Below are 56,995 nucleotides of genomic sequence, written 5' to 3'. Positions count from 1 at the left end.
GAAGCACAAAGATATAGGCGCATCAGCAAAAGCTGCTTAGCCTATAATAATAATATACATAATTGAGATTCTATGTAACAAATGTCATCCAGTGCCTAATGGTGGATATCATACAGTAGGTGATTGATTTGATGTTAATTTTAATAGGTTGATAATAAAGACCAAAATAGTGAATTAGGCTAACTAGACCAATGGCATAACATACTTTCTGAGATATGGGTGTGTAACTCCAACAAAATGAGAATTTTTGCATGACAAGTTTGCCAAAACCGATAAAGATGATGTTCCCAGGTTTCTTATGTTTTTCTTTTTATTTATTCTTTACAAGTTAGCCCTTGGTTACAATCTCACCTGATGGTAAGTGATGATGCAGTCTAAGATGGAAGCCGCTAAGTTGTTAGGAAGAGGATGAAAATCCACACCCCTTTACGGTTTCTACACACATCGTACCGGAACATTAAATCGCTTGGCGGTATGTATTCGTCAATAGGGTGGTAACCAGCTAGACCTGGACTAATTAAGAAAATCTCAATCGACCCAGCCGGGGATCGAACCCAGGACCTCCGTCTTGTAAATCCACCGCGCTTACCACTGCGCCACGGAGGCCGTCCGTCAGGCCTGTTTGGCGTCAGGGGTGTCACAATCAGCCTACAAAATCCTATCCCAATGTCATACATAACTAAGCCGAAGTCCGAACCTAAGACCTTTCGCTCTCCTTACAGCAATTGGACTCGAGATTCCATGTTCATAATCACAAAATCCCCGGTAAAGCTGCTAATCACATACACCTTCAGCAAATACAAAATCAAACAACATGAATCGAGATCGCAAAGTAGATAGTTGATAGATCATGATAAAAACGCAAGATTTAAGATTAAATCAACGTAAATACTTACCTCCGTAAAAAAAATTGTCTCACGGCTGCAATCTGCATTTTACATTATGTATTGAATCAGAAAATCTAATTATCTGTGCAGGATGGTGAGGTTATTTAAATAAAAGTACCGTTTTCTAAATGTACAAATGCAGAAATAATATTTTCCAATAAAATCAAATACTTTTTATATTTTTTTTATTATTTGTTTCGTATCAATGTCCGGAATCCATCTTGAGAGAAGCACTCATCTTTCCTTGCCGGATGTCAGCTAAAATCACCTCTCCGATGGTGGCGCCCCCTTGCCGCAACCTAATACCTATGTACAAGTGACCGTAGCGAGCCGAGTGAATGTTCGCCATTAAGCGTCGTTTTTTCACGCCGTTCACATGTCAGCCATTGTGATCACGGAAAAAACAATTTATACCTACATATTAGGTGCACATTTTATATTTTCTGTGTGAATAAACCTCTCCGAAAATGGAGAACGTAAGTGATTTTGTTAAAAGTGAAATTAAAACGTGCACGTTCTCCATCGTCGAGTTCCAGCGGCAGCGGTGGCAGTGATCCTACGAGAAGTAAAGAGCAGAGCATGTAAGGCTTTGCAAACCGTGAGTTACGTACAGTTTAAATTTTATTACAACACGTCACATTTTCAACAAATCCTATGAATAGAAATAGTGAAAATACGTGTACAATTACAGACTAAGCGACGGTAGTAACGATTGATCTTGGCTGCAAATTAGTACGAAATTGTTGCAACTTTATAGGAATCTATTTACTAAAGCGAGTCATAAACCTCATGAATTTATTCAAACATCGTTTTAAATACGAGTATTGATAAACTATATATTGTTGATTATCCCTTTGTTACGACTTTTCTTCACTTAAAAGAAAAATGTGGGTACCCACATTTTATCATTCACACCCGGAGTTAGTACGAAAGAAAACGTTTAAAGGTACATAATTATGAAAGAATTGCATTCAAATATACTGGAATGTTCTTTCGCAGCTTTGTAAAACTTTTTAAGTTGCCAAATAGTTGTTTTACAAGAAAGCGTGACAAATATTAGTAGACTTTAGACTTATTACTCCGAAAGGTCATCTATACATACAAGTACAAAACAATGGTAGGTGAAATGATTTTATCAATTTATTTTTACGTGAAATGAAAATTTTAAATATGATGTTTTGTATAAAATTCCTCCCAAGTGCAAAGCGATTTCAAAACAAGGGGGGGGGGGGGGTGGCTAAAAAACTTACCCTTGATACACAGTTCCAGAAACAGAGCAAAACTGTCTTGTTTCTTCATCGTGACATTTCAAGAACAACATCTATTATACTTACCGATAATTCAAGCTAACGTAACGAAAACATTACATTACATTTTAAGACGGATGTTTGATTAAATGAGTTTTGAAATAGGTGGACCATCAGACATTTTTAAATGGTGTTCATATCTTCAGACCATATCGTATACCTATTTCAGTTTTAGTTTCTACTCATGCAGCGTTTCAGAAATAAAACGTACACTGTGTATGTATACTCAATACCTATTAACTTTTGCTACACAGGTATACGTAATGTTTATTTTAGAACTGGCGCAACACAGCTTTGTCCATTTTGGTTTTGGTACCAAGACTGAACCAAACATTCCGACCAATCCTAAACTTGACTTAACTGAACGCAACTGATGGAAAGAGAAAAACCGCTTTCGCCTATGCAACCAATTTTGCACCGCATATATCTAAGGCTCGATTAGCACTGAAGTTTAGACAAACAGCAGCTACTTCAGCTGGCCTAATTGACATTCGGTCTATAAGCACCTAAAAACCTTTGCAATAACAACGAATTGGGTTGCACGATTCCAAGAAATCGAGGAACAAGTGTACCTTTTCTAGAATACACCCTTTAGACTGTAAGTCGGTCCTGGTACTGACACAATACCTCGGGATTGTCGGCATAACATGGATACAAGCAATGTAAAGTCTTTGTAGGAGTCGTATGTGCTTAACGCTATGCAAGACACTTGAGCGACATCTTCTTAAACGTAAGAGGTAAAGCAATGCTAATCTCATATGGACTGGACTGACCCTTTCACAATAAGGACTGTAAACATTAGAATGGATAACCAACTCCGAGAAGTCTGTGCTGACTCCGATACTTTGCCTCAAGTTTCTTGGCAAACTGGGACGCAAGACGCAACGCAAAGTCCCCTTGTCGGAGTCGAAGTGCTTAACGCTACGCAACAGCGTATATGCTTAACGCTATGCAAGACACTTGAGCGACATCTTCTTAAACGTAAGAGGTAAAGCAATGCTAATCCCATATGGACTGGACTGACCCTTTCACAATAAGGACTGTAAACATTAGAATGGATAACCAACTCCGAGAAGTCTGTGCTGACTCCGATACTTTGCCTCAAGTTTCTTGGCAAACTGGGACGCAAGACATAACGCAAAGTCCCCTTGTCGGAGTCGAAGTGCTTAACGCTACGCAACAGCGCTTCAGCAACAGCTTCTTAGTCGTAGGTGGTCTCTCTGACAAATATCAATCTCTTAAAGAGAGGCTGACCTTTGCGACCTGTGTGTGTTGGGCCACAGTCCTTCGAGCAGCTAAGTCAACAGGTTACGTTTACAACACGCCTGTTGCACTGCCTAGGACGGATAAGCAGGCTACACAGTTGGACAATGCAATACTACAACCGACTGCTGCCGATAAGTCAACATAGGTGGAGCAGGGCGACTATTCCTATACCGTTGTGCCCAGATATAGATTAATAGGTCAAGAATACCTATAGAACACATGGCAAAACACCTATTGGCCATGCCAACACACACTCATATTGGCTTTCAGATGTAGATTGAAAACGCAATTCAATGACATGAAATTCACGATGTCTTGGACGAATGACTCGCATGGTACGCACACCACAAGAAAATGTACTGCGATATTTTATCAGCATTGTCGATTGCAAAGTGCTTAGATGCTTCTTCAGATCTATAACCGATACGTGGATTGCTTATATAAACAGAACAGAGTTATCTAGCAGTCACATCAGGTCCTAACACAATTAGACAAATAAAATATTTATATAATAGCTCAATATTTCCTGGACGGGTTTAATACAGAGTTGTCCTCTCGAGTCAGCAAACTTAGTCAGAATGATTTTTCTTTTTGACGTGCGACAGCTATATTATTTCAAGTGTGAGACACGCCCAAAACAAGCGTCTTGTGTAGGAACTACTCATGCTGAATAGCCTTTCGAGAGCAGATGATCAGGACTAGTAAGCCTTATACACAACAACACGTTATGTGTACTAAAGAAGCACAACTGGTTGTCTCTTCCACCAAACCTCATCGTACACGGCCACCGGAATCATTCCAGTCATTTCGAGCGGAAAGCTATTAAATTTTAATTTTTTAAATATGGCGATCACACACACCACAAAACAAACAGATGCACATGCCCCAGTGATTCAAGATTATAATTACTGAGCCTCACCGATTTTGAGTGACTAGAAATGTTGATCCATTGACCTGATCAAGGGCAGCAGTTATCAATATCCAGCTGGCGCTACAATCATATGATAAAGCCAGTTTGAGACAGATGTAAAGAAATGGTGTATCCCACAAACCATTGAATTTATATTCTACAATGTTGGACAAATAGTTTGCTATCTGTCTTGGATGACAAAAGTATGCCAATACAGAAATCGGTACCTAATATAAAAAATTTACTAATTTGCCTAGTAGGTGAGATGGGCTTATATTAATGCTTCTTCACGTTGGTATCGATACCCAAAGCTATTTCAGTATCGGAAGGGAAGTTAAATTGGTATCCTAAACTTACCACCGTATTATATAGTTTCACATGATCCTGACAAAATCAATAATTTCTACACCCAGCTTAGCAAGGGCTTCTTCACCGTTGAACATGGATTGTCATAATTTTATCAATCAAGATACTAGTACAATGAACAGCAGTGACGTGCACCTCATACATGCAAAGGATTCGCTTCTACCGGACTCATTTACCGTCATCATAATCAGCCGGGCCTGCCTACTTATGGGATATGGAGCTTGAATCCACCATGCTGCTACAGTGAGGTCTATTATTTAAATAAAAGTAATTAAAATTCATTTATCGCCAGAATGATGAATCTAATGATATTAAATTACATTTTGATGTGGCACAATCTGTCTGATGGGTTGTGGTAAGTAGATTATTTATAGGTACATATCCTAGTTCCTGGGCGTGTCACTGTTGGCTAACATATTTGGACTCTAAAGTGCAGAGTATCATTAAGAAGCAATTCATATAGAGTTTTGAAATATAATCGGTAAAAAATCCAAGTATGGTTTATGGGTTTAAGCAACTGCTTTGTATTGCTGTAACTGAATGACAAAACATAACTAATTTAATAATACTAGGAGCTATGTTACGCATGCATCTTGAACAATAATAGGTTAAATAAAATTGTTTTACAAGATCTGTAAAGCAAATCTTTCATCAGATTCTATCCATTTCTAGAAATTCGGAAGAATTTGGAAGTCAGATTTAATTACTAACATCTAGAATTCTAGAAAATCACTGATTATGAATTCCAAAATAGGTATACATAACTGGATTACCTAGGCCACTATCAAATTCCTTAACATACATATTAAGAGTATATTTGTTCTTCAAAATTGAGAATTTTCATTTATTCAAAAATACTTTTCAGTATAATTCACATTAAAGCGTCAACCTTGCGAGCACCAGGTGATAACAAACACTTCACTCAAGATGGATTCCGGACATTGATACGAAACAAATAATAGAGAGTTTTAACTACCAATAAAACTTACCTATTATTTTTTCATCAATGTCCGGAATCCAGGTAAGGCCTACCTGGTGCATCATGAGTATAATAATGGCGAACATTCACTCGGCTCGCTACGGTCACTTGTACATAGGTATTAGGTTGCGGCAAGGGGGCGCCACCATCGGAGAGGTGATTTTAGCTGACATCCGGCAAGGAAAGATGAGTGCTTCTCTCAAGATGGATTCCGGACATTGATGAAAAAATAATAGGTAAGTTTTATTGGTAGTTAAAACTCTCTATTTTGACATTAAAATTTAAAACAGAAACTGACGTAAATTATGATTTTGACCATAGATGTAAATACACTTGACGTTGATGTGATTTTGACCACAGAGTACATATTTTGACTATACACCAATACAGATGAGAAAGATTTAGTGCTTATACACGATACAAGTAAGTAAAGTATTTAATATCCAAATATAAAATACAGACTATAGTATACCGAGTCGGTACAGAGTGGAATAGAATAGGCATGAAATAAAAAATAAACGTCTTAGATTATTTTTACGACGATCATATGCATTGATCATAAGATATTGCGACACGCGATAGCCACGTCGATATAACCTCTGCCTCCGATTCCAGAGGGTGTGGGTTCAAATCCGGTCCGGGGTATGCACCTCCAACTTTTCATTTTAACCCTAGAAGCCCAATCTACGTAAATTTTACGTATACCACGGCGAAATATCTCTGTCTCTTTCACGTTTACCGTCCGATCGCCGCTAACTTCTGAACCAACTCAGTGGCCATTAAGACCTCGCAGGACGCAGTTGCGTTATCTCGGTAAGTGCCGCCATTTTGTTGTAATAGAGAGGTTGCACGTAATTTTGACGTATAATTGGGCTTTGTGTAACTTTTGAAATTGTTTCTAATTTTTATTTTTGTGATTTATTTGAGTTAATCTTAATGCTTCGTTACATTTTTCATATGATATTAATATTTTCAGGTTGAATACAAAATGGAATCCCGTCAACAGCTAAACCAAGACGAAATAGTTGCAATTTTAGAAAATGATGACGATTATTCTCCGCTGGATTCGGACTCCGAGGAAGAAGATCTTGTAGTTGAAGATGATGTCTGGAATGACAACGAGGACGCGATGATCGACTTCATTGAAGATACAAGAAGGCAAGAGGGCTCCGATAACAATATTGCTTCTCGGGAATTGCCTAATCTTGAGGTAACTTCATTGACTACACACAGAATAATTTGTTTGCCTCAGCGGTCAATACGTGGAAAAAACAACCATATATGGTCAACTACAAAGGGACGTACGACGGGAAGGACTTCGGCTATCAATATTATACGCACAAATAGAGGACCAACGCGAATGTGTCGGAATATTGTTGATCCATTGCTCTGTTTTCAACTTTATATAACAGACGAGACAATATAACAAATGTTTTGAAAAATGTGGTACCGCCATCTCCGGAAAATATTAGTGATGAGCCAGAACCAAAGAAACGACGCTATTGTGGATTTTGTTCATATAAAAAAAAGCGGATGACCAAAGCGCAGTGTTGCAAATACTTAAAGGCTATATGTGGAGAACACAATATTGATGTTTGTCAAGACTGCATTTAAAGACTGTTTTTTTCTAAGAGACTTATATAGTATTATTACAAGTTTATTTGATTTTATGAAAACAATTAAAACTACTTGATTTTTTTTTATAATTACGTAATTTTAAGAAATAGTGTTAGAAGCTTGATGTTTTTGTTGATTTTTTTCCAAGATTTGATTAAAGTGCCATAATTATATTAATAAAGAGTATTTTTAACTTAAAAAGTATTTTATTTATTAATTAAAACTTAAATTATGATAACTCATGCAAAAATATAGTTCATTACCAGAAAAACATTGGAAAACTCTGAAATTTATTTTTACACGTAATTTTTACGTATGATTGGGCTTTATAGCTATTTAAATATGATTGGGCTTCTAGGGTTAAGCAACTAAATATCACGTGTCTCAAACGGTGAATGAAAAACATCGTGAGGACCCCTGCATATCAGAGAATTTTCTTATGTCTCTACGTGTGTGAAGTCTGCCAATTGGGTCAACGTGGTGGATATCATAACCCCTCTCATTCTGAGAGGAGAATCGAGCTCCGCACTGAGCCGAATATGGGTTGATAATGATGATTAGAAAATTACTGTACCTACCAAAATAAAATAGTCTTCCGAAAAGCTAAAAAAACACTTAGTTCTTTTGCAATTTGAACTTAATTTGTGTCATTTTTCAGACCACTTTAAGAAATAGACATCGATATAAATCGTTAGATGGGCCCCTACATACTAAAGAACCCACAATTTTATGTCATTACTCAGAGACGTGCACGCACATCTTATCTTAGTACGTAACAAGCGCATGCTGTGAGTGGATTAAAAAAAAATATTTAATATATATTTTTTTTTATTTTAATCCCTTAATTCGTATTCATTTAGGAAGTGTTAAAACACAAGCCACAACATGATTACAGAGAAATGTTTTACGATTGATGACGTACTCAATTTGCGAAACCAATCGATGGAAATAGGCACGTAAGTGGTTCTTCATGTAATAAATAAGAAAGATAAATAAAAACACGGCAAGAAAATGATTTATTTGTAAATCAAACAACTTACAATAAATAAATACATATCCATTTAATAACGATAATTCGATAACCATAGAAGAAAATCTAGACTTTTTGATTATCTTACTTTATTGAAGTTCGGAATTAGGTTTGATATACCTACATACAAAGACATTTTATGCTATAGACATGTTAAGTCCCTACAAAATCACCGCAAAAAGTGAGCCGAATTTTTGCTGCTCCACTACAAGTTAGCCCTTGACTACTATCTCACCTGATGGTAAGTGATGATGCAATCTAAGATGGAAGCGGGCTAACTTGTTAGGAGGAGGATGAAAATTTCTTTTCTACACGACATCGTACCGGAACGCTTATTCGTTTGGCATTACGTCTTTGCCAGTGGGGTGGTAACTAGACCAATTAAGAAGAAATCGAAATCGGGATCGAACCCAGGACCTCTTGTAAATCTATTGCAACACGGAGACCGACATAAACAAAATATGTCTACCATAAGTAGAGCAATAATTAAAAAAAAATAATTAAAAAAAAAATATCTCTTTCGTTGCGATGGGACGAAACAGAGGTATATTTTAGATTTCGTTTTATCTCTTTGCAATTTTCAATGTTGTGGAGCGCATCTTAGGCCTACTGTATGCCTAGCATGCGACCAATGCCTTATCTTGTGGCGAGAAATAGACAAAATATCAACCAACTAGCGGGCGCCCGCGACTTTGTCCGCGTGGAATTCAGTTTTTCAAAAATCCCGCAATCTCCGTACAATTTTGGACCATCTCCTTTCAGCTAAATTGCCGCAAAATTGACAGTTTCATACAAAACTTTTATCTCCTATTTTATACTCTTGGGGGTAGAATTGATCAAAATCCTTTCTTAGCGGCTGCCTACGTCATAACATCTACCTGCATGCCAAATTTCAGGCCGATCCGTCCAGTGGTTTGGGCTGTGTGTTGATAGATCACTGTCTGTCAGTCACCTTTGAGTTTCATATATTTTTCATATATTTAGCGGCTCAACGCAACGAAATCAATATTTTTGGTTGCACTGCTATTGGGTTACATTTGTCTATTTCCCTTCATAAGTTCCGTTCATACGTCGTTTGGTCACATGCTAACCTACTGATGAGATTGTGGTCAAGCGCGAGCCTGTTTCATAAAAAAGAATATGAATAATGAATAAATGCTTATTTAAAATTATTTAAAATTTAAAAAAAATTTTTGGCAAAATTAAGAACCTGATTTGTACTATTACATCTCACACTAACGATAACCAACCAAAGTTTTTTTCTAACATTAATTAATAATTAACCAAATCACAGCCTATAAATAATAAAACCATTCAACTAATTATTATTAATATTAAACCTAATACCCAGGAGTCTAACTCACAACAAAATTCCCACCCAAATAAAAAATATATATAATCTATGGATTTGTGCGTAGACAGAGAAAGTAATAGATGAATAGATGGTGTCCATCACGTTTTTTTTTAAATAGAACAACTGTGGACTCTATAATATAATACTTTTAAGTTATTATGTAGTTATGTGTCGTGCTAACGAATAAATTATTTCTATTATATACTTATAACATACGAAAATGACGTCAGAATCGAATATCTTTTCACTCACGTCAATCAGTCTTCTATTTCTTTCTTTGTCTACGATACAGTGCGACAAGAATCTTTTGACACTATTAATCGATTTTTGACACTAATTGAATTAATCGTAGGTACTTAATAGTCGCAGTTACAGCTCTTTAATAACGCCCGACGCAAAAAAGAGGGGTGTTATAAGTTTGACGTGTCTGTCTGTGACGCCATAGCCCATGAACATGCCATGAACGGTTGAAGCAATTTCAATTTAGTTTTTTTGTGTTAAAGGTAACTTATGTGCGTTTAAAAGTTGTGGGGGTTGAAATCCAATTTTTCATGACCTTTGGGGGTTTTTCAAAATGTTTAATTTCATATTATAAGATACTAGGAGAGATTCCCTGATATAGATGATTTTTTATATGTATATGACCCATAAACTGATAAAAATTTTGCAGAACTCATAAACTGTCAAAAATTTACAGAATTTGACTTTAGTACCGATTTTACCTAAGTGCCAATAAAACCATGCCACACTGTACAATAAAGATATACCCAATCAAAAAGGTCAGAACCCAAAATGATTATCTTAGATAATTTTTTTTTACAATATTATGTACACAATGAAATAATAATTTATAATATAATACAATTACTTAACCAATATCAACATTCTACTATCTATTAAAAAAACTAGGAATTTGGTACTAGGCACAGAATAAAAAAAAAACTATTTTACGATTTACAAAATAGAAAAATATGAAAACAATTTTCGATATTAAACTAATAAAAGTGCAAAAAAAAATTAATATTAATTAATATTATTCTTTTCAAATATTCTTATAAATTTTAAAGTATTCTTTTCAAATACTGTTTATTTCACAATTAAAAAAATAAGGCGTTTTTATTATAATACCAGTAGTATTACAATCATATTGTATAGCGACATCTATAGGAAAATATTGGAACATTAATGTCATTCATAGATGGCACTTTTTAAGGACAAAACATTTATATTTGACAAATGTCGTCATATCTCAGACCAATTACCATTCACCTACAAAATTGTCTGTCGTTTTTTGATGGGGACGAGGTAAACTCACACATCGAAAATATTCAACACTAATAAATATATTTTCTTTACACTAACACACAACTATACATTTTAAATCGTAATACACACACGTGTACGTGTAATTGTAACACAGTGAAACATCGATTTTATAGACGCAGTTTGTATGAATACGTTAGATCATGATCATTTAGTTTTGATAGAGGGGTAACCTTTAGCGAGGCAGGTTCAATAGGTAATTGATCTAAGCGTCAGATGCTTGGTTTGTATTGTATATATTTTAAGTTATTGATTATTTAATGGCAGATGAGATCGCAGTAAATCGGTAATTCGTGGTAGATTAAGAAAACTATGACGTCACGCGGTTTTTTACTCCAAATATACACACATTGTGTCAACTATTTAAGTTTATACCCTCAGTGACAACTTCATGACATTTGGTAATAATTTCATGACAGATTCTCTAATAATTTCATGACATATTCTCTAATGATTTAATGACAGACAGATCTACTCACACTGTTGGTATGAGCATGATATAGTATTTTTTTTATTCTTTACAAGTTAGCTCTCACCTGACGGTAATTGATGATGCAACCTAAAATAGAAGCGGGCTAACTTGTTAGGCGTTATGATGAAAATCCACACCCATAACACTGTATTGCGGAGATATTGAGGTTTCATTCAACCAGCACCTTCATGACATTTGGTAATATTTCCATGACGCTCGAATATATTCATGACGCACGGATCTATTAATTCTACTGGCATTAAACAGCACGCTATATTATTGCGGAGTTATTGGGGGTTCAATCCACAATTACATGAAACTTGGTAATCATTTTATGACAGATGGTAATCTATCCAACACTCACTTAAGTGAAAGAACTTTAACCTTGGCTTTTTTTAGCTATAACAATTTCATGACAAAAACGCGTGACGTCACACTATTCGTTTAACAAAGTTCGCAGCGTAATTAAATTACAAGCTTATTTATTTAATATTAGCTAAAAAAGCAGCTTCTGGCAACACTTAAATCCTCTTTGCCTGTATTCTTTTGTCTATTGTCTATGTATCGGTGGTAACCGCCGCCTAGTATGCCCAACAATATAATAAGACCTACCATAGAGTTCGATTTGAACTTTTTTGCGCAGTCGTCAGGGTTTTCTGTGTTCAGTGTGTATATCTGTAAAAGAAAATAAATTACTTATAATTTATTATTAAAGAGCGATGTAGTCAATTATAAAAAAATCTATATCTAGATCTGGTAATAAAAAAACAGTTTATAAGGTGTATTATCCCACAGACTTTATGAAAATCTGTAATTAATGGTCTATATCTTTTTCAATATAAAAATACTATTTGTAAAAAGTACTATTTTTCTATTTAGTATTCACTTCAAAAGTATAACTTAGTTATTTAATATTGTTTCTTGTTGCTAAAACTACTGACACGTGTTAAGTTTAAAACTCATCTATCACTGCTGACACGGACCGGCTGCGTATCGCCTCGCCGTCCACGTTCGTTGAATGTGAGCTTACGTCTTTTCTTACGGTCCGAGGGCTGGTGAATATTTTGAAGTGGGTATTTGAGTCAAGTTAAAAACTTGTTCGATACCTTTCCTACGCTATCCTAACTCAGAACTGGCAGGAAAATACATGACAAGCTTTCAACATGCCTCAAATAACTATCAAAAATATCCAATACTACCTTACCGACAAAGACGTACCTCAAAGCACTTTAGCGTTCCGGTACAATGTCGTGTAGAAATCGAAAGGGGTGTGGATTTTATCCTCCTCCTAACAAGTTAGCCCGCTTCCATCTCCTATTGCATCGTCACTTACCATCAGGTGAGATTGTAGTCAAGGGCTAAATTGTAAAGAATTAAAAAAAAATACAAAGTGACGTAAGAATGTTGCCCAGAGGCGAGGCGATTCTGTTATTATATATTTCGCGTCCGAGGGGCTATAATGAGTTATATGCGTACCTGTGCAGTAGCGTGTACCGCGTAAGTAACTAAGTCGGCGCGCCGTGAGCGACGTGAGTTAGTCCGCAGGCGAGGGGTTTCTGTAACGTGTCCGAGACGTTATAATGAGCTTTATGCCTTACCTGTGTACCAGCGTGCGCGGCGTAAGCAGCTAGCGCGGCGTAGTACGGCGCGGACAGCTCTGCCGCGTGGCCTGCGAGCGCTAGCCCGCACAGGCTGAGCGCCAGGGCTCCGCTGAGGGCCGGCTTGGTGTGTGCGCCGAAGGTTAGCGCCGTCGACTTGATGCCTAACCGAGCGTCGTCGCGCTTGTCCTGCGAAAAACACATACAACATGTAACAGAAAGAAAGAAAGAAAGAAAGAAAGAAAAGAAAGAAAAGTTTATTCAGAGTACACATCATACAAAGAAAAGAGAGAAAAAAAACAATAAATTAAATACATTGCAACTTGCATGATGTGATCCTAAAAGGGTCTCCACTCAGCATATTGCAGTGTCCGTAACAGTAAAGTTAATATTTGTTATAACATGATGAACCGCGATAGCTCCGTGGATATGACTTCTACCTTCGATTCGGAGGGCGCAGGTTCGAATTCAGTCCGAGCATGCACCTTCAACTTGTCAGTTTGTGCATTTTATGAAATTAAACATCACGTGCCTCAAACGGTGACGGGAAAACATGGTGAGAAAACCTGCTTACCTGAGAATTTTCTTAATTCTCTACGTGAGTGAAGTTTGCCAATCCACATTGAGCCAGCGTGGTGGACTTTTAGCCTAACCCCTCTCATTCTGAGATTCGAGCGCAGCATTGAGCCGAATATGGGTTGATAATGATGATGATGACTTACTTGATGCGCGTATATAGTATCGTACAGCACGGTCCAGGATAAAGCTGACAGATACAGCGGCACGCATATAGTCGGCTCGATGTAGCCCTGTATAGCCGAGTAGCCGAGCAAGGCTCCCCAGTTGAAAGTGGCTCCCAGAAATATTTGCGGGTAGTTTGTGAATCTCTTCGCTAGCGGGTACGTGATGACTAGAACTGTGATAGAAAATTGTGAAATAAATTACATGGACAGTAGTCCTTAGGCCTTATTGACCACACTGCTCAAACTTTGAGTATGTGTTATTCATAGGTCGAGTGGAACAAAACTATGAATGAGGAAAAACGAAAACTATGAAGGAGGTATGAGGTAGATCTATCTGACAATTGTCCACCAAGGTGACTAATTAATCCTACTAATATTATAAACGTGAAAGTTTGTATGGATGTTTGTTACTCTTTAACACTGTCACTACTGATGTGATTTGGTTAAAATTTGGAATGGAAATAGATTTTTACTCTGGATTAACACATAGGCTTCCTACTAATATTATAAACGTGAAAGTTTGTATGGATGTTTGGATGTGTGTTACTCTTTAACGCCACAATTACTGAAGCGATTGGCTATGGAAATAGATTTTACTCTGGATTAACACGGTTCCCGAAAGTGTTGTGAAAAACTAAATTCCACGCGGAAGAAGAGCGAAGTAATAACTAGCTTTTAAATGCTAAGATGCTGCATGGTCAGCACTTTACCAAAATACATCAAAACCGGTTCAGCAATTTAACAGTCAATGGTAACTGATAGACGGACTATCGCATTTATAATATTTAAAAATCAAAAAACATTTTTCTGTTTAATCTATTTTAAACAACTTCATGACACATGGTAATAATTACATGACGATAATCTACTCACTCATGCTACTTGCTCCCAGCAGCACGCTGTAGCAGTTCAACTGCAACAGCACAGCCAGGCCGAGGCTCAACTGCACAGCGAGGAAACCAACTGCCTGCCTCTCTGTAATAGCTCCTGATACTAAGGGCCTGTTTTTTGTTCTTTCTACCTGTATCAAACAATATTTTATTAATCTAAAGTAATGTTGTAAAAATATTTTATTTATATACAACATTTAACCAATCTAATCTAAACTGAGAAGTAAGATTTGATTTTTTGTTATTTTGTAATTGTATGTATTGTATAAGTTCTAAAACTACTCAACTGATTTTGAAAATTCGCAGTTGTTGAGGAGGAAATAGATAAAGTGGCTTGAGTGCCACAAAAACAGTATGGCCGTCCAAATTATTAGATATCAGACTGCACATTCCGCTTAGAACGCTACGACTGGCTAATATAATATAGTAATACACCAACTACTATGCTATGAGAGACGCTACATCAGTGGATGTACAGGGCCCGAAACGAACTTAGCCGTCATTTGATCGGATTATGATCTAGAGACTGTTTTTCAACATGAAAGGAAGGAAAATTGGGCAGAATTGGGATCCACCATTATATAATGATTTCTATAAGTTCAGTCTACTATCACCCATAAAAAAACACAAACAACCGTTCCAAAAACTTCATGACACTTGGTAAGCAGTTCATGACGGATGGTAATCTTTGATATGAAATGCTCACCTTGGCGTCAATGTCTCTGTCCCACAGGTCGTTGATGGTGCACCCAGCGCCGCGCATAAGGCCGGCACCTGCCAGGAACAGCGCTGCAGTGTGAAGGCTGGTGCTGAGTGGAACATTGCCGGGCAGGGAGCCCAGCGCGATGGACCATGAGCACGGCCAGTAGAGGAGGTACACGCCTGGAGAACATTCGAAGTCAAAGTTAATAAAAACTGAACAATTATATTTTTTTTTTATTACGTTAGACCTCGATAACGACTTCAGCAGCTGAACTATTCACTACCTTTGAGTAAATTTAGTAGATATACATGAAATTTAACAACTAGCTATTGTAAGTGATTCTTAAGTCATATGATTTCATATTCAATATTAATTTATTTCTAATTGATCAAAATTACTAGCCAGTGCTTTTGCCATTGTGATGTTCGTTAACAATGAGCTTTACAGATATGAAGTGTGATTGTTATTGATTTGATGTTAATTACATTATGTGGCTGGTCCTGAATGAATGAGGATAACGAGGAGACAGAGAAAGGGGAGATCGTTAAGGGAGGCCTATGTTGAACAAGCTACTAATTATTTAGGATGTAACTATATAAAAATGTAACCAACCAGCAGTAATAAAGGCTTATTTCATTTATTTTAAATTAGGTGGCTAATAGACTAAAGTTAGTGTATAAGCCAATCTGACTTTGATGTTCATAAGTGTCATGACAATTGCATGACACTTAGTAATCATCTCATGACAGTTGGTAATCCACTCTACTAACTAGTCACTAGTTACCAAACTACCAACAAAGGTGTACCGCCAAGCAATTTAGCGTTCCGGTGCGATGTCATGTAAAATCCGAAAGGGCTTTTCATCTACTTCCTACCAAGTTAACTCGCTTCCATCTTAGATTGCATCATCACTTACCATGGAGTAATTATAGTAAAGGGCTCGCTTGTAAATAATAAAAAAAAAACCTCTTCCAGTGAAAGATTTATTAAAATTGGCAGATTTCTCAGAAAAATAAACAGTCAGACAAAAATTTCAAAAAAAGCTTGTTTGTGTATATCCTATAAATAAGCAAATGAAAAAACACAATTATTTTGAAATCACAGTTAATTTTTTTTTAATTAATTTATTGTGACGTCAAAGAACTTACCTATAGGTTTATCCCATCTTGACAATTTGATATATGGATCAACATTTTTCCTCCAAAACTTTGATAAACTCCTGTTTATACTTTTATTGTGTGCCAATTTCTCAATTTCAATTTTCTCTATGACTATTTTTGGTGTAGATGTCTCCATAACAACTTTTTGTCTATGGTGGTCGCTTTGTGTAGAATGGACTCTTATGTTCTTAAGAAATAATCTATTTTCAAATAATCTTTGGTTTTTAAAATACATATTGCCACATGGACAGGTTTTTATCCATATAGAATTATTTATATACCTCTTTGAAGCATATTTCATTATACTTTTGATATCAAGCATTTTATAACTTCTTATGCATGTGTTTAACATTTTTGATCATTTATTGATTAACTCTATCTTTTCTATCTGTAATAAAAAATGTTAAGATTATATTAGATAGTAATCCACATTAAAAATTACCTTCACTCATCTGTATTATGGATGAAAAGTGTTTTATATGTTAAAAAATATATTGCGAAGAAGTTGCCTAAAAATTTCCAGGCCAAACTATTATTAACTATCACTAGTGATCGTTTGGCTATGATTTCATAAAAAAAAACCTAGCCAAAATTCGCTTTAAGTTATGTGCACTTCTTCCCTATGCCTACCCTAGCCTACTCCCATATTAGACCTACCCAACCCTATTCTACTCTATTCCTACCCTTTCCCCAACTAAACCCTACTCTTACCCTACCCTATCCCTTTTTTATGTATTATTATGTAAGTACTAACAGAAGTCTAACGCCAGAGGGCGTAGTGTTGTAAACATCAAGTGACGGACGCTCCGTATTAAAAAATCTATATAAATTCATAATTGAGTGCTAACACAGTGTTTTTATCTAAATACAGTGCAGTTACCAACATATTACGGATTGAAATAATCTGTCCTTAACGAAACTAATTATTTAAGTGCCGAACTTGTGCAAAAGAAGTGATCGATTAACTACATCAATACGTGTAATCCTATAAAAACTCAACGTAAATAATAGTGTATATAAACAGTGGTTTCTCGAAAGTTACTTAGAAACATAAAAAGTGAAAAATTAAAACAAAAGAGTCTTGATTTACGTCTAACATAACCTCGAAGATCCGTTATTTTGCTGGCTATTACAAATACAACCTTACAACGCCATCTATTGACAGCAAGACTAACTATCAAGCAATAACAGCTAATAACGCTGACAGCTGCGTGTCAGATTTGTCATTGTCAAAATAATGTCATTACAACGCGAGGCGTCAATGTCAATGTCAATGGAACTGTCATCATTGTTGAAGGAATTAAGAGTAGATATTATTACTTCCCACTTTAATGTTCATAATGGCTCAGATAGTCCAATGGAACAGCAGGAGTGTTAAAAATAAAAAAATCGAAATAACCACACTCATAAAACACCACCATCCCGTCATAGTTGCCCTCTCTGAGACATGGCTGAGGCCTGAGTCTTCTTTCAGAATTCCGGGCTTCGCCTGTCTTCGGGACGACAGACATGATGGACATGGTGGTTGTGCATTACTCATTAAAAAATCCCTAGTATATTCTCAAATTCCCCTGTCTATAAATTCACAAAATATTAACATAGTTGCAGCTCGAATTTTAAATAAAACATTTGTTTCTATCTATATACCTTATCCTAATAATAATATCAAAGATGAATTAGTATCTCTGCTCCTTCAACTCCCTACACCTCTAATCTTATTGGGAGATTTTAACTGCCATCACATCTCTTGGGGCTGCTATTACAGTGACTCTTTTTCTAATGTACTTATTGATATATTTGATAGAATTAATGTGTGTATACTGAACGATGGATCCCCAACTCGCAGGGTTTACCCTGGTCAAGATCCTAGATCAGCTGTAGACTTGTCAGCTTGCCCACCAGATATTGCCATATCAACATCTTGGAAGGTATTACCACACACACATGGAAGTGACCATTTCCCAATTGTAATATCATTAGATCAATATGTAACACCTGTCTTACCCCCTAAACCCCTCTTAAAGTATAGACTCAATAAAGTAGATTGGAAACTGTATGGAAATTCTGTGGAAACCTTTTTGTCAAGACTTGAACCCAGAACCTCTGGAACCTTGCAAAGGTATGATCTGTTTCAGCAAGCTATATTAAGTGCTGCTGAAACTCATTTCCCCCTAAAACAAAACTGCCAAAAGTTTCTGTCTCTGCCCTGGTGGGATTCAGAGTGCACAACAGTAATACAAACAAGAGATGAGTCAGAGACTACATATAACAATAGTATGACTCCAGAAAATTTCATTGCTTTCCAAAAAAACTCTGCCAAATCTAGAAGAACCCTTTCTAAAAAGAAAAAAAATGGTTGGAAAGGCTTTTGTGAGAGTTTGTCTCCTAGATCCCCTTCAGGTCTAGTCTGGAAAAGCATTAAAAGATATAGAGGTTCTAAAAAGATGGATTCCCCCATAACTAACGATCCAGCAATGTGGATACACAAATTTGAATCACAATTAGCCCCGCCATTTGTCCCAGACCTGGCATATTTCCCAACCTCTAACAATTTTAGGAATTCAGACAGACTTGACAAAGAATTTTCATTTGAAGAACTCCAGATAGTATTAGGAGCTGTTCGAGATTCCTCTCCTGGAGAAGATGGAATCCCATACTCGTTTCTAAAAAATTTAACTGTCAATGGCAAACAACATTTACTTGACTTACTAAACAATATATTTATAACGGGAAATATTCCACAATCCTGGAAAACCCAAATTATCATTCCCATTCTGAAGCCAGGTAAGGACCCTGCTGAGCATAACTCCTATCGCCCAATTGCTCTATCATCCACTCTCTGTAAGGTACTAGAACACATGATTAAGAATAGACTAGAATGGTTCGTAGAAAGCCGAGACATGTTGGGAAAGACCCAATTTGGCTTTCGTAAGAGTAGAAGCACAGCTGACAGTCTAAGTATGCTCGCTACCAATATACATCTTGCCTTCTCAAGAGGGGAATACCTGGTAGGTATCTTTCTGGACATAAGCTCTGCATATGATAGTGTTGATCTTCCTATACTCAGGCGTAAAATGCTTAATCTGAGTATTCCTGCGAGGATTGTACACTTTGTCATGAATTTATTCATGGATAGGTCTATCAAAATTCGTGTTAATGAAGAACTTAGGCCCCCCAGAACTGTGTGGAAAGGCCTTCCTCAGGGATCTGTCCTTAGCCCATTGCTATACAATATTTACACTAGTGATCTAGAATTAGCAGTTGACAGTTTTTGTAACACACTACAATATGCAGATGACCTGGCTCTATACTCCTCAAGCAATTCAATTAGTGAAATATCCATACAGCTAAACTCTGCCATGCATTACCTGAGTATTTGGCTATCAGAACACGGATTAACTCTCTCTGCGTATAAAAGTAAAGCAGTAATTTTCACTAGAAAAAGAACAATTCCAGACCTAGAAATAAGGTATGAAGACCAGATCATTCAGATGGACTCCTCAGCTAAGTTTTTGGGCGTTATATTTGATTCAAAGTTAACAGGGTCCCAACACTTCAGTTATATTGCTGAAAAGAGTGAAAAAGGAGTTAACATAATAAGAGCTCTGTCTGGTGTATGGTGGGGTTCTCACCCATACTGCCAGAAGCTTTTATATAATGCACTTATCAGAAGCCATTTTGATTATGGTTCCTTTATATTTGAACCATGTAATAAAGAAGGGCTGGAAAAGCTTAACTTGGTGCAAACAAAGTGTCTTCGCATAATTGTAGGAGCCATGAAATCCTCCCCCAATGCAGCTTTGATGGTAGAGTGTGTTGATCCCCCCTTAGATCTGCGGAGACAATACTTATCAGATCGGTATGTTTCTAAATTGATTCAAGTAAGTTCACACCCTCTATTACCTTATTTAGAGTCTCTTTCACATAAGGTTAATATTGACAACTATTGGGTAAATAAGGATCCCCCTAGACTTGTCAGGAGTTATAGGCGATGCAAAGCATTACCTCAACCAATATCTCAATCACCAGCGCCTCCCATTTTTAATTGTAGTTTTGATGCCCTTATCTTCAAGCCTAATGTCTTGTTAGATCTTGGTATATCCAAAAATGACAGAGAAGCTAATAGAAAACTATATCAAGTCTTAGGAGAAAAATGGATGGGATGGACCATAATATTTACTGATGCCTCCAGATTAACTACCAACGGAAATGTAGGCTCAGCCGTGTGGATACCGAAGTACAATGTAGTGCTCTTATTTAAAAATCCTTGTCAGACATCGGTATTCACCGGTGAAGCTATTGCCATTCATGAGGCGGTACAATATGCCAAATCCCATAGCCTAACTAAAATATTGATACTTTCCGATTCAAAAAGTTGTTTGCAGGCTATATCAGGCAACATCTTTAAAAGCAGCAATAATAGCTCCCAGATAATTATTAACATCAAAGAAGCACTACATTATTGTTGTGTTAATAATTTTGAAATAGCTTTAGCATGGATCCCTGGACATAGTGGTGTGCCGGTAGGCCGTTGATGACGAAAATAAATAAAAAAAAACAAACTACGGCAATTAAATAATTAAAATTTAATAATTTAGGTTTATCCCTTAAATAGCTCGTCGGAGGCACACAAATTTTTAAGGTCGTGGTCCTTGATATATCTACTAATCTTTGACGTTGCCGTGCGAGGTACTCCCCTGTGGTGGCCGAGATGTGACGTGGCAGCAGGAACGGGAGCAAGGCGGATACTGGAGCCGGCCCTGGACGGTGATGACGAAGATGGTGACGCGCAGATGCGTGAATTTAACTTGAGTAGCTTTGTGACTCGGCCTGACTTGGTCGTCCTAAGCCGTACGTGCCTGACCTAAGCCGTACGTTGCTCCCTAAATCGGGAATACTGCACTCGCGTATTTAATTAACTAGTTGTAATAATTATATTTCTCCGCGACTGACTAAGGCGACTGTCACGAAGTAATTGGAGTTGGACGTGTGCAGTCTCTAATGACGAGGCTACCACACTGAAGTCAATTCGCGATCTAGCTGCAGACCGGCAGCAGCGGGGAGTGCCCGGGCGACGGGCGCGGAGCGCGCAGCACATCGTACTTATTTTATTATATGTCGCTAATAGCTTGCTATCAATGAATTATTTATATTAAAAGGTTATATTTATGTACCATTTCGGTACATTACCCCCTCGTCCATACAAGGATTTTATTTTAAGAATAAAATCCGCATTAAATACTCAGTATCAATCCTTTACCTTATCCTTTCATACAAACTTCCATACATCACCTTTCACGAAAACGGTTTATAACTTAAGCGTTACAAGTCGCAATCTTTCATTTAAGAAGTCACAGCTATGCTACAGCTGATGACTTATAGCAAAGAATGTTTTATGATTGTTATAGGGACGAGTGAATGTAATGTAACTTATGCAGGTATAAATAATGTAAATAATAATGATAAATATGCTATGATATAAAGTTAAATTAATGTAATTAGGTATAATAATATTAGTTAATATATAACAAATGAAATTTTAAGGTATTAATTACTACTTATTTTTAAATCTTTAATATGCCAAGTGCCCAAGTTATTTCCGGACATGTCTTCTAGTATGTATACAAGCGGCGATAGTTTTGTAATAACTCGACACTTAATGTACTTTGGGGCCAATTTTTTACTAAAGAATTTGTCTTTATCAGACAGGACATAAGTTCTTTTATAAACGATGTCTCCTACATTAAATTCGTAAGCCTTTCTGCGCGAGTTATACTTTTGCGTGTTTTTCGCGTGGGCATGGAATAAAGTTTTTTGTACTTCATCAAATATGTTGCTCATACATCCACGGTTTTCCGCATATAAGTCTCTTGGCATAAATAAGACTTCGTCACCAATGTCGTTGTCGAGGTAGTGTGAACCACAAATAACTAGTTCTCGACCGAAAACTAAGAACGATGGTGTATATCCTGTAGCTTCATTGACAGAATTATTAATGGCAAATTGTACTGCAGGTATAAAGGTATCCCATGTACGATGATCTTTGTCAACAAATGTAGAAAGACACGTGATAATAGTTTTGTTATACCTCTCCACGGTATTAATTTGTGGGGTATATTTAGGTGTGTAAAATACATTAGGCACATTATATTTTTTGAAAAAATTTTTGGTAATGTTACTAATCAGCTGAGGCGCGTTGTCTAAAAAGATAGTTTGACAGACTCCGTAAATTAGAAATATTTGCTCTTCTAAAATTTTAACAATAATTTCAGAAGTTGCTCTTTTAATAGGAAAAATATGACAAAATTTCGAAAAACAGCAGGTTATTACTAAAATATAAGAATTTTGTTTACGAGTGGCGGGGAGAGGACCCATTAAGTCGAAACTAAGCATCTGATAGGGGCGTACGCACTGCTTAGGCCGACCCATTTCACCTAATGTTACGTGATTTTGTACTTTATATTGTAAGCAAGTTTGACATGAGCCTACGTAACTTGAAACATCACGGAACATGCCTGGCCAGAAATATTTAAGTGTAAGTCGTTTATAAGTTTTAAAAATTCCTAAATGGCCAGCAGTGGGTTCTTTATGATTTTCACCAATAATAGCCTCCCTAAGTTCTGATGGGACTACCTCTTTCCAAGAAAACTCATCAGTTAGGTGACATTTATTTTTAGTTATTCGAAAGAGACGATCATTTTTAATTTTGTAATTTGGAAAATTTTGAGGTTGTGTAATACAGTTGTTGTAAATATTTTTGTACCAATCGTCAGTAGTAGTTGCGACGGATTTTGCAGTAGTAATCGCTGAGACAGGTATGGCTCTAGACAAGGCGTCAGGAATTATATTGTCAGCACCACGACGGTGTTTAATTTCAAAATTGAATGCAGACAGACGTAGACCCCAACGCGCAAGACGACCAGTTGGATTGTTGATCGAGAGAAACCACTTCAACGCGCTGTGATCTGTGTACACGTTAAATGTTTTCCCATTTTCTATATAGCAACGCCAGTGTTTTAATGCTGTCAATACTGCTAAAGTTTCACGCTCAGTAATACTGTAGTTCTTTTCAGGTGCTGTTAATGATCGGCTCATATATGCAACAGGGTGTTCCTGACCATTTATGGTTTGCGTAAGCATAGCGCCTACCCCATAATTACTTGCATCTGTATGCACATCGAACGGTAAATCGTAATTGGGACATGATAAAACTGGAGCGGAAACTAAACGCTCTTTAAGTTTTTTAAAAGCTAAGTCAGCTTCTTCTGACCATTGAAAAGGTGGTGCATTCTTTTTATTAGTAGTAAGTTTATTGAGAGGTCCAGCAATTGTACTAAAATTTGGGACAAATCGGCGGTACCAAGTAGCAGTACCTAAGAATCGTTTTAACTCCTTGCGATTTGTAGGAGTTGGAAAATTAAGAATGGCCTCCACTTTATCAGGATCGGTTCGTAATCCGTGAGCATCAACAACATAACCTAAATATTTAAGTTGGCTTCGAAAGAATTCGCACTTCTTTAAGTTTATTGTTAAGTTAGCCTTACGTAATTTGTCTAAAACACGAATTAAAAGAGAGACGTGATCATCAAACGTTTCACTAACAATAATTATATCGTCTAAATAAACGAAGATACGGTGGTCAACATCACCTAATAAAGCGTCCACCAAGCGTTGTTGCGTGGCCGGAGCGTTGGTCAGTCCGTACGGTGTGGTTTTGAAACGAAACGTGCCTCTTGAATTCACATAAAACGCTGTTTTATCTCTATCTTCTTCAGCAATAGGAATCTGCCAGAAAGCTTTGGACAAGTCTAAACTGCTTAAAAACCGCGCATCTCGTAAATTATCCAAAATTTCCGATATATATGGAAGATTGTAAGCGTCGCGTTTGGTGACTGAGTTTAACTTCCTACTATCGAGGCAAAATCGAGGCTCTCCGTTTTTTTTATTTACCAAAAGAACAGGTGACTGCCAAGGACTCTCGCAGGGCTCGATCACGTCTAATACTAGCATCTCATCTACCTGATCAACAAGGATCTTTTGCTTTTCGGGAGAGAGCCTGTAATATCTCTGCCTAATTGGTGGAGAATCACCCGTATCGATGCGATGCGTGATTAGATGTGTTCGTCCTAACCCACGATTTGTAAAAGAAATGTCACAAAATTGCTCGATGACATTGTCAGCAATAGCTTTTTGAGTAAAATTTAGATTACTATAAGAATTTAACAATTTTGTTGATGTATTTTTAGCACTAAAGTCTGCCAGTGAAGCTGTAAAACTTAGTGTACTTAAGTATTTCGGACACAAATTAAAGGCTTTCCAAAAATCAATGCCTAATATAAGCGACAATTGTATTTCGGGAACAACTAGAGCCTCAATTATTTTGAATTTACCCTCAAAACTTATAGGTAAGTTAATAGTACCTATACTTTTCAAAACGTTTCCGCCAGCAGCAATAACTGACATATTTTTTCCGTTCTCAATAAGTTTAAGACCACGGCGTAATAATGGATCGTGAGAACCGTTACCAATAATTGTGACGGTTGCACCAGAGTCTAAAAGTCCTGACGCTTCGATGCCATTAATTTTAACATTAACGTAAGGTCTAATATCACCTAGAGGCTTATTTGGCAGAATTGTAGAAATTTTGTAACAGGCGAAAAAATTTTTAATAGTTGTTAACCAATTATTCCATTCCTGTTTATCTAGGTGACCTTTAATCATACAATTCTGCCTGTCTAGTTTTTTGGATTGCAAACGGGGCATTCTGGTTTTTTAACATTTTTTAAACCACACTTGAAGCAAACGACCTCCGTGTTTTTACAGTTCAAAAAACCATGGGTATTACTTCGACATCTGGGGCAATAAACGTTTTTAGTAGGGTTAGTAGTATTAATTTTAGTAATAGGATGTAAATATTTTTTATTAATATCATTGTTATTAGTGTTAGGTTTAGGATAATTAGATTGATTTTTATTATTAGTGTAAATATTATTTTTATTAAAATTAGAATTATAATTATTTTTAGTGTTTGAATCCTGCTTATAAGCAAACTCAGGCGCTAAAGTGTCTGAAGTAGCAGTAGTAGGTTCATGAAATTGTGATAATCTCGATTGAACATTTTCATAATTCCTACACAAAGTTTGTAGTTGATCAACCGAGGTAATTTGTGTAGAAGAAGCTAAAGTGCTGGCATAACAAGGGCGAATATTGTGTAAAATTATTTCTAACTTATCCTCCTCAGGTATAGTTTTTGACAGACGCGCGAACATGCCAGACAATATTGAAAGATAAATCGTAATATTTTCCGTTTTACCCTGTGTTCGAGCACGTATTTCGGACAATAAGCGATAATCAAAATCCGACTTATCAAAATCATGCCTTAAAAGGATGGTGAGCTCGTCCCAGGTCGATACCTGATCTTTTACACCGCGAAACCAATGCAAAGCATCGTCTACAAATATTTCGGTTGCGTATGAGAGTAATTTTACACCAGAAATATTGCGAGCAGTACTAAATTCGTTTGCTCGTTGAATGAAAGATCGCACACAAGTTTTACCGTTATATTTTAATTTTCCTATTTCTGATGAAATTCGCATACCACCTTCACACGTAACGCTAATATTTACGGGTGCAAGAGAAGACTGTGCATCCGAGCTAATATCAGCTATTGATAAAGGATCGATACTTTTCTTTTTTTAAATTTACAAGTTTCTCATACAATTCCTTAAATAAATCATTGCATTGTAATTTAGAATCTAATAACTCCTTGCTAGGTTCGATTCGATTGAGCCTGTGATACAGGTGATTTAATAAATTTTCAAACCGCGCTAAAACATTTTTATCGGTGACCTCTGTAGTAAATGACGAGTTAATTTTATCTAATAATTCTAAACAGCACTCCAAATCATCTTGAGGTTCGAGGTGACCGCATAAAATATCTTCAGGTGGATATAACTGACTCAGTTTATTAATTTGTTTCCTGAGATCAGCAACTGTACTAGCGGGAACTTCGCCTCTTACCGCAACCTCGTATTCCAACTCAGACTTTTGCAATGAAAAATACTTAATTGGATACGACATATTTAACAAGATTGAGAAAAAAAAATTAAAGTACAAAAAATAAAAAGAAAAAAAAATAATTATGAAAAAATTAAAATCCCAAAACCTAACAAATAATTATCCAAACAAAAATTAATAAATCGGGTATGTGTGGAATGGCACAAAAAAAATTAAATGAGAAAAAAAAATCTTCGTTCTGTTACAATCAATTTAACAGAACGCCCTGGTTTGATAATATGAATGAATGATATGAAATAATGATTTGCAACAAAAATAAAAAAGTGAAAAAAAAACAAAAAATAAAATGCAACTGGTGTGAACGCACCTTTAGTTTTAGTCTACTAGTCCTGAAGTACACAAAGATAATTATAACAATTAATAAATTTTAACAATAAGAAAAAAACATTTTAATAAGTTTTTTTTTGTTGACTGTACCACCAGTCAAAGTTTAATAATTTTAGAAATAAAAAAGAAAAGTAAAAATATGCACTAATTCGTCAAAATCGTCAACGATTACAAATAAAAGGACACTACGTTCACCTCAGTTACTGCAAACCAAAAAAAAAATCAAGCGTTTTACAAAAAAAACCATGCACCGTACAGATCTACTACTAGGCAACAAAAAAGAAAAGCAGATAAAACCACGTGGAGGGCGCCAGTGTGCCGGTAGGCCGTTGATGACGAAAATAAATAAAAAAAAACAAACTACGGCAATTAAATAATTAAAATTTAATAATTTAGGTTTATCCCTTAAATAGCTCGTCGGAGGCACACAAATTTTTAAGGTCGTGGTCCTTGATATATCTACTAATCTTTGACGTTGCCGTGCGAGGTACTCCCCTGTGGTGGCCGAGATGTGACGTGGCAGCAGGAACGGGAGCAAGGCGGATACTGGAGCCGGCCCTGGACGGTGATGACGAAGATGGTGACGCGCAGATGCGTGAATTTAACTTGAGTAGCTTTGTGACTCGGCCTGACTTGGTCGTCCTAAGCCGTACGTGCCTGACCTAAGCCGTACGTTGCTCCCTAAATCGGGAATACTGCACTCGCGTATTTAATTAACTAGTTGTAATAATTATATTTCTCCGCGACTGACTAAGGCGACTGTCACGAAGTAATTGGAGTTGGACGTGTGCAGTCTCTAATGACGAGGCTACCACACTGAAGTCAATTCGCGATCTAGCTGCAGACCGGCAGCAGCGGGGAGTGCCCGGGCGACGGGCGCGGAGCGCGCAGCACATCGTACTTATTTTATTATATGTCGCTAATAGCTTGCTATCAATGAATTATTTATATTAAAAGGTTATATTTATGTACCATTTCGGTACAGTGGGATATCTGGTAATGAGCAAGCAGACTTATGGGCTAAGGAAGCAGTTCAATCTGGACTTCCAACCTATAGTTCCATATATTGTAGTGATATTCTCCCCTTGGCTAAAACCTATTTGTTCAGAATGTGGAGTCGTAGATGGAATGAGCTAACCAAAGGCAAACACTATAGAAACATTCAACCTGATATACCCTGCAAACCCTGGTTTTTTAAATTTAAACATATTTCAAATAAAAGAACAACATCCGTTTTATGTAGATTGAGATTAGGACATGTATGTACGCCCGTATTCCTGAATAAAATCAGGGTGAGAGATAACTCGCTTTGTGAATGTGGTATTGACGAAGGCTCTGTTGAACATATTTTTTTCAATTGCATCAAACACCCGATATCATTATATGACTTAATACCCCCCAGTACTCCTCGCCCAATACACTTCCCTTCTCTACTCAGTTTCCCAAATCCTGCAGTACTGAAATGTTTATGTAAATATATAAATCTATATGATATTAAAATATGAATATACACTAACATGGTTCTATATGATGTTCGAGATACATATTTTATGTTAACCCTATAATCTGTAACCATTCCCTATTTTACTAATTAATACCTATTATATGTTGTGTTGTCTTGGTGTTTAGGTCTAACAAGCGGTATATATAAGAGCGGTCTCTACAAGAACTGAAAAGAAAGCGCAACGGAACAAACAACATGATGTCTTTTCCACTACGTTGACATTGGCGGAATTATTGCGAAACAATCGCAGTACAAAGTGCCATAGACAAGAAAGAAGAAGAAGAGTAGATATTATACGAGATATGCAAGAATCATTAAAAAGTATGGAATCTAGAATTACGCAAAATATAAATGAAAACATTGATATAAAATTCTCTAATATCCAGCTTCAAATCGACGATATTATACATACAAACCAAGACCAAGAAAAGCGCTTATCATTACTGGAAAAACAGGTCAGAATGCGAAATATTATATTCTTCGGCATCGAAGAAGGTGAACGATCGTACTATGAGCTGGAACAGAGAATTATGAACATAGTGAAAAATAGAATGAGTATACCATGTGAGAGAAACGAAATTGAAGTTGTAAGAAGAATTGGAAAAAAAACAGAGAACAAAATACGTCCTATAAATGTAACCTTTACAACATTTGGCAAAAAAATTAGTATTTTGAAAAATCAAAAATCTCTAAATGACTCTTCTATTTATATAAAGGAAGATTTCCCAGAAAAAGTCTTGGCTGTGAGAAAATCTCTTCAGGATCAATTGCAAAAAGAAAGATCAGAAGGAAAAAATGCAGTGCTTCGTTACGACAAAATAGTTATATTAAACAAGAATAGTTCTAACAATATTGTGAAAGATAAAAAAAAAAAGGGGGAACTTGAAATTTCACCTCAAAGCCAAACGGAACAAAAGGTTACGGGCATTATAAAAAAATACTCTGTGGCTAAGAAAAATAAACTATCGACAAACACTATTCCAAGCCAAAATTCTATGGATAAATATGTACAACCGAAAACATACAATCAAAAATTTGATTCAACTCTACATCATAATGAATAGCAACTACAGCACCTACAACCAACTCAATACAACACTACTCCCCTAAATAAAAATATAAAGCAAACAGACATGAACCTTATTTCCCCACGATGGCTGGTCACCATGGGGAAGAATGACCAATACCCCCCAAACTCTACAATAGACTACACCGAAAACTCTACCAAAAACTCTTTAAGGAAAGCAAAAATTAAAAATAATTTCTACTTGGGAACATTAAATGTCAGGACTCTTCTATCCCACAACCGTATAATAGAATTGGAAAATGCCCTTAAGTGTATAAAATGGGATGTCATAGGACTTTGTGAAACAAGGAGAGAAGGATTAAAAATTGAGGAACGTAAACAATTGATATTATGCTACAAAGGAAATGATTCTAGCGAATATGGGGTTGGATTCATTATTCATAAAAAGTGGAAAAACAATATATTAGAGTTTAAAGCCCCTAACGATAGAATAGCCATCCTTAGAATGCAACTCTCCGAAAAACAAACATTCTGCTTTATACTAGTCTATGCTCCAACACAGAAGGCTCATATGGATGAAATAAACTCTTTCTACACCTTATTAAGCAACATCTACACGGAGAGTAACCCCAACGAATATATAATAATCATGGGAGATTTCAATAGTAAAGTTGGCACGGACCTATCAGGATATTACAACAATGTAGGTCCACATAGATACGGAAAAACTAATGAGAGAGGAAAATTGTTAATGGAATTTGTTATAGAACACAACCTAAAAATAGTCAACACATACTTTAAAAAAAGAAAAAACAGAAAGTGGACATGGCAATCCCCATGCAAAAAATATAAGAATGAAATAGACTTTATAATAACAAAGCATATGAATATTTTTACAAATCTCGATGTAATAAATAATTTCAAATTCTTTACTGATCATAGACTCGTCCGTAGTTGTCTTAACATAAAACCAACCAGAAAAGTCAGAAAAGTCAATGCACTTAAACCAAACATATATGAAAATACAGAACACAACAAATTATATCAAGAAACTCTTAAAAAACAGTTTACAAACTGGAAAAAGGATTTAGACATGCAACAAAAATATGATAGTTTCATTAGAATTATTTCATGTAGTGCAAAAAAGACCCTACCAACAGAATCAAAAAAAGAAATGAGGCTTTCAGAATATACTAAAAAGCTAATTGAGCAAAGAAGTACACTTAACTATAATCTAAAAACAGAATTACAAAGAAAAGAACTAACAATACTAAATAAAAGAACTAAGAAGGCTATAAAAAAGGACATCAATGACTTTGAGAATGAAAATATAACCATACAATTGAAGGATAACTGCTCAATTCGTAAGATAGAACGTCAACTATTAGATAAATATGGGAAGAACTGGATGCCAAATTTAAAAAATCAGAGTAATAAGCTATACACCAATAGACTGGATATACTAGATACAGCAACAAATTTCTTTAGAACATTATATACATCCAGATATGTACCGAACACCTTACAAAATCAAACATATAAGTTACAATTAATGGGTGAGAATGAAACAGTGCCATTGATTATTAAAGAGGAAATATTAGATGCCGTCAAATCTTTGCAAAACAAGAAAAGTGCAGGCACAGACTACATCAGTGCTGAACTGTTAAAAATCGGAGTAGACGAACTTTTGGAACCTTTACAGAATATATTTAATGACATAATAGTCACTGAAAGGATACCAACGCAATGGTCTGAAACAGACATAACTCTTCTGTTTAAAAAAGGTGATCCCTCACAAATAAATAATTACCGACCAATAAGTATTATTTCAAATATTTATAAAGTCTTTTCAAAAATATTAGTCAAAAGAATTTCAACAGTATTAGAAGAACAACAGCCTTTAGAGCAAGCAGGTTTTAGAAAAGGATTTACCACAACAGACCACCTTCATACTTTAAACATATTAATAGAAACTGCAAAAGAATATAAAATACCACTATTTCTGGCTTTTATAGACTTCACTAAAGCTTTTGACTCTATTGAGCTTGAATACTTATGGAAGGCACTTATAACACAGGGAGTACAACCAAAATATGTACGAATTCTACAAACTATTTATAAAAATAGTAGAGCCAGGATAATCCTAGAGAAAGCAGGTGATTTCTTTAACATAGGGAGAGGCTTAAAACAGGGAGACCCTGCATCGCCGAAGCTATTCAACAGTGTTCTGGAAGAAATATTTAAACATTTAGAATGGGAAAATTACGGCGTTAAAATTAATGGAAGACATCTAACAAACCTAAGGTTTGCGGACGATATCATTTTAATTAGCTCGTCAGGAACACAATTACAACAAATGGTGACAGATTTAAACAAGCAATGTACTATAGTAGGACTAGAAATGAATGAATCCAAAACAAAAGTAATGTCAACTATCAACAATAATACCAATATTTATATCAATAACAAAATCATAGACAAAGTTGATAAATTTATATATTTGGGACAAACTCTGACACTAAACGATTACAATAATATGGAACAGATTATAGATAGACGTATAGAAAACGCTTGGAAAAGATTTTGGTCACTAAAATTTATTTTTAATAACAAAAAAATTAAAGTGGAGATGAAAGGAAGAGTTTTCAACTATTGTATTTTACCCATACTTACCTATGGCTCACAAACATGGTCATTAACAAAGAAAACTGCAATTAAAATGAAAGTTGCACAAAGGAAAATGGAAAGAGCAATATTAAATATTCGTCTTTTAGATAAATATACAAAAGAAGAAATCAAAAGGAAACTTCAAACAAAAGACGCAATAACTATGGCCATGAAAAATAAATGGAATTGGGCAGGACATATAATGCGAAGGAAGGACAACAGGTGGTCTACAGAAATTAATGCTTGGTGCCCAAGATATAACAAGAGAAGAAAAGGAAGACCATTATGTAGATGGAGAGACGACCTAGTAGAGTACATGGGCCCTACATGGCACCAAAAGACAAATCAAAAACTTTGGAGGAGTTTGGGGGAGGCCTTTGCCCGGAAATGGGATGGGTTATAAATTAAAATATATATATATATATATATATATATATGCATATATAATAATAGTAATAAATAAATAACCAGGCTATAATAAATAAATAAATAAAATAAAACTAACAGAAAATCATTTGTATGTGAGTATTAACAGAAAATATTTGTTTTTACATTTTTTTAAATTCAACTAAAAAAATTTACCATTTTCTTGTACTAACAATACTGAATACATAAAACAAGAATCATCCAATTTATCCAGTTGTTCAAAAGCGGTCACATTCATTTTTCAAAGTCTGTAGATCCAGAAATTCCCCCCCCCCCCCCCCCCTCCCCCCTCCCAACCTCACCAACTTTACTAAAAGTATAGACAACTTGCAATTGTGCCAGAGATCTTTAATAGGCAATGGCAATATTTATTTTATATGAACTGAACTATTTGTACAAGTGTTGGGACTAATTTATTTGAATGTTTTTCCCTATAAAACCAGTTGTAAGAGGAAAACATTATATGTAATACAATAATAGATTAATTTATTATTCATAAGTAAACTTCAATTAAGTATGAATTGCTTGTTATTTCTTCTGAACATTTTTTTTTCATTTTATTTAATGATTAAAAAACAACAGTATGGGTACTTAAAGCTAGTATAGCTAGTTTTGCTAGTAGTAATACTAAATGCCCCCTGGCTCACCAAACCAGCAGACATGCATGAGTATTTTGAAACGCCATCAGTCAAGGAAGAAATAACAAAAAATGCTATAAAACACAAAAGCAGACTGCAAGAACACACAAATAGTCTTGCCAAATGACTAATCACGTATGGTAAGACCAAAAGGCGAAAGCAATCCACTGTGCATGAGACAAGACGAATATCTTAGCATTCCATGGGTTCACTGTGCGGGTCTTCTGAGCAGAGTCCTGAACTTGTGACTACAGGATGTAGCGTTAACGATCGAACAAACGATCTATCAACACTCCCCGTTTTTGAGCTCTAGCTACTGAAAGGCTTATAGATTCACATATAATACAAATATTATATGTATAATATTCACACATGTACTCTATCATGACGACGTGAGTAAAGACCCCTATCCAGGAGCACCTTGCATCCAACCAACAAGAGCCTTGCTATTTCTATTGCCTCACCACACATATAGCAAGATTTTTCAGTGTGGTGGGCAGTAATACCCGAAAAAAGGACCACAACACGAAGAATCGCCTAATGGAGTGACCTTTAACTTGAAACATTATCTGCTATGAAAAATTCAGTTTATATCAAGTATATATCAAGCGACTGATCACTGATAGATGTAACTGAACACAAAAAAAAAGATACTTTGTAAAAACAATTCATGGCGCAGTGGTATGCACAGTGAATTTACAAAATGGAGCATAAGATCGTTGATCATATACTTTGACAGAATACTAATGTCTAGCGAGGCAGATCCTTATGTAATTAGTCTGAGGACATGGATCATTAATGCAGGCTGGTCGGCTTGGGGTGGTAATATTTATGACTTAACAGAGACTATAGCTTGGCAAGTTCCTCGATGACACTCCCATGATATGCGGGCGACGGGGGGAAAGGTCCGGTATGAGGACGTGCGCGTAGGGCATCGGGCGGGCCGGGAAGGGGTCCCGGCCCGCGCGAACCATCGTGAGAGTTCAGAACAAATTTGCCAAGCTATAGTGACCTTCTACTTAAAAATATAAGGATTTTGTTGAAAAAAAAACTTGTTTTTTTTAGCCAGATCAGGAATTCTAGCTAACTAAGTTATTAAGGTAATTGTTATTGCAATTCATGAAACATGACATAACAAATAACCTAACAAAATATTGATAACATTATATTGAATTACTTACTTTATATAAAAACTTTAACTGACCTTCTTGTTATATAAGAACGACGAAAGCGTAGAACAATGATCAAACTTTTTTTTTATATATATGTACACTGGTTTACATTGAACACTTTTTCAACTTTGTTTGCAAGGTTATTTTTTACACTGTCAAACAAAAAATTCACTTAATGTTCACAGTGCAGCACGAATCACATTAAATAATGCAAAACACTCATAGAGTGAACTTCAAACAACTTGTGACGCTTGTGTACATATTTTAACGAGATTTAATAAAATAAAAATTAAAATATCCTGCACTCATAAAATTGAATCAACCGCGGATTGACATTAATCATAGAGTACATTGAATATTTAATTTTAACGAATAATCATTTGACATTTGACAATACAATGACATCTCCAAGGAACTTTTTTTTTTAAATTTATTTTACGGCCGTGAAACAAGGAATTTTGTAAACACATTCACAGACGACAAATGTTGAGAGGTTACATAATTATTATAAACAAAAGTCTGTTGTGGTTTCTTTCAGCGTCTGCTTTGCTTTCTTCATTAGTCGTCTGTGTTTGCTTTGACGTTTGTAGTTCGTTCGGTATTTGACATTTCATTTAATGTCGTCAAACTCTTAGGGATGGCGATTTAAAAAAAAGAGATCGATTTTTGAATCGATTCGAATCGGAACCTGATAAATCGATTCACAGAAAAATCGAGATCAAAAAGATAGATTCCTTAAAAATCGTTTTTTTTTTCAAATTTGCTTGCGACATAAATATAATTCTATATTAGGAAAAAAAACATACACTTGAATTGAGAAAAAATATTGATTGCAAAAAATAGTTTTTTTTTTTCATTTTGTTAATATATTACAAATATTATTCTATAATATGATGAAAAACAAGATATATAACCGTGACATAACCCGATAAATCGAATCTTAAAAAATTCTAGATATTAAGCGATTGATTTTTCTCATAAATAATGCAAATATAATGAAAAACAAGATATCAATTATCATACATAACCATGACATGACGTAACCTGTTTTAGTTTTTTTTCAAGTTCCATTTACAGAAAAATTTATTATATTTATCTAATTCCATTTACAGAAAAACAAGATACATAACTATAGTGTAATTTGATAAATTGATTCCCAAAAACTCTAGATCTAAAAGGTCGATTTCTAAAAAATCGTTTTTTTTTTCAAGTTTGCTAATTCAATGAAAAACAATTTTATTTTATGAAAAACAAGACACATGTAACGGTACATAACCTTAACGTACCCTGATAAATCAAATCGCAAAAAAGTCAAGATTTAAAAGTACGATTTAAATATAATTCTATTTTATGAAAAACAAAATATATAACCGTAACACATCCTAATAAATCGAATCGCAAAAAAATCAATATTTAAAAGGTCGATTTTATAAAAAAATATTATTTTGCAAGTTTGCTTAGACAATATTTATACAATTCTATTTCATGAAAAACAAGATACATTTACATACAAAGCCATACATAATCATAATATAACCCGATAAATCGATTTACAAAAAATCGACATTGTCATAAAAAAACAATTTTTTTCATGTTTGTTTAACTGTCTGCATAATGTAATTTTGTGTACATTTTGCATACCATAATGTTTTTCCATAATGGTAACTTAACCTGATAAATCAACTTCCAAAAAAAATCACAAAGAACTTTTGCTTTTTTGATATGGCCGAGAAAAACAGAAAATATCAAATGTCGATTTTCAAGGGTGAAATATCGAATCAGTTCTGCATATCTATTCAAAAGATCGATTTTCTTGGCTTGAAAAATCGATTCTTCGATTAATCGATCCCAGATCGCAATCGGCCATCCCTAATTTTGATTCGCTCGCTTCGGGAAATCGGGATTTAGCACCAGCGGGAATGAGGAATCGAAAATAAGGACGTGAATCGGAATTCGGATTCGGAATTAGGATTTAGGAAACTGCTTGTCAGTTGTCGCGCACAAATCCTGTTTTGAATCTGGACCACAAGCTAAATTCCCAAGGAACAAGGATACAGTTAAAAGTGTGAAGGAAGCCGCGATTGAGACGAACAAATGCTGTTTGAAACTTGGTGCTAGTTCATAAGCTGGTAAGTTGGTTTATATCTAATATAACACAGGTTATAGTTCACTCTACTTCTCGTAACTTGTGAGTGATACAATTCTGACCGGTGATACTCTGAATCCATTGTCTATTGTAAGAATGGGTTGATAAGTGCTGATAACCAAGAACTTGGTTCATGTCTGGAACTACTCATCATCATCATCTTATCATCCGACTAGCTGACGCCGCGCGATTTCACCCGTGTGGTTCTCGTTCCCGTAGGAATACTGGGATAATATATAGCCTATAGCCTTCCTCGATAAATGGGCTATCTAACAGTGAAAGAATTTTTCAAATCGGACCAGTAGTTCCTGAGATTGGCGCGTTGAAGCAAACAAACTCTTCAGTTTTATAATATTAGTATAGATAGACGTCCACCGCAGGACATAGGCCTTTTGTAGGGACTTCCAAACATCACAATCCTGAGCCACCTGCATCCAGCGAATCCCTGCGACTCGCTTGATGTTGTCAGTCCACCTGGTGGGGGGTCTACCAACACTGCACTTTGTAGTGCGGGGTCGCCATTGCAGCACCTTGGTACTGGAACTACTACTAAATGTTAAATGGGTTGCAGAGAAAATCTCCAAGCAGAGATCTGGACCTGTGACCAATGGGCGTGGGGTTAAGGAATTCCTTGTCAATCAATCAACACTCCCCTTCTCTGCTTATGTTGGTCTCCCTGCCGCCAAATTTGGTAAGATCCTACTAGAGCAGCTTTAGATACTTGTTCTAATATAGAATTTGCTGCAGTTCTAGAGAGGGCAAGGTCTTTAAGCAAGTTATAGAGAACTTTTGCTGGTAATGCTCTCGCACCTACTTCTACTGTATACATACTAACCACATTTACAATTTAAAGTTTGTTCATTTGTTATGTCATAATATTTATTCACTTTTATACTGTGGTCCTTCGGAATGTTGGTCTCCCATGGCACAGTAAGTTCTACAAGTACTCTTGGAAAAAATATGCTAAATCTTGGAAAAAAATGCTCCATTGAAGGCACTTTGCAATTGCACATTGTAGAGTCAACATCTCCTGAGGATTCTCTGGTTTCGGATGAAACATATGTAGAGAAAGCAAGGAATTCCTTAACCCTACATCCTGTAGTCACAAGTTCAGGACTCTGCTCGGAGCTTTTCTCTCTACCACGCTATGGCCCAGGCATCTGCACAGTAATAACAATAATAATAATAAGCTTTATTTTCCCATTTAACTTAACAATACTTAACAATATCTTAAAACTATTCTAACTAATCTATATATTTATCTAAATAGTTAATTTATGTACTAGTTAATAATGGGCCCCTTCGGGTATAAGCCTCCTCCATCTTTTTCTGCACAGTGAATCCATGGAATGCGAAGCGATGCGATATCTTAATATTCGTCTCTCATTTGGTCAGACCTGGGAGACATTGTCACATGGGTTTGTCGGCTTTTTGTGGATAAAAGCAAAATAATTATCTATTCATGATGAATTTTCGCATAGTAACGCTTGCTTCTATCCAATATTGAAGGCATTGTTAAAAATGATTTCTGTTCCAGCACCAATAAAAATGTTCCGCTCACCATGGGACCAGTCCTGTGTGAAGCTGGACACGGCTCCGAGCAACGCGGACGAGGTGTTCGGCTGTGACATCTGCTCCGACGGCGGCTGGACCAGTGAGACTGAGGTTGAGCTGCATAAGACTAAGAAGCACTATACTAAAGAGTTTATGGATGAGATCAAGATGCAGGAAGATTACTGCTATGTAAGTGAACTCTGTGAACAAGCTATGTTAGGAGTATTTCTGTGTGATCGAATCAGAAATGAGGAGATCCGCAAAAGAACCAAAGTCTCCGACATAGCTCAAGTGGCAATGCACGGGGTACATAGTTTGAGTCCGAGCCATAGGACGTTGGGGTCCCAAGGTGCTGGAATGGCGACCCCGCACTAGTAAGCGCAGTAGAACAACGTTAAAATGGTTGGACTGGACTGGACCACTAAGGGGTGGTGGTTCGATCCCTGCCCCGTTGCACTCTTCTTCTTCTTCTTATAAACCAAAGGGTTTTTTGGTATTAGTACCTAATTTTTTTTTCTCTTTGTTTCATGTTTTTTCTTCATTTTAAATTAACGCAAACGCCCGTTCAGGCAATTTCGTACTTTTGCCTTACCTACTGACGAACTAATTATTAGCCATTAGTCAAAGAGTAAATTAATATAAGTGGTATTACTTCGTAAATACGAAATTGCCTGAACGGACCGTGCAGGTGTTGTACGATGACGTCACGTACAGTATCGCGACTGTTAGCGGGAGTCGATATTTATGCGAACTATGAATGCATGTAAAATGATAACTATTTGGTATTTAAAAAAAAAAAACTAGTGTATCTGTTTATATAAAAGCTCTAATGTAACAAAGTTTCAAGTGATTTTCAATACCTAGTAACATTCTCCAATGGTATGTTCTCACTGAGGAATACACTCAAAAAGCGAAGACATCATAGAACACATCATATAGTTCTTACTGATCGCAGATAAACCCAGAACAAAAAAATAAAAAAAACTCCTAATACAGTCTCTCCCGACTAGTTGGATAGGAATGGAAATATTGATCGTATTTAAAAGATATGGCAAATATTCTTTTAAACAAAAATTAAATTATTATATAATGATTTATTTATTTTGCTATCATCCGCGAAAAGTCGACGAACCCATGCGACAACGTCACCCAGGTCCGACAAAATACTCTCTACGTACGTTTCACCCCGAAACCGGAGCATCCTCAGGAGATGTTGACTCTACAGAGTACAGTAGAGTCGAGTAGAGTTCGTCGGCTTTTCGCGAATGATAGCAAAATAAATCATATAATCATGATGAACTTCCGCAAAGTAACGCCTGCTTCTATCCAGTATTAATTTTTTTTTTCTTTTTTTATTTAGTCTTTCATTATTCCTGCAATCTGCCGTGAGACATTCAGCGGGAAGTATTTGTATTAAGGCGTGTTTGGTGCGAAATCCAGTGACTTGCCCAAATATAATAATGTAGTCTATTTCATGACATCTTGTGGTGCTCGGTCTCTTGAGTCTTTTGTAATAGGTTTCTTCATTATTAGGTTCCTTGCAAGTTGATTTGGATGTTTACGAATACGCTTTTGGTATGTTTTCATTGAGTGTGCAACTTATGCCTTTATAGTTTTAATTTGATTCTAAAATTTCGCCATTTGTTTCTAAAAATAGTTTAACTTCTAAAGAGTGGTGTGACAGGCCATTTGGGTTTTTACCAAAATTAAATAAATTGTTTTTTTATATTACAGATATGCATAAAGAGTTTCTCCAGCAAGGAGGACATGATGAAGCACATCAGAACAGAACACCTCCTCAGCAGTCCGTGCTCGTACCGGGTAGAGAGGCAGACCTTTGTTTGCGACTTGTGTAGCGCCATCTTCTTCAACAAACAGAACTTGGTCATACATTTGAAGTATGGCCACTTGGAGAATTCAGTGCACAAACTTATCAAGTAAGTTATAGTGATGGTACATTGAGCAGTTACATTTGTTCGGTAATAGTTGAGAACGCTGCACTCGAAATTGTAGACGAATATACCTAGGACATATGATCCAGTTAGGTAGGTCCAATTTCGAGAAAGAGGTGAACCGTCGAATCCAACTCGGCTGGGCTGCATTCGGGAAACTTCGCGACATCTTTTCGTCTGAAATTCTTCAGTGCCTGCTGACAAAAGTCTTCGAATAGTGCGTGTTGCGAGTGATGACCTATGGTTCCGAAACTTGGTCGCTAACTATGGGCCTCATAAGAAGCTCAGAGTCACACAGCGGGCGATGGAACGAGCTATGTTAGGAGTATCTCTGCGTGATCGAATCAGAAATGAGGAGATCCGCAGAAGAACCAAAGTCACCGACATAGCTCAAGGAGTTGCGAAGCTGAAGTGGCAATGGGCGGGGCACATAGTGCGAAGAGCCGATGGACGTTGGGGTCCCAAAGTGCTGGAATGGCGACCCCGCACTAGTAAGCACAGTGTTGGCCGACTGACGACATCAAGCGAGTCGCAGGGATTCGCTGGATGCAGGTGGCTCAGTATCGTGATGTTTGGAAGTCCCTACAAAAGGCCTATGTCCTGCAGTGGACGTCCATCGGCTGATATGATGATGATGATGATGACATTGAGCAGACGCCATGAGGTTTCACCTGCATAGTTTCTGTTCCCCTGGGAATACAAGGATGAAAAGGACATGTCCCAAAGTTTTTTTTTTTTTTTGTACAAAATAAGCTCGCGCTTGACCACGATCTCACCTGATGGTAAGTGTAGATGTGGCCTAAGGTGATACGCGCTTGCCTAGAAGATGCCTATTCACTCTCATCTTAAAGATGCCCAAGTTGTAAAAAAGTACCTTCGTCGACAAATTAACTTCGTCAAAGCAGGTTCAATAACAAAATCATCTAGTAAGCCTTACTCAATCTTAGGTTGTACACCTGATTGGACTTTATTAATGGATACGTATGAGAAACATTATAAAATCCCAGCGGATGTCGCTATTTAGAGATCTAGACCAGACATTTTCCTTTTGTCCAAACAGACTAAGAGAATAGTACTTGTAGAGCTTACTGTGCCGTGGGAGACTAATATTCTGAAGGACCACAGTATAAAAGTGAATAAATATTATGACCTAACAAATAAACTAACTAAAACTGGCTTTGTAGTTAGTCTGTATGCCGTAGAAGTAGGTGCGAGAGGATTACCAGCAAAATCTCTCTATAACTTGCTTAAAGACCTTGGGCTCTCTAGAAGTGCAGCTAGTTCTATATTAAAACGAGTATCCAAAGCTGCTCTAATAGGATCTTACCAAATTTGGCGGCAGGGAGAACAACACGAGCAGAGTAGGGGAGTGTTGATCGATCGTCAAGGAATTCCTTAACCCTACATCCATTGGTCACAAGTCCTAGACTTTGCTCTGAATTTTTCTCTCCGCTATGTGATGGACCCATGGACGCACGGCAGCTTCTGTACTTTGTAACATGCAATTATTTTCTATGTCTTATAATCCTTCGCTTGTTCGGCATTCAATAAACAAAAATTAAAAAATCAATGCCAAGTAAACGAAACGCGTCAACACACTTGAGGGCGGTGTTAGCGACTTTTGCTCAAGTAAGCTGTAATATCCGGGCCTACAAAAGTGTTTTTCAGACAGCATGGGTATGGTGACAGTCGCCTGTATGACGTTCATAATACGTGCTATTATCGTGAATCGCGGCAAACTTTCAAGAGTGAAACGAACTGCCACCCGGCACCATACATGACACAAACTGTAAACCAATTTCGAAAATTCGTTTACCAATAGAAAGCCATGTTATGTGTGTATCATAGGTTTTATCACACGGGTACAGGAACTACGCGGGTGGAACCGCAACGCGTCCACTTAAGAAACAGTTATTTGAAATCAAACTTAAATTTTATTTATATGTATTAACTAGCGGACTTCGTCCGCGTGGAATTCAGTTTTTCACAAATCCCACGGGCACCATGTGGTTTTCCGGGATGAAAAGTTTGCCTATATGTTAATCCAGAGTAAATTCTATTTCCATTCCAAATTTCAGCCAAATCGCTTCAGTAGCCCCAGCGTTTAGGAGAAACAAACATACACACACACAAACCTTCGCTTTTGTAATATTTGTGTGATTGCTTCCAGATGCGTGCTATGCCTCAGAAATATCCAAATCCGGAACATATCGGCTCACTTCTACATGCACAACATACAAAGCGTGTCCACATGCAGAATATGTTTGCACAAGTGTCACAACTGTAAAGCTCTGAAAGAGCACATGAAATCACATCCATTGTATCTAAAATGTGAAATGTGTTTCTTTGAAACAAGTAGACTAGACGCCTTCCAAAACCACATAGTCACTAGCCACAAGAAAAACAACGCTACAGTCACAGATGAGAAAACAAAAGATAATGCTAAAAAAGCTACAGCCAGCAAAACAAATGATAATGGAAAATCAAAAAGAAATTTAGTGAACACTGATAATACAAATACAATTATGATGAAAGACAGTGATGATGATATGACGGGTGATGAATATCTCACGGTGATAGAAATATGTGATGATGATCCATCACAGCAAAATAAAAATTTAGCTATAGCTGACATTAAAATCGAGAATGAAAATTTAAATCTGACTGAACTAAAACAGGAATCTATAGATGATGTAGATTTAAACATACTGAAAGAGGAATTGATAGTAAAAGACAATTTTATGATAGATGAAAATATTGTAAAGCAAGAAAGAGATGATGATTTTAAAAGATATTTCATACCGAAAATGCCAGCTTATGTGAAACTCCAAAGGGTAGCTGGTATAAGGGGTATAAAGTTATCAAATGATGTCCGCATCTGTGTGTTGTGTAGAGAAATCTGTGTTACTTCCGATGAAATGAAGAGCCATGTGGAGGAACACAAGAAGGTGATGAAGACAAATAAGGAGAACACATATGAATGCTCATGTGGAGAGAGTTTCACTAACAAGGTTTTGTTGAAGCACCATGCGTTTAAAACTAAACATGTTATAGGCAAGTTTTAATGAACAGCCATTTTTTTATATTTAAATTGTCATCATCATCATCATCTATATGTATATATTCATATATATATTAACATTTAACGAGGTAAATTTCGTGCTATTGTAGGGAGTAATCTCTGGATCTACTAACCCAATTTTCAAAATCCTTTACCATTTCAAAACCACGTTATTTGCCAATGTTATAGGGTAGGATATCTTATACCTTATTCTCACGGGAACGGGAACTGCGCGAGTGAAACCATGGGGCGTCGGCTAGTCAAAAAAATAATTCTAATTCGAATCCGTAGATTATTAGGTAAAAACTATTCCTTATCACAATAAAGAAGGTCATTAATATGAATAAATAAATGAAATGGTCCTAGTATAGCTCCTTGAGAGACTCTTTATGTTTACAACAGACCCAGTAGATCTCATCTAATTTATCTTAATTTTTTTTTTTAATTCAATGACGAGTTTTTTGAAGGCCTTCGTGGCACAGTACGGTGGATTTACAAGACGGAGGTCCTGGGTTCGATCCCCGGCTGGACCGATTGAGGTTTACTTAATTGGTCCAGGTGTAGCTGGTGGGAGGCTTCGGCCGTGGCTAATTACTATCCTACCGGCAAAGACGTACCGCCAAGCTGTTTTTGAAAAACTATTCAAATCAGTTTTAGATAGGTGGTATACTAGTAGTAACTAGTAGTGACTAGTAGACGCCGCGCGGTTTCACCCGCGTGGTTCCCGTTCCCGTAGGAATATGGAGATAAAATATAGCCTATAGCCTTCCTCGATAAATGGACTATCTAACACCGAAAGAATTTTTCAAATCGGACCAGTAGTTCCTGAGATTAGCGCGTTCAAAAAAACAAACAAACTCTTCATCTTTAATTAGTATAGATTACAGGACATCCTGTATATTTCTGGTTCTAAACCATATTCCACGCGATAAAGTTGCGAATGTCCGCCACTTGTACTAATTATTGTAAAAAGTTGTGTATTATTTTAAAATTATAATATTTTTTTTTAAATATTAATGAATGAATCAATAAAACTATGTGGTTTAGATGTATTAGTGTTTTTTATTTAATACCATCAATACTCCCTCCTTGGTCCAGTGATTGGCTAATGTGGTTACGAATCACGATTATTTTTTGTGTTCAACGGAGAATACAGAAAGCTAACATTTAATGAAAAAAATGACACCACCCTGGAATCAAACCCTTCAAAACAAAAAAGAATTTTCAAAATCGGTCCATAAATGACGGAATTATCGCTGGACATCTCAGACCAATTATTGTGCAGGACCTGCCTCGCTAGACGTTACTTTTCTGTCAAAGTATATGATCAACGATCTAATGCGATTATAAAAACTGTCTCTATAGTATCGATGTTAAATAGTTGTAATCGTGTTCGTCGGTTAAAGAGCTTCGTAAAAATACCTTTTTGTGTAATTGATTTGTGTAAAAAACGGGCAAAAACTTCTGGTTTAGTATCAGATATATACCAAATCTAAGCTCGTTTTCTTTAGAAAATGACAGACAATTTTGTTCGTGACTATGAGTGCGATACAGGTTGTAAGGGCCAGGCTTAATAAAACACAGGTTTACTAGTTAAAAACGGCTTAAAACGGGAACGTATATGGTGACGCTTAGACACTTGGCGTAAAAGTCGTTTGTATGTTTAAACGGCTGTCAAAGTATGACGTATGCTGTCACCATATACGCTGCTTTTTTGCCTCTTTATTGTAAAGCACAGATTAAATAACAAGTATAGTATTTGCGTCGCTAACACAGGTCCTTCTATAATTGATTTGAGCTGGACATACATAAAAAAACATACATACAGCCGAACGTAGAACCTCCTCCTTTTTGCAATTCGGTTAAAAAATATACAGCTGATCATGAATACAATGTGAAAAAATGTAAGTGTATGCTCTTTCAGAGCAAGCTCAGTAAAGCTACGGAAAAGTTATTTTAAAAAAATCATACGCGTCGAATTGAGACATGACCTTTTTGACGTGACAACGTTTATAATTCGATGGAACCGGCTGCACACTCGAAAAAAGGTGGCGTCATGCGTCGTTCTCTCGCTCTAGGGTTGCCAACTTTTTTTTTTCAAGAAATAAAGTATATGTCGCCGGGGAAGCTTGGCTCACTGAAGGCTCTATGGCCTCAGACCTAATAGTTGTCATGTTTGCTCTGTGGTTATTTCGAATCGACTTGTTATCTAGTGGTCTGATTATTTTGCAGTCAAAATACTGTTCCCGTGGAGGGAGAATAGTATGGAGTAGCTATTAGGAGTCTCCCGGTAAGGGACAACAACAAAGTACATAGATAATCTGGTGTTACCAGTGATCGAAAATTTACCCTATATTTCAAGACTAGCGTTATATTTTTATTTCATACTATTTGACAAGTCTATAAATATTTTTATATCATACTATTTGACGAAATTGGCCAATTCAGAAGTCAGAGCGTAAAAGCTGGCACCGAGGGATGATGAATCGACCCCGCCCCGTTCGAGTATTGTTGTACCCACTCTTGATACAGTTTGTCCCGACGAGTTGGAAAGGAATGGGAATGTTGGTCATATTAAAAAAAAAGCATTAATTACCATTGTTTTCATCCTGATTTAAAAACATATATACAACCAAAGTCCTTTCGACAGTCATATTATTTTACTTTTGAAGACAATTAGGGTCAGATATTTTGAAATTAGAATTCATTTTTTAAATAAAAATATAACTACTAAAAATGAAAGAATTTGAAATTTTCACAACTAACTGGTTTTGTGTAATTGGAAATAAATAGTGTTCAGAAATAATACGCTTTTGATTGATTGATTTATTGATTGCTTGGTGTATTTTGTGATTTGTTGATTGTGTACATCATAAAACATTAGTTAGGAAAATATACTAGCACAGCATGGAATTAAGAATAAAATCTTTTTACCAAAAAAAATTTACTGTCCTTTGAATAAAATTAATTTCGTGTAAAAATTTCTTACATTTTCTTCACAAGTTAAGGATTTAGTACAATAATGTAACCTCACATTTAAGTATTTTCTACAAATGGCTTTAATTAATAAAATATAATGGTGGTTATCACGAAAATGGTCATTTTCGGAAAATAAATTAAGGTCATTTCGTACAACATTTCGTACAACATGCTTGCAGTAGATGCTCCATCAAGTTTATTTTGCTTATTAGTAGTTTATTTTTTTAAAATATTTCCTCCGCTATTTCACATAATTTAATAACTGACGGTGACGGATAATGAAGGCCACCTTTGTCTTCCTGTCTTCCTGTCTCTTCCTGTCGCCTTTGTCCATATTTTATTAATAAAGACATCTCGTGGAAAACTGGAAGAAAAAACAAAAGCACCCATGTTCATCACACAAATATAGGTCACAATGACTTTATATAATGTCTATAGTAATATTTTTATAACAAAGCTTTTAACAATTAAAGCTATAAAAATACGAGTTACTACTTAGGCAATGAAAAATATAAGTTACTATTTTTCCCTAATTTTAGGGAAAAGCTAAATGTAACACTATTGGTAACCCCAAAATGCAGATAATCCGACTAATTTAAAAATGTTTCTTAATGCTCGGAAAATGGCTATTCTGGACGCAATTATTATAACCTACTCAATTTCGATGGTTAATCATGCAAAATTTCATTATTTTGTAAAGACTATTTAAGAGTTTCTTTTATTCTTTCTGGATATTTTCATTGTCATTCAAATCCTAATTACAAACTTTACCTAAGTATCATCTTTCATGATAAAAATAAGTTGAAATTATAATACTAACGTATGAAAGGTTATGTTTTCACATTTTCGGTCAGTGCGGCTTTTGCAGCCCAAAACACTACAATTCACCATTTTAAATATCTAAAGAAATAATTATTACACTTAATTAAGAACAAAGAACACAATTTATACTTTAAGAAACAAATTTTAGTCCACATGAAGTTTACTCCACAAAGTTCGTCTGCCCCGTGACCTCACGGGGCAGACAAATTAAAGCGAGATTCTGATAAGGACAAAAACTTTTCTCGGGCTCTGTCACTCTTTCAGGATTTCGTATAGCTACATCTCATTCGTTCACGGTATTATTCTTCCATGTCAATTCTATATATTTCTTTTTCTTAGACTGTTCCGTTTTGATTTGATTAATAATTGGTCTCTCAAGTAATGATGACAGTTGACAGCAGTAGAAAAGAAACTCTTTAGGTTCTGTGTTGAGATTTTGCTGTCGTAATGGTCAGCAAAATCTACGTTAATTAATTTAATAAATTTAGAATCAAGTTTTCATGTAATTAGGTTTTGATTATTTACTCTTGAAGTAATTAAGATTGTAAAACGTTACCACCATAACGAACGTGGCGGCGATTGACCAATAGGAAATGATCACATAACTCTCATCCAATGGCATCGCGTCCCAAATGGCGCGTACGCGTGTACCGTCACTGTGTATTCACTCTAGTGAGGCATCCTGCCTCCGTCTGTCTCCGTAGTCTGCTGATTTAGTAATTCAGTTCTAATCGCGTTTTTAAGATGGAATAATCGTCTTCTATTTGTTAAGTATAGTGAAATAGTGAAGTGTTAAGTAGTGTTATTAAGAAAAGGAAAGTGATTAGTGACTTGGGCTATTAATTGGTTCAATTCTTTGTTGAGCAGCTTGAGGCGTCATGCTGCTTGTCGCGTTAGTGATTTTGTTCGATAATGTTTCGTGATGAAGTAATTATTGATCTTAAATTGTTTACTGTGGGCATGGAGAGCATGTCGGGCAGGGTTGGTGAGTGTTTACTAGTATTAAAAGGCGCCTTTAAACCACAACCTTGGTCACAAGTCCAGGGACTTGCTCGATGTACTTCCTCTACCACAACTACCAGGGTACAATAGTAAAATTAAGAGATGTAAGCGATTAGTGAGGTTAATTGTAATTGGCAGAGCCGATGACCAAGGTTAGGTCAGCGGTTCTGTCCATATTTTTATTAATGACTCTACGATTTTTACGACATATATTTTGGTCTATGAATTATTAAACAGTATTTTAGAAAAACCAATATTTTCTTTTCAAAAATGCAACCATTCCATCAATATTTTCTAATGACGATGTCACGTTCAACTATCGTCAGTAAACCGACTACAGACAGACGATTTTTTTTTAAATCGGTTAAGTTAATTTTTTTTTGTTTAGAAATGATTTCTAAACACATACTTTGACATTATTAGCCTAATTATAAATGGCCTGCTAAATACCTAGCCTTCTCCAATTAGAGCTCAGACCCAGCACTCGACTCCAATTCGGGTTGGTGGGCTTAGGTTATTATCGTCCCATCGCAACGAAATATAATACCAAGTATATGAATTTTCGATGCGTTTCCTAGTTATGTCTAAGAATAAAACGAAAGAAAATAAATAAAAAAACAAAGTTATTTAAAAATACACAATTTATTTTTCATCAATTTAAAAGAAACTTATCTTAAAACCGTACCCATTAATATATACAGGTGCTCGGGAGAATTTCCCATAACTCTATGGATATAAAAATAAGGAAAATTTATTAAAAATGACCTCCTTATAATATGACCTAGTCAAACTTATTCATTGATGAATATCATGAAATAGCTTACTAGTGAGGTTCGGCGTGCCAGTTGCAATATCTTGTCGATATCGACAGTCTTATGCATTTTATAATACATATCTTAACTCTACGATTATGTATGGTAAAATGCACGAATAGATAAAAGCCTGTGTTACATGGATAGTTGGAATTGTTTGAATTACTTTGTGTGAAAACATAAACAGTTTTTTTTGTTAAAAAAAATTAGTTAAGCAGTTCGCCTCTTTGGACTTGTCAACAACGTAAAGTTATGGGAAAATACTCCTAAGCACCCTGTATAGAATAGAACATATTATTTTCATAGAGTGAGTTTGTACAATAAAAATATACCCAGACATAGGAAAACACCCATGCTCAACACACAAATATTTCTAGTTGTGTTTATTGTGTTGTTGTTTTTTGTTGTTGCGTTGCTTTTTGACTCTCAAGCTCCCTTTAATTATGTGCATTATGTAATATACTCAAAATTTATATACAATTTAAAAACTGCAATTACAAAATGTTGGAATAAGTACACAAAATAGGTACTAAATATAGTCGGATGCATTATATATGACCATCGTAACACCGTGCGATAAGCTGTGCGATACAAGATTTAAGGTATCAGCCGTAACGTAATTAGGTTTTGATTATTTACTCTTGAAGTAATTAAGATTGTAAAACGTTACCACCATAACGAACGTGGCGGCGATTGACCAATAGGAAATGATCACATAACTCTCATCCAATGGCATCGCGTCCCAAATGGCGCGTACGCGTGTACCGTCACTGTGTATTCACTCTAGTGAGGCATCCTGCCTCCGTCTGTCTCCGTAGTCTGCTGATTTAGTAATTCAGTTCTAATCGCGTTTTTAAGATGGAATAATCGTCTTCTATTTGTTAAGTATAGTGAAATAGTGAAGTGTTAAGTAGTGTTATTAAGAAAAGGAAAGTGATTAGTGACTTGGGCTATTAATTGGTTCAATTCTTTGTTGAGCAGCTTGAGGCGTCATGCTGCTTGTCGCGTTAGTGATTTTGTTCGATAATGTTTCGTGATGAAGTAATTATTGATCTTAAATTGTTTACTGTGGGCATGGAGAGCATGTCGGGCAGGGTTGGTGAGTGTTTACTAGTATTAAAAGGCGCCTTTAAACCACAACCTTGGTCACAAGTCCAGGGACTTGCTCGATGTACTTCCTCTACCACAACTACCAGGGTACAATAGTAAAATTAAGAGATGTAAGCGATTAGTGAGGTTAATTGTAATTGGCAGAGCCGATGACCAAGGTTAGGTCAGCGGTTCTGTCCATATTTTTATTAATGACTCTACGATTTTTACGACATCGTAACACCGTGCGATAAGCTGTGCGATACAAGATTTAAGGTATCAGCCGTAACGTAAAGGTCTGCCTCCTACAGATATTCTCACGTGCAGCTGATGTCAGAAGAGTCATAAAGATTGAGAAATTCATTGTAGCTGCCTAACTAATGTAATCGTAAAGTTGGTAAAGTGTGAACAATGAAACTCTTTAGACAATTCGACAAGATCAACAAGGGGTCTTGGGGGGCCTACAACTTTGTAAGTCCTACTAAGATTTGAAGACCCCCTAAGACTCGATGCCTGGGCTGGATCGCTTCTACCGACCCCTGGTTATTCCGCTAATGTTAATTAAAATCTACATGAGAATTATTACTCGTATATGGAAAGATACATTCTCTAATGCCCATGACCCTGTACGTTATATAATAGATAAAATTTTGGGTGACCATTCGTGCCACATCCACATCTGTTAAATCCATGTAAACAACCGCGATATCCATTTCCGGAACCAATGCGCCAACTTCCTGAGCCACCTCCTTCGCCACCTCCAGAGCCACCTCCTCCGCCACCTCCTGAGCCACCTCCTCCGCCACCTCCTTCGCCACCTCCTTCGCCACCTCCAGAGCCACCTCCTCCGCCACCTCCTTCGCCACCTCCTTCGCCACCTCCAGAGCCACCTCCTCCGCCACCTCCTTCGCCACCTCCTCCGCCACCTCCTTTTCCACCTCCATTGCCACCTCCTGCCCCACTTCCTGAGCCACTTCCTGAGCCACCTCCAGAGCCACCTCCTGAGCCACCTCCTGAGCCACCTCCTGAGCCACCTCCTCCGCCACCTCCTTCTCCACCTCCAGAGCCACCTCCTGAGCCACCTCCATTGCCACCTCCTGCCCCACCTCCTGCCCCACTTCCTGAGCCACTTCCTGAGCCACCTCCAGAGCCACCTCCTGAGCCACTTCCTGAGTCACCTCCAGAGCCACCTCCTCCGCCACCTCCTTTTCCACCTCCTCCGCCACCTCCATTTCCACCTCCATTGCCACCTCCATTGCCACCTCCTGCCCCACCTCCTGCCCCACTTCCTGAGCCACTTCCTGAGCCACTTCCTGAGCCACTTCCTGAGCCACCTCCAGAGCCACCTCCTGAGCCACCTCCTCCGCCACCTCCTCTGCCACCTCCTCCGCCACCTCCGTTTCCACCTCCTCCGCCACCTCCTTTTCCACCTCCATTGCCACCTCCTGCTCCACCTCCTGAGCCACTTCCTGAGCCACCTCCAGAGCCGCCTCCTGAGCCACTTCCTGAGCCACCTCCAGAGCCACCTCCTCCGCCACCTCCTTTTCCACCTCCTCCGCCACCTCCGTTTCCACCTCCTCCGCCACCTCCTTTTCCACCTCCATTGCCACCTCCTGCTCCACCTCCTGAGCCACTTCCTGAGCCACCTCCAGAGCCACCTCCAGAGCCACCTCCTGAGCCACCTCCTCCGCCACCTCCTTTTCCACCTCCTCCGCCACCTCCATTTCCACCTCCATTGCCACCTCCTGCCCCACCTCCTGCCCCACTTCCTGAGCCACTTCCTGAGCCACTTCCTAAGACACTTCCTGAGCCACCTCCAGAGCCACCTCCTGAGCCACCTCCTCCGCCACCTCCTCTGCCACCTCCTCCGCCACCTCCGTTTCCATCTCCTCCGCCACCTCCTGCTCCACCTCCTGAGCCACTTCCTGAGCCACCTCCAGAGCCACCTCCAGAGCCACCTCCTGAGCCACTTCCTGAGCCACCTCCAGAGCCACCTCCTCCGCCACCTCCTTTTCCACCTCCTCCGCCACCTCCATTTCCACCTCCATTGCCACCTCCTGCCCCACCTCCTGCCCCACTTCCTGAGCCACTTCCTGAGCCACTTCCTAAGCCACTTCCTGAGCCACCTCCAGAGCCACCTCCTGAGCCACCTCCTCCGCCACCTCCTCTGCCACCTCCTCCGCCACCTCCGTTTCCACCTCCTCCGCCACCTCCTTTTCCACCTCCATTGCCACCTCCTGCTCCACCTCCTGAGCCACTTCCTGAGCCACCTCCAGAGCCGCCTCCTGAGCCACCTCCTCTGCCACCTCCTGAGCCACCTCCGTTTCCACCTCCTCCACCACCTCCTTTTCCACCTCCATTGCCACCTCCTGCCCCACCTCCTGCCCCACCTCCTGCCCCACTTCCTGAGCCACTTCCTGAGCCACTTCCTGAGCCACCTCCAGAGCCACCTCCTGAGCCACCTCCTCCGCCACCTCCTTCTCCACCTCCTCCGCCACCTCCATTGCCACCTCCTGCCCCACCTCCTGCCCCACCTCCTGCCCCACTTCCTGAGCCACTTCCTGAGCCACTTCCTAAGCCACTTCCTGAGCCACCTCCAGAGCCACCTCCTGAGCCACCTCCTCCGCCACCTCCTCTGCCACCTCCTCCGCCACCTCCGTTTCCACCTCCCCCGCCACCTCCGCTTCCACCTCCTCCGCCACCTCCTTTTCCACCTCCATTGCCACCTCCTGCTCCACCTCCTGAGCCACTTCCTGAGCCACCTCCAGAGCCGCCTCCTGAGCCACTTCCTGAGCCACCTCCAGAGCCACCTCCTCCGCCACCTCCTTTTCCACCTCCTCCGCCACCTCCGTTTCCACCTCCTCCGCCACCTCCTTTTCCACCTCCATTGCCACCTCCTGCTCCACCTCCTGAGCCACTTCCTGAGCCACCTCCAGAGCCACCTCCAGAGCCACCTCCTGAGCCACCTCCTCCGCCACCTCCTTTTCCACCTCCTCCGCCACCTCCATTTCCACCTCCATTGCCACCTCCTGCCGCACTTCCTGAGCCACTTCCTGAACCACCTCCAGAGCCACCTCCTGAGCCACCTCCTCCGCCACCTCCTTCGCCACCTCCTCCGCCACCTCCATTGCCACCTCCTGCCTCACTTCCTAAGCCACTTCCTGAGCCACTTCCTGAGCCACTTCCTGAGCCACTTCCTGAGCCACCTCCAGAGCCACCTCCTTCGCCACCTCCTGAGCCACCTCCTCCGCCACCTCCTCCGCCACCTCCTCTGCCACCTCCTCCGCCACCTCCGTTTCCACCTCCTCCGCCACCTCCTTTTCCACCTCCATTGCCACCTCCTGCTCCACCTCCTGAGCCACTTCCTGAGCCACCTCCAGAGCCACCTCCAGAGCCACCTCCTGAGCCACTTCCTGAGCCACCTCCAGAGCCACCTCCAGAGCCACCTCCTGAGCCACCTCCTCCGCCACCTCCTTTTCCACCTCCTCCGCCACCTCCATTTCCACCTCCATTGCCACCTCCTGCCCCACCTCCTGCCCCACTTCCTGAGCCACTTCCTGAGCCACTTCCTGAGCCACTTCCTGAGCCACCTCCAGAGCCGCCTCCTGCCCCACTTCCTGAGCCACTTCCTGAGCCACTTCCTGAGCCACTTCCTGAGCCACCTCCAGAGCCGCCTCCTGAACCACTTCCTGAGCCACCTCCAGAGCCACCTCCTCCGCCACCTCCTTTTCCACCTCCTCCGCCACCTCCGTTTCCACCTCCTCCGCCACCTCCTTTTCCACCTCCATTGCCACCTCCTGCTCCACCTCCTGAGCCACTTCCTGAGCCACCTCCAGAGCCACCTCCAGAGCCACCTCCTGAGCCACCTCCTCCGCCACCTCCTTTTCCACCTCCTCCGCCACCTCCATTTCCACCTCCATTGCCACCTCCTGCCCCACCTCCTGCCCCACTTCCTGAGCCACTTCCTGAGCCACTTCCTAAGCCACTTCCTGAGCCACCTCCAGAGCCACCTCCTGAGCCACCTCCTCCGCCACCTCCTCTGCCACCTCCTCCGCCACCTCCGTTTCCACCTCCTCCGCCACCTCCTTTTCCACCTCCATTGCCACCTCCTGCTCCACCTCCTGAGCCACTTCCTGAGCCACCTCCAGAGCCGCCTCCTGAGCCACCTCCTCTGCCACCTCCTGAGCCACCTCCGTTTCCACCTCCTCCACCACCTCCTTTTCCACCTCCATTGCCACCTCCTGCCCCACCTCCTGCCCCACCTCCTGCCCCACTTCCTGAGCCACTTCCTGAGCCACTTCCTAAGCCACTTCCTGAGCCACCTCCAGAGCCACCTCCTGAGCCACCTCCTCCGCCACCTCCTCTGCCACCTCCTCCGCCACCTCCGTTTCCACCTCCTCCGCCACCTCCTTTTCCACCTCCATTGCCACCTCCCGCTCCACCTCCTGAGCCACTTCCTGAGCCACCTCCAGAGCCGCCTCCTGAGCCACTTCCTGAGCCACCTCCAGAGCCACCTCCTCCGCCACCTCCTTTTCCACCTCCTCCGCCACCTCCGTTTCCACCTCCTCCGCCACCTCCTTTTCCACCTCCATTGCCACCTCCTGCTCCACCTCCTGAGCCACTTCCTGAGCCACCTCCAGAGCCACCTCCAGAGCCACCTCCTGAGCCACCTCCTCCGCCACCTCCTTTTCCACCTCCTCCGCCACCTCCATTGCCACCTCCTGCCCCACCTCCTGCCCCACTTCCTGAGCCACTTCCTGAGCCACTTCCTAAGCCACTTCCTGAGCCACCTCCAGAGCCCCCTCCTGAGCCACCTCCTCCGCCACCTCCTCTGCCACCTCCTCCGCCACCTCCGTTTCCACCTCCTCCGCCACCTCCTTTTCCACCTCCATTGCCACCTCCTGCTCCACCTCCTGAGCCACTTCCTGAGCCACCTCCAGAGCCACCTCCAGAGCCACCTCCTGAGCCACTTCCTGAGTCACCTCCAGAGCCACCTCCTCCGCCACCTCCTTTTCCACCTCCTCCGCCACCTCCATTTCCACCTCCATTGCCACCTCCTGCCCCACCTCCTGCCCCACTTCCTGAGCCACTTCCTGAGCCACTTCCTAAGCCACTGCCTGAGCCACCTCCAGAGCCACCTCCTGAGCCACCTCCTCCGCCACCTCCTTTTCCACCTCCTCCGCCACCTCCGTTTCCACCTCCTCCGCCACCTCCTTTTCCACCTCCATTGCCACCTCCTGCTCCACCTCCTGAGCCACTTCCTGAGCCACCTCCAGAGCCACCTCCTCCGCCACCTCCTTTTCCACCTCCTCCGCCACCTCCGTTTCCACCTCCTCCGCCACCTCCTTTTCCACCTCCATTGCCACCTCCTGAGCCACTTCCTGAGCCACCTCCAGAGCCACCTCCAGAGCCACCTCCTGAGCCACCTCCTCCGCCACCTCCTTTTCCACCTCCTCCGCCACCTCCATTTCCACCTCCATTGCCACCTCCTGCCCCACCTCCTGCCCCACTTCCTGAGCCACTTCCTGAGCCACTTCCTAAGCCACTTCCTGAGCCACCTCCAGAGCCCCCTCCTGAGCCACCTCCTCCGCCACCTCCTCTGCCACCTCCTCCGCCACCTCCGTTTCCACCTCCTCCGCCACCTCCTTTTCCACCTCCATTGCCACCTCCTGCTCCACCTCCTGAGCCACTTCCTGAGCCACCTCCAGAGCCACCTCCAGAGCCACCTCCTGAGCCACTTCCTGAGTCACCTCCAGAGCCACCTCCTCCGCCACCTCCTTTTCCACCTCCTCCGCCACCTCCATTTCCACCTCCATTGCCACCTCCTGCCCCACCTCCTGCCCCACTTCCTGAGCCACTTCCTGAGCCACTTCCTAAGCCACTTCCTGAGCCACCTCCAGAGCCACCTCCTGAGCCACCTCCTCCGCCACCTCCTTTTCCACCTCCTCCGCCACCTCCGTTTCCACCTCCTCCGCCACCTCCTTTTCCACCTCCATTGCCACCTCCTGCTCCACCTCCTGAGCCACTTCCTGAGCCACCTCCAGAGCCACCTCCAGAGCCACCTCCTGAGCCACCTCCTCCGCCACCTCCTTTTCCACCTCCTCCGCCACCTCCATTTCCACCTCCATTGCCACCTCCTGCCCCACCTCCTGCCCCACTTCCTGAGCCACTTCCTGAGCCACTTCCTGAGCCACTTCCTAAGCCACTTCCTGAGCCACCTCCAGAGCCCCCTCCTGAGCCACCTCCTCCGCCACCTCCTCTGCCACCTCCTCCGCCACCTCCGTTTCCACCTCCTCCGCCACCTCCTTTTCCACCTCCATTGCCACCTCCTGCTCCACCTCCTGAGCCACTTCCTGAGCCACCTCTAGAGCCACCTCCAGAGCCACCTCCTGAGCCACTTCCTGAGCCACCTCCAGAGCCACCTCCTCCGCCACCTCCTTTTCCACCTCCTCCGCCACCTCCATTTCCACCTCCATTGCCACCTCCTGCCCCACCTCCTGCCCCACTTCCTGAGCCACTTCCTGAGCCACTTCCTGAGCCACTTCCTAAGCCACTTCCTGAGCCACCTCCAGAGCCACCTCCTGAGCCACCTCCTCCGCCACCTCCTCTGCCACCTCCTCCGCCACCTCCGTTTCCACCTCCTCCGCCACCTCCTTTTCCACCTCCATTGCCACCTCCTGCTCCACCTCCTGAGCCACTTCCTGAGCCACCTCCAGAGCCGCCTCCTGAGCCACCTCCTCTGCCACCTCCTGAGCCACCTCCGTTTCCACCTCCTCCGCCACCTCCTTTTCCACCTCCATTGCCACCTCCTGCTCCACCTCCTGAGCCACTTCCTGAGCCACCTCCAGAACCGCCTCCTGAGCCACCTCCTCTGCCACCTCCTGAGCCACCTCCATTTCCACCTCCTCCGCCACCTCCTTTTCCACCTCCATTGCCACCTCCTGCCCCACCTCCTGCCCCACTTCCTGAGCCACTTCCTGAGCCACTTCCTAAGCCACTTCCTGAGCCACCTCCAGAGCCACCTCCTGAGCCACCTCCTCCGCCACCTCCTCTGCCACCTCCTCCGCCACCTCCGTTTCCACCTCCTCCGCCACCTCCTTTTCCACCTCCATTGCCACCTCCTGCTCCACCTCCT

The 56,995-nt window shown here is 39.3% G+C and overlaps 4 protein-coding genes and 1 long non-coding RNA gene across 6 annotated transcripts in view; 2 read left to right on the top strand and 3 right to left on the bottom strand.

The window, feature by feature from the left end:
* LOC112046139 (variant-silencing SET domain-containing protein) overlaps positions 1-1,756 on the bottom strand; it is a 35,393-nt gene extending 33,637 nt beyond the window's left edge. Inside the window, exon 1 of the mRNA XM_052890222.1 lies at positions 897-1,756. The gene's annotated coding sequence lies outside the window, so the exon portion shown is untranslated. The remainder of the gene's footprint in view (positions 1-896) is intronic.
* A 6,690-nt stretch (positions 1,757-8,446) lies between these two features.
* On the bottom strand, positions 8,447-34,804 carry LOC112046172 (4-hydroxybenzoate polyprenyltransferase, mitochondrial). Of its 2 annotated transcripts, none has more exons than XM_052890234.1 (7): positions 34,453-34,804; positions 16,594-16,993; positions 15,449-15,624; positions 14,726-14,873; positions 13,832-14,025; positions 13,110-13,298; positions 8,447-12,186 (listed from the first exon to the last, which is right to left on the bottom strand). In XM_052890234.1, exons 2-7 carry the CDS (start codon positions 16,955-16,957, stop codon positions 12,004-12,006), a joined length of 1,254 nt encoding a protein of 417 aa, XP_052746194.1. In that variant the 5' UTR covers positions 16,958-16,993; positions 34,453-34,804; the 3' UTR covers positions 8,447-12,003. The 2 variants fall into 2 exon arrangements, with proteins under 2 accessions (XP_052746194.1, XP_023938483.2); XM_024082715.2 differs by having other exon boundaries at positions 34,476-34,804.
* Positions 34,805-36,323: 1,519 nt separating this feature from the next.
* LOC112046165 (uncharacterized) lies at positions 36,324-44,208 on the top strand. The gene is made up of 4 exons (XM_024082693.2): positions 36,324-36,572; positions 38,127-38,332; positions 39,878-40,080; positions 42,266-44,208. Exons 2-4 carry the CDS (start codon positions 38,138-38,140, stop codon positions 43,158-43,160), a joined length of 1,293 nt encoding a protein of 430 aa, XP_023938461.2. The 5' UTR covers positions 36,324-36,572; positions 38,127-38,137; the 3' UTR covers positions 43,161-44,208.
* A 1,754-nt stretch (positions 44,209-45,962) lies between these two features.
* LOC112043467 (uncharacterized) lies at positions 45,963-47,303 on the bottom strand. The gene is made up of 2 exons (XR_002886684.2): positions 46,956-47,303; positions 45,963-46,499 (listed from the first exon to the last, which is right to left on the bottom strand). It is a non-coding gene; the product is annotated as an uncharacterized LOC112043467 (long non-coding RNA).
* A 3,159-nt stretch (positions 47,304-50,462) lies between these two features.
* On the top strand, positions 50,463-56,602 carry LOC128199683 (basic proline-rich protein-like; the record flags this gene model as incomplete). Its single annotated transcript, XM_052890233.1, has 10 exons — positions 50,463-50,815; positions 51,215-51,307; positions 52,007-52,099; positions 52,319-52,375; positions 52,451-52,591; positions 52,931-52,999; positions 53,063-53,203; positions 54,359-54,583; positions 54,983-55,351; positions 56,423-56,602. Coding segments are annotated over exons 1-10 (1,599 nt in total), but the record flags the coding sequence as incomplete, so codon positions are not given.
* Positions 56,603-56,995: the final 393 nt, after the last annotated feature.

This window comes from Bicyclus anynana, chromosome 27 (assembly GCF_947172395.1).
Source record: "Bicyclus anynana chromosome 27, ilBicAnyn1.1, whole genome shotgun sequence".
Classification (NCBI taxonomy): Eukaryota; Metazoa; Arthropoda; class Insecta; order Lepidoptera; family Nymphalidae; genus Bicyclus; species Bicyclus anynana.
This window is presented reverse-complemented; position numbering and strand designations above follow the sequence as displayed.

Excerpts from the sequence above, each read along its gene's own strand:
- LOC112046172 (XM_052890234.1), bottom strand. The coding sequence starts at position 16,957 with ATGTTAAACACATGCATAAGAAGTTATAAAATGCTTGATATCAAAAGT. Across the intron at positions 14,026-14,725 it reads GCTGGGAGCAAGTAGCATGA|TTCTAGTCATCACGTACCCG; the intron begins GTGAGTAGATTA and ends TTTCTATCACAG. Across the intron at positions 12,187-13,109 it reads CCGCGCACGCTGGTACACAG|ATATACACACTGAACACAGA; the intron begins GTAAGGCATAAA and ends TTTCTTTTACAG.
- LOC112046165 (XM_024082693.2), top strand. The coding sequence starts at position 38,138 with ATGTTCCGCTCACCATGGGACCAGTCCTGTGTGAAGCTGGACACGGCT. Across the intron at positions 38,333-39,877 it reads TGCAGGAAGATTACTGCTAT|ATATGCATAAAGAGTTTCTC; the intron begins GTAAGTGAACTC and ends TTTATATTACAG. Across the intron at positions 40,081-42,265 it reads TCAGTGCACAAACTTATCAA|ATGCGTGCTATGCCTCAGAA; the intron begins GTAAGTTATAGT and ends GATTGCTTCCAG.